The sequence below is a fragment of the Peromyscus eremicus genome, chromosome 14 (genome assembly GCF_949786415.1).
Source record: "Peromyscus eremicus chromosome 14, PerEre_H2_v1, whole genome shotgun sequence".
In the NCBI taxonomy this organism is placed as follows: Eukaryota; Metazoa; Chordata; class Mammalia; order Rodentia; family Cricetidae; genus Peromyscus; species Peromyscus eremicus.
In genome coordinates this window covers 84,129,365-84,201,453 of record NC_081430.1, presented here as the reverse complement: position 1 = coordinate 84,201,453, position 72,089 = coordinate 84,129,365, and the positions used below count along the sequence as shown (strand labels likewise).

Sequence of the window (72,089 nt, the reverse complement as noted above, 5' to 3'; positions counted from 1 at the left end):
CCACCTTGTGTGCATTACCTGATTCATCTGTCCGACTGTCTTGTGGCCATCTGTCCTCACTGGCCCCATGCTATTCAAGGGCTTGGATCGGCCATCATGACCAAAATAAGGACCACATCTGAGGGACCGGTAAGTGGTTATGACCCCAACTTGCAGGCATGGCCAGCAGCTGAGGGTGAGGCTCCCAAAGCCACCTGGGTCCTCTCTGCCACCAGACAAAGTCTCTGACTGCTGCTTCCTTGCGAAGGTGGCCCTGATGCAGACCTCATGGAAACAGCCTCTCATGCCTAATGGAACACTGTGGAGGTCTAAATGGAGATAAAGTACCATGGCTCAGAGGACAGCCGGGATTCTATCTTTATGCAGCATGACAAGGTTCGGTGGTTAATTAGACACCGTTAACCTAGTTTAGCAGGGGACATAACTGGGATAAATGGGGGGAGTGTCCTTGAAGCCTCTTAGTAGCGATGGCACACACTAGACCCCAGACCTGCCTCCCTGCCGAGGCAGAGCCAGTGCCAAATGGACCCGGAGTCAGTGGGCATTCCCACCGACCACTGTCTCTGATCCAGGAAGCAGTGAGGAGTCTGGGCACACAAGGACAACTATAACTCTGGTAGCTGAGAAGACTCTAAAGGCACATGACTCCATTGCAAAAAGATGAAATTCTGCAGCAGGGGCCAAGTTCACAGAAGAGAGTTGGTAGAGACACATCAGGAAACGCATACGGGCCAAAGCCCCTTGCAGTTCACAAACACGTTCTCCTGTGGAAAGAAGCGATCAAGATGTTGTTTTCCCATGACGTGTTCTGGACTCACGGTTAAAAACGCTTGATAGAAACCTCAGAACTGCTGGGCATGGTGGCGCATGCCTTTAATCCCAACATGCAAAAGACAGAGGCAAAGGCAGGTGGATCTCTGTGAGTTTGAGGACCTGGTCTATATAGTGAGTTCTAGGCCAGCCAAGGCTACATTGTGAAACTCCATCTCAAAACAAAACAAAACAAAACAAAACAACAACAACAAAAAAAACCCACTCACCTCACCACCACCTCTGAAAGCTCACTGAGTTAAGTTTCCCCTAGGCCTGAGCGAGAGAGAGAAAGCCATTTCTCCCTGGTCCACTTTATTCCACAGTGGCCCACCAAATGCGGTGGGACTTCACAGTGGACACTGAGAGGAAAGGGAGGTCGGCTGCTGTAAACACGGCCACACTGTCCACTCAGGATCGGGCGATGAACTGAACACTTGGGTCTCTGTTCTCATCTGTCCCCACACATTCTAGAGAGAAGCCAAGAGACTTCTTTTTTTTTTTTTTTTTGGTTTCTCTGTGTAGCTTTGCGCCTGTCCTGGAACTCACTTGGTAGCCCAGGCTGGCCTCGAACTCACAGAGATCCGCCTGGCTCTGCCTCCCGAGTGCTGGGACTAAAGGCGTGCGCCACCACTGCCCGGCGCCAAGAGATTTCTTACTCAAGTTTCTTCTGAACATGGAAGTGCCCACTTTGTCCCTCAGTTCCTGGTTCCTGTTTAGTGTCCAATAAAGATTAAGATTCTCTTTTCTTACTTTCTTTCAAAGACAGGTGAGAACTCACTAGCATTCAATGTTTGCCACTGTGTGGTTCTAGGTCACATGGATCCTATTTAGTTTGTGCAAGAACAGTTCATCATCAAGTATCATGTTGAGAGATGAAAACCACGTCCCCGTCCGTCTGTGCACAAACCCTGTCCTCGAAGGGATAGTGAATTATATGGCCATTCCTGGATGAAGTCTGCCCCCTGCTGGAAAGATTAAGAATAACATCTTTGTTAGGATTCTAACAGGAAGTTTTAGGAGAAGACAGTTGTGGGACCATATAAAACGTGTACATGTATCTGCTACAGAGGAAAGTAGCTGAGAGTTTGGAGTCTGCACCTTAGCCATCTCAAATGAGTATTATGCTATTCAGGAAACCTTTATGGGACTGCAGCTATCTACTAGAACAAGTAGGAGCTGGGAACTGGAGAAGTTCTGTTTGGCATTTTCACATCTGGTGAAGAACATTCTGTCATCCACCCTGAGTTACTGCTAAGTGTGACATGGAGATTACAGGGACCCAAAGAAGGCCCCCCAATGCTTGCTGGCTGCAGACCTAGAACCTCACACACTATCTCCGGGTTTGTGCTGTGTGCTCTACTATGCTCCACACTTCACAGGGTGGGAAGGCAGACAGAAGCAAAACGCCGGGGAGGAACTCAAAAGGGAACCAGCCACCGCAGTCAGGCTGCCGGGAAGACCTGCCCAGTGACAGTCAGGAACTGAAGTCACAGGAAGGCTTTCCAGTTGGAAAAGGCAGCCTAACCAAAGGTCAGAGCCATGCCAGGGGCACGTGAGGCAGACAAGGTGGCAGATGCTGGTGGGTAGGTGGTGACTGAAAATGAGGAGGGTGTCAGAGCCCGCAGGGTCAGCAGGCGGGCTTGCTCAAGAGGGGACCGCTATCCACACCAACTATGCTGAAGTGGCCGTCAATGTTCACTGGATCCTTGGTTCCCCTTCAAGTCATCACGACAACAGAGAAGCTGGATGTAGCTGGCCTTGAACTCTGCAGTACATCAGCAGCAAAGGCATGTGTGGAAGAGGCCGCCTTCGCTCCCGCAGGATGGGAGATAGGGAGAAGCAGTGGCTGAGGACCAAGATGGGGGCAGTTTCCCAAGCATTCCCCATGTCAAATGCCACAGCCGGGATTTCTGCTACCCCAGTGTATTTTCTATACCAACTCCACACTTCTTTTCAAAAGACTCCTTACTTTTCCTTTAATCTATGTATTTGAAAGGAAACTCCATCCTTGATGGAAAGATGGCCTCACCAATCAGTGGGCCCATAAGATGAAAACACAGTTTTAAAGACTACATTTTAGTGTAGCTATTCACTACAGTCTGCCAAAAGTCTCAGCCTCCAACGCATTCTTTGCTGGGAATGGGTATCAGCAGGGCTAGAGAAGTCGTAAAGAAATACTCAGGGCATGGTGAGATTCGTTCTTTGGATGATCAGAGACAGCAGCTAATGGAAAAGAAGAGGACCATTAGGTATGAGTCCAGTCTTGGTGAAACATGGCTGTGTGGAGCATGAAAGCAGCAGGATGTGGAAACAGAAACAAGCAGAGACCAGGGTCCCTAAGTCAGAAGCCAATGTCTCAGTGTTTCCAGAAACCCTGATTTCAATTTTCTTTGGGTTGCTTTTTTGTTTGTTTGTTTGGTTTTGTTCTGTTCTGTTCTGTTCTGAGATGAATCCCCCCCCTACAACTCCGGCTGGGCTTGAACTTGGGTTCCTCCTGACTTCCCCCTGAGTGCTGGAATTTGAGGTCTGCTCCAGCACAGAAGCCTGTAAAGACATCCTTCTGTTGGTTCTTTCTACTCCCCTTTACACTCTGTTCTCACTCACTGAAGCCCTTCATCTGGCCCGAGTCATGAGATGCTCACAGGGAAGGTCTTAAGACCCCTGCAAACCCCTGCAAACCCTTGCGGCTGCCACATTTGAGGCAAAACGGACCAGCAGGGCTGTGTGGTGGCTGCTCTGAGATCTCAGAGCAGCCCCAGGTACATCGAGGGTAAATATAAGCCAAGGACACCGTGGCACTTCAAAAACATGGCTTCTGACATAACCACCACCGGGAACACTGGAAAGCCACCAGTAAGCAGCTCTGGAAGAGGACAGGCCCCAGAGTAAGCCCACCCTGACAAGCTCTTTCCTGTGTACATATGCCCAATCTGCCGCAGCTCATGATAAAACTGCTCTGGGTTATTTCTAATAGAGGACTAAAAAGCCAAGGGAGGGAGAGGTGTGATGTTCACAGACACATTTTATTTCTGAGAGCGCGAACCCATCAAAGGGAGAACAAGGGGACCATTTCTGTCAGGAGAATTTCAACCGACGGCAGACGTCACTCATCTCTCCCTCCTGGCTCCCACCTGCTCAGCCTGCAAGGCAGCTGGTCTCCCTCTAGCTCAGCCTGGCTGGCTCAGGGGACACAACTTTTTTCCTTGAAAGTTTTTTTCTGTTCCTAAGATTGCTTCATATGATCAACATCTCATTTCTGTGAGGGTCCCAGAGGACGGCAGCAAAGACGATTTTATTCCAAGCACCTAGCTCTTGCACAAATAGTACAGTGAGTGGCCTTTGCATGAACTTGAGATGAATGGGAGCGGCTCTCAAGATTTGAGAATGGGCACGGCTGTTGCATTCAAGGCACATTCCATTATACTAATTAGCGGCATGACCTTGGGCGGTAGGGCAAGGTGACATGTAAGGGCCTTTCTAACGGTAAGATCCTGTAATTCCGCGCCACTCCACCTCCCCGGGCCTCATGTTCTCCAACTCCGAAACCGAGGAAGCCAGACTCCAGGGGTGCTCGGGCTCTCCCGAGTCAGAAAAGAGCACCAGCCTTGCCTCCCCGATCCACACCCTACCGTGTATCTGTTTGCTGGGAACAACCTCTATTCTGACAGTCCCCCGGCGCCCCCTTCTCCCTGCCTGAAAATTTCAACCAAGAAAGTGTAATATGCTTGTCTGGAGACCCAAGTCAACACAGTGGGGCAGGAAGTGGGATGAAGGGGAGGGGAGACGATTTTAATGGGGGGAGGGTAGGAAGGAACCCCTCTTTCCTCTTCCAGTCATTTTTAGGGACAACACTGTCCCTGCACGGAGAAGTCTGGCTTTCTCTTGACGCGTCTCTCAACCATCACATTGTTTCTTCCTGCTGAATGCCACTCCGGTGCCCCTTCCTGCCAGGGGGCTGAAGGAAGGGGATCCGCACAGATTTGCTGAAACCCCTAAACCTCCGAGCCCAGGCGGCTCCAACCTGGGTGCAGCCCTGAGCCGTGGGCCTTGATGGAGACGGCCCGCTAGAAACCAGAGGTTCTGAGTAGGCAAGCCCGAGGGTTTGCGTGTGAGTCTTCTCAGGCTGCAACTCAACCCCGGTGCTGCAACTTAACCCCTGCTGCTGCAATTCAACCCCTGCTGCTGCAACTTAACCCTGGTGCTGCAACTCAACCCCTGGTGCTGCAACTTAACCCCTGGTGCAGCTTTCAGGGATGCTCAGGCCACGGGAGCAGAGGATAGCACATCAGGAAAGGTTGGAGGGAACTCACTAGGTCCTTCTGCCCTTCTGTTCGAGGACACAGCCTCGGGCTACCATCCTGGAAGCAGACGGCACGGCTGAGCAGAATTTACCGGTGCCTCTTACTCTCTGGATCTAGTCCGCAGGAGAAACATTCCTTTCACCTGGTCTATTGTGTCTTGTTACAGCGGCTGGACTAGACTAAGACAGAGTTCCAATCAGTGTCCCACTGTTTCTCTAGCTGTGCGCCCTGAGGGGAGTTCCTTGAACAGTGAAAAATACCACCTTCCACTCCACAGGGCTATTTCAGGAATCAAGTACCATAATTCCGGCAAAGTACTGGGCGTAGTACGCTCCCACATCACCTAATGAGGGGGATACATGCTGAGTAGTGCACCATTAGACGGTATCATCATTGCGTGAACATCACAGTGTGTATTTAAACTAAGCCCGCCATGATGCCACTAGACAACATCCTCTTGGGGGCCCACCAAGGTACCTGAGGTCTGCTGTTGACTGATGTATCTTATGCAGTGCATGACTATACTCATGCACAGGAAGTGCTCGGTGAACAGAAGCAGCTGCAGCCGCGGCAGTGATCCTCACTGCACACAGTAATGGGACGGGATGCTTCTCCTTGCAGGGATGGTCTTTCTCCTTGGTCCCAAACCAAACCTGAGTCTGCAGATTGCTAGCAAGCTGTGTCTACCTCGGTTACTCCATCCCTTCTGTCTCTAGGGGCCCAGGATTCCCCCTCTCCTGCTGCCCCTCACAGAACTCCCCTGGGCTCTCACTGAGCATCCAGCGCCCGGCCCTTGCTGCCTACAGTACAGACTCGGGACTCCTCGGGCATCCCCCCCCCCCCAGCTTGCTGGCCTCGCTCAGCCGGCCACTGCCTTTTAAAGAAAATGAACGTGACCCCCCAGGTTTTCTCATGCATACCCCGCTCACTTTCCTACCTCCTGCTTTGTGTTCTCTGACTTTTGCTTCTTCTCCTTCGTTTCAGCCTCTACAGCTTAGTCCTATGCAAAAAGCTACTCTTCCTGGCTTTTACATTTTAAACCCTTTCTCAGGGCTTCTCTACTTCTCCTAGCTTTTAGAATTAGGTGAAATTGTCCTGTGCTATGAAGCACACACCTCCACACCACAGGACACATTTAAAAATATATATATAGTCTCACCATGTAACCCAGACTAGCCTAGCATTCACTAAGTAGTCCAAGGCAGCCTCACACAATCCTCCTGCCTCAGCCTCCTCAGTGCTGAGGTTATAATGAGTGCCACCACACCCCGCTTCACAACAGTCTTTACAACACGAGAGTCTAGTTTCTTCTGGAACAGCTTGCTAGTTTGGGAAGAGAGAAAACAGCCTGGTACTCACCCCAAAGCCATCCTCCCTCCCTCTTGACCCAAACCCCAATTCTGTTAGGGTAACAAAGAACCCAAGTGAAAGTTTCCCCTCTGTAGCCTCCCACTCTGTGGGAAGGGAGTTAACCCATTTCCGAGCAACGGGAACCACAAAACAGACCCGAGGGAAAACCCCTCCTCACACATCATCTCCAGGAAACAGAATCTTGATGGGAAGAGTTCTTCACCTTCCTGCCACTCCTGTTTTCTTGTCTGAGAAGGAAGGGTGAGGTCCGGGGCATCTGTGACTCGGCGCTGGGGTCTGCACAAGACACAACCACACACTACAGGCAGTGTGGCACAGAGCAGGAAGGGCTCTGTCTGTGCCAGCACCATGGGGCTGTAGGCCCTGGTCCTCTTTTTTTGTTTGTTTGTTTCTTTTCGAGACAGGGTTTCTCTGTGTAGCTTTGGAGCCTGTCCTGGAACTCGCTCTGCAGACCAGGCTGGCCTCGAACTCACAGAGATCCACCTGCCTCTGCCTCCCAAGTACTGGGATTAAAGGCGTGAGCTACCACCGCCCAGCGGTCCTCTTATTTTTGAGACAAACATCTTTCTGTGTCTGCCCTGAGGATGGGGTTTTATTGCTTGTAGTGAAAACAACCCCAACTTCACAGCTTGTCCAGTGGCAGATGTCAACCTGTCCTGGTCCAGAAGGCACGTGCAGCCGGCAGGGAAACTAGCCCCGTGTGGCCATGATGAGTTAATCCTGGCACACTATCTCTAACAAGAAATCCATGATTGGAAATGGATGTGAAGGGACTGAAAGTCTCAAGATACAAATGAGAGACGTGACCACAGCTGCTAGAGAAAGTGTCGGACTCGGGAGAAAAAGACGAGGAGACTCCATCCACAACTTCGTTCTCACCTAAGAGAAGACACGCTGTGAGGACGGGCAGGGGCAGCCTCACAGAGTGCAATATATGCACTCCGCGAGAAATGCATACACCAGTTTCCTGGCACACATCTCCTAAATCCCCGGAAGATGTGTGGTTTCGCTGCATACTAATGGGATGGCTGAAGATTAAGGGCACCAAGAGAGCCCCAGGAAGGAGGACTGATGGTGTGACCGAAGAGTTAGACCTTCTGATGCCGGTGCCCCAACCTCCCTATGCCTGACTTCAGACTCTGAGAGCGGAGGGAGGGGTTGGGTTCATCACCAATGGCAGTGACCTGATCGGCCACGCCTATGTAAAGCTTCCATAAACACCCAAAAGACACAGGTCCTGAGACACAGGTTAGTGAATAGGAAGGTGTCCAGGTGACAGGCAGGTAACATACCCCAACTTCACGAAGACAGAAGCCCTGCCGTTTACTCTCTCTAGCCCTTCAGTTAGCTGCTCACTAGGATCCTTTCTAATGTGCTTTGTGGGCCAGTGAGATTGCTCTGTGGGTAAAGGCACCTACCACCAAGTCTGAAAACTGGGGTTCTCCCCGCCCACGGGATGCACACGGTCTTGCAAGTTATCCTTCGATCTCTACAGCTGTGCTATGGCACATGCGCAACCCCCACCACACACACACCCATACAATAAATAAGTAAAAGGTAATAACTTCTTTTTTTTTGAGAGAGGGCTTCATGGTGTAGCTTTAGCTAGCCTGGAACTCACTATGTAGAACAAGATGGGCTTTAACTTCCAGAGGTCTGCCTGCCTCTGTTTCCTGAGTGAGTACTGGGATTGAAGGCGTGTGCCACCACATCTGACTTGCATATATATGTATATATATGCTTTACAAAAAAATTGGCAATAGCAAGTGAAGTGTTTGACGGAGTTCTGTGAGTACTCCGGCACAGTATTTCTGCCCTGAGAGGAGGTAGTAGGAAGCCAGGATTAATAGCTGCTTGCTCAAGAAGCAACCTGAGGCCTTCGGAACAACCCAGGGCCTGCAGCTGGCACAGCCCAGTGGGGGTGGGAGAGTCCTGTGGGGCTGAGCCATCATCTTGTGAAATCTGATGATGACTCCAAGTATACAAAGTCAGAACTGAGCCAAACTGCAGGACACTGGGTTGGTGTCCACTAGAGAATTGGATGGTGTGTTAAAAAATCCCCATATACAATGCATACTCATGCACGCATGCACACTTCTGATGTCAGCAGTGAATGCTGAGTATTTGAGCACACAGTGGGACAACAGGGTTAGCTGGCTTTTCCTTTGAGAAGCACAGGAAGGTTTTCCTTCCTGTCTGTAAACACCTCAGAATTGTGCTGTCTCAAATGTAGCACATGCCTTTAAGCCCAGCATTCAGGAGGCAGAGGCAGTTGGATCTCTGAGTTCAAGGCCAGCCTAGTCTACAGAGTGAGTTCCAGGACAGCCAGGGCTACCAGAGAAACCCTGTCTTGAAAAAACAAACAAACAAAACAAAACAAAAGGAAGAGTTGTGACAGCTTGTCCCTGTACCACTGGTCACACACCAGTCAACACTCCATTTGGTTCCTAGTCTACGAAAGATGAGTTCATGCCTGCAGCTCCAGGTGCTTTTTCTCCCCTGGGATATCCCTGGGTGACAGGCCCCACAGTAGCTCATTCTAAACACACATGGCACATGCAGGCCACACACCTGGCCTGTGCCCAGAAGGCCTGATCCTGCCTCCCTTTCTTCAACTGTTTCACTTCAAAGCAGTAACTGTTGGACCGAAATGACCTGTTCGGAGCAGGCATCTAGAAAATGTGTTAGATGCTCACACAGGCTTTCTGAGGTGCAGAAGATCTTCGGGATTGCATGTGTTGGAGTCAGGGAGAGACTGAACCCCGGATTTCACATTTGCTAAGCAAGTGCTCTACCCCTGAGCTCCAGTGCCAGCCTGAGACTGGATTTTAACTAAGCTGCAAAGGCAGAACCAAGGGTGCAGAGCTGCAAGAGAGCCACACCACATTTCTGCATGACCCACCTAGATCCCTACATCCTACCAACTGTCTTTCCTTAAAATGTCCTCACTGCTGATCAGAAGGCTCGAGGCTCAGTCTCTGTAAACTTCCCACCTCCAAGGTGTGGATACAAGGGATTCACTTCCCAGTTCACACATCCTACCGGCGAGAAGGGAAATGCTGAGGTCATCCAGTTCTTGTGTGTATGTGTCTATGTGCATGTTCCTCTGTGTGTGTGTGTGTGTGTGTGTGTGTGCGTGTGTGTGTGTGTGTGTGTGTGTGTGTGTGCTTCTGTGCAGGTGCATGCTTGTGTTTGGGCACATGTGCATATACATGTGTGCTTAGAGGCCAAAAGTTGGCATTGGTCATCTCCCTCAATTGCTTCTCTGCATTTTTTTTTTTTTTTTTTTTTGAGCTAGGGTCTCTTACTGAACTTGGAATTCACCAATTAGGCTACACTATCTAGCCAGCAAGCCCCTGGGATGGTCCCGTCTCCACCTCCTCAGCACGGAATTAGAGGTATGTGCCGTGATACTCTGCTTTGTACATGGTGTTGGGGATCCAAATTTAAGCCCTTACACCTATATGGCAATCACTTTACCAACTGAGCTGTCTCTCCGGCTCTGGGACCATTGAGTTCCGATCCCAAATGGGTGCACATGATGCGACCAAGATCACATGGTGAGGAGGAGGAGGAGGAAGAGCATAGGTAGATGCCTGGCTCCCATTACAGACACAGATAAAGGAGGTTGTAGTGGGTAGTCATTCCAGCTTTGATCTGGAAGTTCCAACCCCCATTGAGGCTTCGGTAACTGTCACGCCTACAAGACAGGGCCAAGAGAGGACCCTGAAGATCTGAGATCCGGATGGGCCGTCTCTCTTGTTTCCTGGACCCTGGACGCTGGAGGTAGACCGAGCAGAGTTCTTCAGAGAACACCACCGGACTGCGCTGCATCTTTCCCAGACCTGCAACCTACCTATCCCTTCATTTGTAAGTTACGCCACTAAATAAACCTCCCTTTTAACTACGTGGAGTGGCCTTAATAATTTCACCAATAGGAGGTACTAGCCGAGGGGGGCTGCTCAGCCAGCAGGCTCAGGAAACAGATGCCTGGCCATGCTAGCATGCATTCTCAGCACCTTTCTGCATTACTGTACCCTGGGCTTAGCATGGGAGTCACAGCCCCCAGAAGCAGAGGTGGGGACTGCCAGGGCCTCAGGGTCTAACTGCCAACCTCCCAGACTGGCTGCTTGGGAATAGATCCAGCTCTTGGAGGACACTGTAGGGTTGGAAGGGACAGTCGCTTCCAGTGCTTAATTGAACTTAATGACTGGCCTAATTAAGCTTGTTAATGGCAGGTATAGTAGGGCCTTGGCTCATGCCTCACTGCGGCTACATCCTTCGCCCTCACCTTCCTCCACAGGGCCAGGAGCTGGCCTCGGCACAGCTCTTCAAATGGCAGGCCCATGGAGCCTCCCCGGAAGGCTCTGGCTATGCCTGCTGGCCTTACTGTTCAAATCGCACAGAGTGCACATGGGGATGTACAGTGAGTGTGTCAACAGAGTCCCGGGGATGTCTGTGGAGCTCCACCGCAGACAAGGACGCCACACCAGGTGCCACGGGGCAAAAACTAGAAGATGGGGAAGCCTGGAGAATTTGAGTGTGACTCCTACAACCAGCCTTATGTGGGCTCAAGTTCTGGCTGGCTGCTGACCAGCTGTGTGACTCTGAGCAAGCTAGTTAACCTCTCTGATGCTGGCTTCCTCACCTGTCAGCAGAGCTAATGCCTGGGCCACTGGTCCACACACGTGTGTTCTCATTTCATATACTAGAAGGCAAGACATGGAGGATAGTCCCCCCCGAAGAGAATCTATCTCTGGGAAGGAAACTGCAAGTTTCCTAAAGAATGGAGCTAATCTTTAAAAATATACATTAATATTAATGATAATATACTACACCATCACTATCATCATCAGAGGATTGATAACGGGGGAAAAAGGAAAGACAAGAAACATCCCAAATGTCCACTAACAGAGGAACCCAGCCCTCTGGCATGATTACGGAACAGTTAGAGAAACAAAACAAAGCAAGGGAGGTGCTAGGGCTCAGTTGGTGGAATGCTTGCCTAGCATATCATGAAGCCCTGGGTTTCTTCACCAGCACCACATAAACGGTGTGGTGGCACATGTCTGTAACCCCAGAAGTCATTCAAGAGTTAATGACAGAAGGACCAGATGTTCCAGGTCATCCTCTATGGAGGAGTTCAAAGACACACACACACACACACACACACACACACACACACACACACACACACATACACAAAGGGAAGCTAGAAGCCCTAAATGTAAGCACAAAAAAATCTTCAAGATGCAATTATCATTAAAAGAAATATAACAGGGGCTGGAGAGATGACTCAGAGGTTAAGAGTATTGGCTGCTCTTCCAGAGGTCCTGAGTTCAGTTCCCAGCAACTACATATATACAGGTATATATGCAGGTAGAACACTACATATATAATAAATAAACATCTTTTTTAAAGGTTTGTTTATTATGTATACAGTGTTCTGCCTGCACGCCAGAAGAGGGCACCAGATCTCATTACAGATGGTTGTGAGCCACCATGTGGTTGCTGGGAATTGAACTCAGGACCTCTGGTAGAGTAGCCAGTGCCCTTAACCACTGAGCCATCTCTCCAGCCCCTAAATAAACAAATCTTTGAGAGAGAGAGAGAGAGAGAGAGAGAGAGAGAGAGAGAGAGAGAGAGAGATAACAATAAAAAGGCAAGGTGCAGAATATAGTATGCTTAAAAATATTTACATGTGGGCTGGAGAGATGGCTCAGAGATGAAGAGCACTGGCTGTTCTTCCAGAGGTCCTGAGTTCAATTCCCAGCAACCACATGATGGCTCACCGCCATCTATAATGAGATCTGATGCCCTCTCCTGGCCTGCAGGCATACATGCAGGCAGAATGTTGTATACATAATAAATAAATCTTTAAAAAAATTTACATGTGGCGCACGCGCGTGCGTGTGTGTGTGTGTGTGTGTGTGTGTGTGTGTGTGTGTGTGTGTGTATGCATGCAAGCAAGTATACACACATTTGGTAAGACAGTCCTCAGTCTCTCACTGAGTGTGTTAAAATGTGGAGAATGCCCCAACCTGACCGAGGCACACAGCTTAGCAGAGCTCACTGCAGAATCTCAGACACTCCCACTGCAACCTGGTGGCCAGCTCAGAATTCCACTCCCTCCCAGCAGGTGCCCGGCATCTCAAGACAGTACTACACTCTATCATAGCCCAGAAAACGATCCAAACCCAAGATTCAAGGTGAAGTTTCTACTCACACATACTGCTTTCACACCACCAGAAAATCAGAAGTTACCTGCCAAATGGTCACCGGTCAAGAGCTGCCGGTGCATCTCCTGAAGTATGCGAGGACACCGGTCCTGGGAGGTCACGCTAGAGAGATGGGCAGGACTGGAGGAGATGGCAGCTGCGGGCAGATTTAATCTGTTTCTATCTTGTTTGCCTTTTTACATTAGGGAAAGAGTTTTATTTTTAAAACATGGAGCCTGAAGCTGTTATGGTGAGTTCTCCAGCAGTGGAGGGATGCACAGGGACCTTAAACAGCTAGCAAGAGCAGAACTGGACAGATCAAAGGCACAGGTTTGACCTTTCTAAGGGAGATGACCTCTGCACTACGGACAGTCCGGAGGAACAAGGAATGTTCCACAGGAGACTCGGCTTTTCACCTATGATTCTTCAAGGGCTATTAGTAAGGGCTGCTCACTCCACTCCTGGTCCTTGGGGACACGCCTCCAACTCTACAGTCCTAGACCCAGCTCCAAGAACTGACCAGCTGCAGGGGCTAGAGAGCTTCACTTCTGCACACCAGACATTGCAAAGAGCTAAAGGCCCAAGTCTTCAAAGGATGTGTAAGAATTCACTCGAGACGCACAGCTGGACTTCAATTACAAAGAAGTCAAGGCTACCTTGGCTGAGGAAAGCTTATGGTGGGCGAGGAGCTGGTAGCAGGCTGGGGAGGCGAGGGCTGCCACCTATCTCTGGGTCCACCAGGCTAGCACACGGCCACTGGGACAAGGACATTGCGGACTGAGGGCTTTAGGAAGCCGCACCTGTGGCGGGCGGCTCCAGCCTCTTCCTGTGCACATGGGTAGGCAGCAAGTTCAGCTCAGGCAATCAGTTTTCCTCTCCCTGCCACTGGGGCATCAGGTGTCCCTCTGCTCCAGAGAGACATGACCAGGGCTGCTTAGCAGGAAACTCCTCCACTCTGCAGGGCTACATGCTGCCGTGAGCTGGGAAGCACTCGTCAGCGGGGCGAATACTTCACATCCAGGCACTGAATCAGCAAACTGGCCAGGGCCCCGGGTTGCAACTGACTCTGCACCCAACATCCCTGTATCTGTCCCAAGTGGAGGCGTGTGAAAGTGCCCCCAGACCACAAGAAAGACTGTGCAGGCCATACCTCCTCTCTAGCCTACAGGATCCCGGTGTGCATCTTAAAGCCTCTAGGAAACTTTCTGGGAGTCACGACAGCCGCTCTCTTGGCCTGGGAAAATATTGTACCTCCTGCCTTTCTACCTTCCAATGAGATCTGGAAAGATTGGTAAGAAACAACACTTTGAGATCTGAACAGGAAAGCACAGATGAGTACTGCTGCCATTGAGTACAGTAGGAAGGGGAAATATATTAACCAGTGTTTGTTTGTGTGTGAGAGCAGTGTGACGCACGCATGTGCACACACACACACACACACACACGCGCGCGCGCACGCACACACACACACACACACACACACACACACACACACAAAATGACATTAAGCTTGGTGTGCTTAATGTGCATGGTTGTTACCCTACCACATAAGAGGCAGAGGCCAGACTGGTTTATATAGTGAGTTCTTGGGCTACAGAATGAAATCCTGTCTCAAAACAAACAAAAAAAACCATGGCAAGGCATGAAGCTAACTTGCAAAGCCTCTTTCTCTCCTTTTGGAATCCTCAGCCTCCTTCAGCCTGGTTTTATGTCAGTTTTAAGCCCAGGCTTTCCTCCACAAAATCGCAACAGGCCACTCCAGAAAGCTGGGCCTGCTGGGCCGTGCTGGACCAAGGACCCATCTCCAGGGCTTGCCTTCCCCAACACCAGGTAGAGACTTGGGAAGTATCTCTCTGCTGTAAGGCTGCAGGGCTGAGTGGGGAGGGCAGCTCGTGCTCCTCCCTCACCTGCATCCTGTTCTGCTATAACCACCCATCATTTTTCACTATTTCCCCTGCCAGCTCCCAAACAAATGGACTCTATTGACGGGATGGGATGCGGGGGGGGGGGACAGGGCAGAAAAGCCTGATGTATCGGCCCACTTTCCCTACTTCTGTGGCGATCCTTGCTTTCTGCTTATTTCAATGCGTACGGTCTGGGTGCTCTTTATTTTATCTTCGGCTCCTTCTGAATATATCATATACCCAGCAATAAAGGATGTAGGTAGATGAAAATTAATTAGTAATTGTGGAGTAATTGTGGGGCTTGCTTGCTCATGTGCTTGCTTTTGCAGAACCGGGGTCTGGCCCTGGGGTCTCGCTATGCCCCCAGCTTCTTTGGGCTTCTTTTTCAACTTTGAGACAAGGTCTCATTAAGCTGTCCAGGCTGGCCTTGCAATCTTCCTGGCTCAGCTTCCCAAGCAGTTGAAGTTATAGGCCTGAGTCACCAAGCCTGGCTTGACTGTGGTTTTTCTAAATTCATTAAACAAAAACCTGTCTACCTCTTCCTCGACCATCTCTCAGGCTCCGAACATAAATGTAGAGGAAAACAGAACTCACGTTTTGTGGGTGTACTTTCCAGACTGAGGAGATGTTCCTTATGCCCTGTTCTAAGGGAGGCGAAAGAGTCCACCCTTTGGGAAGCTCTTTAAATTCAGGGAGGAAACATCAACACCTCAGGAAGTCCCTGAATCCATCTCCAAGCATTTTTAAGCAGGAAAGATTGCTAGATGACACTCTCGGGCAAGCAGAACTATCTGGACACCTAGAAGAGGCTCGGTCCAGCCAAGCTGTCTGGAAGAAACACTCTCTGCCTGAAGGCTGCGTAGTATGCTCCAGCTTTCTGAGCCATCACCATGCTGGGGTGGGCTTTGGTGATGCAGCTGTCCGTGTTCTGGGAAGTAACCCCCGCCCTGTCGCCTGGAAGAAATCCCAATACAATTCATTGGCTCACCAAGCTGGACTGGGGTGGCATCCTTGCTTTGCTCTGTCCTCGGTTCCCTAGCTTGGGTGATCAGATGCTTGTTCGTGTCTCCCAGGAACAGTGGCACACAACAGAGAGTCTGACACGGAACAAGTAAATGTAAGGTGTGTGCTAAAAGGTGTGAGTGTTTGGTTCTAAAGCAGTCTTTTCTAAGCTTAGAGTATCTCATGAGTTGACTACAGGAAAACCACACACACACACACACACACACACACACACACACACACACACACGACTGTTAAGATAGCTGTCCAAACAGAGAGTTCACATGAGCATCTCCGAAAGTCATACAGATAGGCCTGGAGCCCTGGCGGTGCGTGCATGTGTGCATGTATGATTACTAACTGGGTCTTCCCTTCTCAGTCAGCTGCCCATCTGATCTCACTCTATCTTGGACCCTTGTCATCTTACAGGTGACTAATCTGCTGAGAATCTAGTAACTGCTCCCTCGTGGTGCCCAGGACTCCCCTGTACCATATCAGTTCCAGGTTCTTTTCAGGTAAAGCTAACATGCAGGAAATCAATTCTCAAGGCTTCTAAGCTTATTTTATTTTATTTTTTTTCTTGAAATCCCAATCAAAATTGTGTTCCATTGATGAAAATCTGAAAGTCAAAAGTTAAATCCTTTTCCTTCTCTGGACTCAGGGGCACATGGTCCCTTTTTAATCACTGGAGCTCTGTAAGGAATGGCGCTGTGTGTGTGTGTGTGTGTGTGTGTGTGTGTGTGTGTGTGTAGCATTACAGACCCAGAAGCACAGAAAATGGACACTGATGATCTCTTGTAACTATGTTTGAGTTATTAGCAATGCAGAGGAAAAGACAGTGACCGCACCAAGGAGCTCAGTGGAATAATAAGGACAAGACCAACCTGGAGAACTAGGAAGGAGCCACACATTCACAGGCCCGCACATTCACAGGTCCACACATTCACAGGCCCGCACATTCACAGGTCCACACATTCACAGGTGCACACATTCACAGGTAGGTCCACACACTCACAAGTAGGTCCACACATTCATAGGTAGGTCCACACATTCACAGGTAGGTCCACACATTCACAGGTCCACACATTCACAGGTAAGTCCACACATTCACAGGTAAGTCCACACATTCACAGGTAGGTCCACACACTCACAAGTAGGTCCACACATTCATAGGTAGGTCCACACATTCACAGGTACACACATACACAGGTACACACATTCACAGGTAGGTATACACATTCATAGGTAGGTACACACATTCACAGGTAGGTCCACACATTCACAGGTAGGTCCACATATTCACAGGTCCACATATTCACAAGTACACACATTCACAGGTAGGTCCACACATTCACAAGTAGGTCCACACATTCACAGGTAGGTCCACACATTCACAAGTAGGTCCACACATTCACAGGTAGGTCCACACATTCACAGGTCCACATATTCACAGGTACACACATTCACAGGTAGGTACACACATTCATAGGTAGGTACACACATTCACAGGTAGGTCCACACATTCACAGATAGGTACACACATTCACAGGTCCACATATTCACAGGTCCACACATACACAGGTACACACATTCATAGGTAGGTACACACACTCACAGGTAGGTCCACACATTCACAGGTAGGTCCACACATTCACAGGTAGGTCCACACATTCACAGGTCCACATATTCACAGGTCCACACATACACAGGTCTACACATTCACAGGTAGGTCCACACATTCACAGGTCCACACATTCACAGGTAGGTACACACATTCACAGGTCTACACATTTACAACGGTCCTTCAGGTGAAGAGATGTGAGTGCTTGCTGGAAATTCCTGCAACTTTTCCATAGGTTGAAATTTTTACAAAATAAAGATTAATGGGTCTGAAGAGTTGGCTCAGAGATTAAGAGCACTGGCTGCTCTTCCAGAGGACCCGAGTTCAATTCCCAGCACCCATATGGCAGCTCACAACTCTTTGTAACTCCAGTTCCAGGGGATCTGACACCTTCACACCAATGCACATAAAATAAATTTAAATAAATTATAAAAAAAAGATTAACGACAGGGAGGCAGGATAGTAAGGCAATCAAATCATCAATGAGAAGTTCTTTACAGAAGAATTTTCAGTAAGGAGTGAAAATTTCAAAAAAATCACCATATGATAAACTTTAATGGAATTATTTCCTTTAGCAACTCTAACAAATGGATGCTGTACCCATTAAGAGTCTGATGGGATGGGAGGGTGGAGGGCCACCATGACTAACCCTAATGACCACAGATTGCTTAAAGCAGAGTAAGTGGATACCAGTGCCCTCCTAATGGCTGCACCTTTCTATATCCTAACTGCCCACACCCAGGCCTCCCCACACCCGGGTCCCCCCACACCTCAACACTGGGGCCCCCTCACACCCAGACCTCCGTATACCCAGGCCCCCTCACACCTGGGCCTCCCCGCACCCCGGTCTCTAAATGAACTACTCCAACCACAACAGTGCACATAGCCTGAACCACCAGCTAGGCTTAGCTCTTACTCTCCCTTGGAACAGGACCACGGGGAGATAGAGAAACAATTTAAACATCACAACTCAGAAAGAAATGGTCCAAATCCAGAATACCGGACACTCTACAGGCTGAGTTTCTTACCTTCTGCTCTCCACCCGACAAAGAAAAGCAAAGGGCATGGGAAAGCGGGAGGGGCGGGGGTAGCATAAAGGAGAAGGTACAGCCATAACAACTATAAACAAAGTGTGGACCTTGGTTTGTCCTTCTCCCAGCCCAACTCTACCAAGACATCTTCGCTACAATGAAAATAACTGAATATGATCCGGAGATCAGATAACATTACGGAACTGTTATTAATTTTGATAGGCATAAAAGAGCATGGTGGTTAATAAAGGAAAACAGTCCTTATCAATTAACAAAAATGATCTCCAGCAGGAGGGAGGGAATTCAACAACACTGTCAGGCTGTTCTCCCTGCCACGGGATTTTCATGCTCTCACGTGCATCTTCGTCAGAGGAACTGTTTATCCGCACCTATGTCTAACCCAGCAGTTTCCCCGTCTTCCAAACCACGAAGCATTTAAACAAAGCAGGAGTGGCAAGCTGGGATGGATGGATCAGGCTTCTCACAGGCACGACCAGCCCTGTGGCTTGGCAGCCACTAGGCCTGGCGCAGGCCCAAGGGCAGAAGATCACAGCGGGCTGGCATCCCCTGAGCCACACACACAGCACACAAGCCCCCCCCCCTCCCGTGACACCTCCTAATGAGCGGGCTGCGCTGGGGCCGGGCAGGCTGTAACATGGCGGGGTGAAGAGGCCGGAGCCTGTGTCTGCAGCTGTGCGTGCAGACGACCCAGCCCTCCAGCCTGCGGAGGCTTTTGCCTTTCACACTTCTGTAAGCTAATAAGAATTAACTACTCGCTGCTAACAAGAAGGCAGAGACTCCAATGTGGCAATGACATCCGGGGAGAGGACAGAAGCCCTTTAGTATTCTTGGGACATCTATGCCATTAAAAGAGCGAGAGAGAAAGGAAAGAAGAGGAGGAGGAGGGAAGGGGCGACCTCGGGACCAGCACACGGCAGTTCTCCCGCCATCTTGATGTCCTTGACACGTGCAGATGGTGTGGAGGTGGCCCGCGCCAGAACAGCCCGCGAGGAGGAATGAGCGGCCAATGGAGATTTATGTGAGCAGAGCGAGATGGACAAGGTAAAATTGTCAGGAGGAGTTGTTGGAAAGTAAAATATATTGTGACAATTCCACTCCTGCCGTTCATCAATAAACTGACAGATCATTTAGTGTCAATTAGGAGTGATAGATGGACAAGTCCCCATGATCCTGGGCCAAAATTAATGGCTGGGAGGGAGAGGGCGATTGAAAGTGACGGCTGACATTGAGAGCAAAGTCCTGAAAGTCCCCGAGGGGCCATTACTTGCCTCATTCCCTTGCAGATCAATGCAGGGACAAACCCCCAAACAGACACTTTGAGACAAACTTAGTCAGAAGGCCTTCTCCTTCCCAGGTCTGGGTCCCCTGCGCTCAGCTCTACCCACCATGGCCACGCCAGTGACCCATCAACTCTTCAAGTGTTCCCTTGACAACTCCAGGCAGCTGACTCCAAGATGGTGGCTTTGGTACAGTTACTACTTTCAGGCCAGAAGTGTGTGTGTGCGCGTGCGCGTGCGTGCGTGCGTGCGTGTGTGTGTGTGTGTGTGTGTGTGTGTGTGTGTGTGTGTGTGTAATAATTTCGGGTCCCAAGCCATTCCTCAAGTCAGTCCTGCCCTGTACCTAGGAGTGAGCCTGAGTTCTAGGACATGGTACCTCCCAGGGCCAGGGCCCACAGATGCCCTGCTCTGTACTGGCAGTGTTTCCCACACCGAACAAAGGTATCACGGGATCTCACGTCTTGGCCGCAAGCTCATTAGTGAGAGCCATAAACAGCCCTCTTCTTTCCACAGGAGACATGTAGCTGCCTGAAACTGTCATCTGCCCTACTTCACTGAACGGAACCTACCCGACTGAGTGTGCCACAGCTAGGAGCTGTTTGCACCCCATCCCCAAACTCTTACGTTGAAACCCTATTCCTTAAGGTGATGGTGTTTGCAGGTGGTGATTAGGCTGGGCTGGGGCCCCAAGGATGGAGCTCTCATGATGGGCGAGAGGAAGAGAAACTGACCTACCCAGAAAGAGCCCCTCACCAAGAACTACGACACGCGGCCATCTGACCTTAGACATCTAGTGGAAATGTGCACTGTCTGAGCTCCAGGGATCTGGTAATTCCCTATAGTGGCCAGACCGTGTCAGATATGAGGCGCCATGCAGCTATTATCATCCCGGAAGCATTTAAAGTAAGCATGCTATTTATTTCCCAGTGCAACTCCTCCGATCTAACTAGCCTAAGGAGGAGGTTGTCACCATCCCAACGCCAAATCTTAACCCAAAACATTCTCACGGTCTCTGTCAGACTCCAACTAGCTTGACACCATCTACTCTGTAAGGTGGCCCCTGACCTTAGAGTCACTTTCTGCTGACGTCACAAGGCTAGCTCCGCCCATGCCATCTGCCTCTCTCTTACCTGTGCTCCTGGGCAATTCCTGCCTTTTTGACTAGAGCTGCCTGATGCTCTCACTTCGAATCTAGCTCTCCCAGGACAGGAATCACACCCTGCACTGTGGTGCTCACTAGAGCATCCTGGTTTGTGCAAAAACACTAGTAGACACTAAAGCCGCTAGGAGGAAAAGTTGTGGAGAACAGACTCTGGTACACAGTGTCCTAAGACAATCAAAGGTGATCACTACTCACTCTGTTTTGTTTGTTTTTTTTTTTTCAAGACAGGGTTTCCCTGTGTAGCTTTGCGCCTTTCCTGGAACTCACTCTGTAGACCAGGCTGACCTCGAACTCACAGAGATCCGCCTGCCTCTGCCTCCCAAGTGCTGGGATTAAAGGAGTGCGCTACCACCGTCCGACGATCACTATTCACTCTTAAAGAAAAACAGAGCTTTCCAAGGGGACGCTCTCAAGGTCCCCCCAAAGCCGAGCGGTCACACTCAATACCACTAACCCAAGGCTATGTGTGCTCAGTCCTGTGCCTTCTCATGAGACGCGGGAGGAGGTGCACAGTATCACCTGTCCTTGCCTCAAACGTTCAGCCTGAATCCAATCATGACAAATTGGAGAAATCTAAAGACAGACCTGTGAGACAACCGGCCTGGATGCCTCCGACAGTCCACATACTCCACAGGAGTGGGAGCTGTTATAGGGCAAGAAAGTGAAAGATGCTGGGCTGGGTGGCATATACCTCTAATTGTAGAACTTGAGAAGCTGGGGCAGGAGGATGGATATGAGTTTGAGGCTAGGTTATGAAGACCCTGTCTAGGGGCGGGTGAGGAGGGGAGGGAGAAGGGATAGAACTAGCTAGGATAATGTGTGGATTCTGATTGGATTCCAGAGCTAGAAACCATGGAAGGACAAATAGGAACATTTAAATGCAAACTGTGTATCCGATACTATTAAGTAACTATGCAGTGGCCTGGTGATCAAGATTCTGTGATACGCTAGAAGATGCGGGCTTCAGTATTTATGGATAAATGTCGCCACATCTACAACTTACTTTGGAATGGTTCAAGAAAAATATAGAGGACACGGGAGACGGAGGAGAAAGGTCGTGGGAGGAATGGGGGGCAAAGAACTGGGAAGAAACATGTCTCGCTGCTGGTTTTTGATTCTGTTCTAGTGCTGGGGAGAGCCTAGAGCCCTTTACATGCTAGGCAAACTGTCTTCCACCGAGCTACATCCCCAGGCCAAGAAAATCTCTTTAATAGCGTTATCTGAAGACAGCTGTTCAAAGAGACTCTAATTGCGGGTGATGTCTACTCTTTAAGACTGTACATCTTCAAGACAATGTACATCCTTGTACATGTCTTAAATAACCTTAGCAAGCGGCCATTCCACTGGTGTGGTGAATGTAGTTTTGGTCTACTTTACATTGAAGATTTAACGCAAGGAATTAAAAACAAAACTGATTTGTAATCCCACCTTTAGCAGGGAACTCTGAACAGACAGAGCACTTCCCCTGTCCACTTACAGCCACCACGACTCCACTTACTTCATCTGTAAAATGGGACTGAAGGCAAAGGCTAGAAACATGTCCAGCAGTATCCTCTGTGTCAGACTAGCCTAGGTTAACTGGCTTACACAATGAGCCAAACTTCGAGAATCCACCAAACCCAACTGCAACCAAACCTGTTCAGCCCGGAAGCTGCCCACCCCAGAACTGATGAAAACCAGAGGCCCACAGCAGGAGCTGCAGGGGGCAGCTGGCCCTGCCCAAGGGACACCCTCCTATTTTATAATCCCCTTATTTTATAATCCCGGAACTAAGGAAGACCCACACCATCACCACATTTTTAAGCACTACTGTCGAATTTTTTGTTTGTTTCTTGAGGCACTGGGGATCAGACCGGGGCCTTGGACACGCTAACGTAAGCTGCAGTACCTGGCTGAGCACTCGCTGAGCTGAGTGCTTTTCCTGTGCTGTGTTCCAGCCTCAGCACAGCTCTCTGCCCTGAATGGTGCTGCTATTTTATAAGGCTGGGTGACATCCCTACGTGTACACTGAAGTGCTACAACCAGAATCCACACCCTGAATTAGACACCCACGGCCTTAAGTTGATTCCTGTGAGCAACATCACAGACCAACTGCCACGTGACCATCAGTGTGCAAATCGGGCTCTTTTGAGAGTGGTAGGAAGAAGTAGGGGACTATTCTCCCTGACTCAAGAGAAGTCATTTGAAAACCTTCCCAGAGACATGGACGCCGTCCTGGATGGCCCAAGATGTCCATCTCTGTCTAGACTTCAAAATGCTTGTCACACTGGGGACATAGTTCAGTTGGAGTAATTTTGTCTAGCACTGTACAAAGCCCTGGGTTTGATTCCCACCACTGTGTAAGCCAGGTGTGGTGGTGAACACCTGTAATCCCAGCACTCTGGAAGTGGAGGCAGGAGGTTCAGAAAAGTTCAAGGTCATCCTTAGCTACATATTGAGCTAAAAGCCAGCCTGGGCCATATGGTACTCTGTCTCAAAAGCAGAACAAACGAGCCCAATGTAGTGGTGCACGTCTTTAATACCAGCACGTGGGAGGCAGAGGCAAGTGGAGATCTGTGAGTTCAAGGCCAGCCTAGTCTACATAGCAAGTTCCAGGCCAGCCAGAGTTACATAGTGAGATCCTGCCACAAACAAACAAACAAACAAAAAAAAAAAATCCAAAGAAGCAAATTCCATAAAATCTCCTTGGAGCAAAGCTTTGGAAGCCTGACATGCCTATACTAAGGTGTCCAATGCTAACTCAGATTAAGAACGTTGATATTCAAAACAATCCTTCATTTTCTAGACCTAGAAGTACTCCCTAACTGACACTTCTGGGAGAGGCATAACCATCACTATCTGCCAGATCACCTGTAGGGAAAATATGGTCAAAGCCATCCGTGAAGGAATGAGGACAAGAAACCCAATAATCACCATGGCGGCGGCAGCCAGCATCTACCTAGTGCCTCCTAAATGCTTCTTCCTCTTCTGTGAACCCATCCGATCCTCACATCACTCCACTCAAGTAAGAGCTATTTTACCCCCGCTGCAGGGATGAGAAAACAGAAGCCGGAGAGCTTAATCCCCTGATCAAGGTCTCTGTGGTGTAATGCGTAGCATAGTTAGGATTTGAAATTAGGTATTCTGGTTCCAGAACCTGTGGCTCTCCATCACTGTGCTCTGTCATCTCTCAACATGGAACCACGAGGCCTCTAACCTAAGGCTGGGGTGGGGGTGGGGGACGTGAGTGGGGGGGTGGCTATCAGAACAGGCCTTGTTGCTTCAGCCCCTGCACCACCACCCAGTCAGAAGCACTGATGTGTCCATCCAGAGGCTCAAGGATCCTGAACACCTTGCCCAACCTTATCCAGCTGGGTGAGGTTGGACCCAGCATCCACAGCCCCATACAACTTAAAAGGGACGCCACGGGCCTGTGATCCTGGCTGTCCCTTCTAGGAGCTCCAAAGAGGAGAGGATGATAGGACAATATTGAATTATTATGGACCAAGGTTCCCACCAGCTCCCAGCACCGGCTTACGATAAACATGAGATACCAACTAGGCGGCGATGGGACACCTGTCTTGCTCTTCACGAATGAACGATCTGTGTCCAGTGCAGACATGCTGCAGGGTCATCCACAGCAACTAACAGGCAATTCCAGCACGAAGAGATGAAGCACAGAGCAGGGCTGGACTTTGAAAACGGTAGGCCAAGCAGGAGCAGGGTCATAAAGGATGAACTAAACCAGGGACCCACTGACACAGACCTCAGAAGAACATTCAGAGACAGAAACTGACTGCTGCCCATGGGTGGGAAGTCGGGGTGATGTGGAAAGGGGCAGCTAAGAGGTACAGGACTTGTTTGGTGGGATGGGAGAAAAATGTCCTAAAGTTGACTGGGTGACAGGTGCAAAACTGTGCCTACACTAAGAACAATTACAATGCACACTTAAATGGTGTGTGACTTGCCTCCGTAAGGTTACAAAAATGACGTGATACAGGTATGTGGTCCCATTTCCATACCACCCTACCCATCCCAACTTATCCCAGGGAGTCGTGTACTCACTTTGACACTTTCATGGAGTCGTCTGCCCAGCCTCCCTGCCTTCGAGGTGGTTTCGGTGGGGGAGCCTGTGTGAGGGAAGCCAGAATGACAATCACTCAGCTTGTGCCTCCCAACACCACAGAGCACCAGGTCCAGGTCACCTAAACCAAGTTAGCCCACTGAAGCACTTCCCCAACAAAAATATGAAAGTAAATTCTAATTTACTACGAAAACCATACCATCATCCCTCTTGGTGGGCGTGGAAATCGGCACACTGTTCCTGATGGACAGCTGGCACCAAGACTTTTTTGTTCAGGCCTGGAGAATAAACCCAGGGTGCCAGTGGCCACGTCAGAGGAGCAGCAGGTGGCAACCGAAGTTCAGGGTGTCAGCCCACCAGGAGGCACCTCCCTGATGGGTGAATCTCAGTAGGCAAGGCCCCGAGACCACAGACCCCAGGGTGTCTTTTGCTTCTGCTGTACCTTTGCACACTTTCCACTGCCATCGTTTTCTGGTATCTGGTATGATGTGAATGGGTGTGGGGAGATCCCAACTGCCTGTAATGTAGTGTGTTTATCTCATGGAAACATCCTATCCTACTGGGCATTTTTACCTGTGGATTATTATTAAGATGATTCCTTCCTAAGCTGTACTGTCTAATTGATGATAATAATGTTAGTTTATACAGAGTTTTGATAAATAAAGATAAATACAAGGAAATGTTACACAGCTAGAGCCTATGAGTTTCACCTAAGGAGCTGCATAGATCGAAGTTCAGGTTAATGATTAAGAAAAACAATATAGTCCCAGTAGCCCAGCTAGTTTAAATTCTTCTAATCTTAATGTTGGGAGACGTGTTCATAAGTTTTGGGGTGCAACATAGCTGAAACAAAGCTTTGAAAATAACCTAAAGTTAGACTTGGATGTTTTTGTCAAATACTTTTGAAGTGAAAAACCCAAGAAGATGATCTAAAGTTTTAGAAAGGCACATGGTTGAGTGAGGAACTCTTTAAGGTCAGGGATCATGAACAAAACAGAACAATTATTACTAGCTGATGCACCTTTCCTGCTAAGATTGGTTGATGACCGAAGGTGATGATTATTTCCTTGTACCCATTTTTGTCCTCAGTCTCCTGATATAAGAAACTGTTGGTGAGTGGGTAGGTACCCCAAAGGTTTACAGTAGAGCTGACTGATTCTTTTTCATATATAAAAGTGTAGGTTTGTGATTCCTTTAAGATTCCCTATAAGATTACCTTTCAAGGTAAGTAATAAAGTAAATGGCCCTTTCTTTGTAACTGCAAAACTGTAGTCTGCCAATAAAAGACCCGACTGGGAAGAATATCTTGCTTGCCTACACGGTTAATCTGTAACAAGTTGCTTGGGTATGAATGTACGTGGGTTCTTGGGATAATTTTTTTAACCTGTAATAATCATGCAAGGGATATGGAAACATGCTGTTTTTACTGTTTGTTTCATATTCGTTATAATCATTCACTTGAAAAACAGAATGTAACCACACTGTAATTTTTATATTGCCTGAGAGATTTTGCTGGGACATATAAGCTGTAAGAAAAAAAAATAAAGATAGAGTTTAAATGAGAGTTAGAAGGAAATCAGCAGGAAAATAAAGAATAGAGAATGCAAAAGAAGAATAAAGAAAAGGTCTGAAGGAAACCATCAAGAGAGTGTGAGTGTCTTTCCCCCTAACCCCCTCAGGTAAAAAAGTCTAGTTCCTGCCAACTCCGGATTTCCCTCTGAGCCCTGTGCTGATGGAGGCTGGCCCCTCAGGCAGTAATACCAGGGCCTCATTCATGCCAAGTACAAACTCTACCAATGAGCTGCATTCTCGGCGTGTGTGTGTGGGGGGGGGGGGTGGAGTGTGGTGTGTGCATGTATGTGAGGGGTGGGGGATGTGATCACGTGTATGGAGGCCCAAGATTGGCTCTGTGAGTCATTCCTCAACTGTTCTCCACCTTGCCTTCTTCAGACAGGGTCTCTCACTGAGCCTGGATCTCACTGATCAGGCTAGGCTGGCTGAGCAATGAGCTGCAAGGCTCTAGCTCTCTTTCCCCTGCTGTGGTTACAGGACCATACTACCATTGCCCAGCTTCTTATGTGGGGTCTCAGGATCTGACGCTTTACCAACTGAGCCATCTCTCTAGCCTGCTCATGCCTGTGAAGGCAGTAATTCTTCTTCTTCTTCTTCTTCTTCTTCTTCTTCTTCTTCTTCTTCTTCTTCTTCTTCTTTCTTTAAGGATTTCTTTATGTTTATGTGTGGAGGATGACTGCATGCATGTCTATGCACCACATGTGTGCAATGCCTATCACAACCAGGAGAGGGCATCAGATCCCCTGGAACTGGAGTTAACAGATGATTATGAGCCACCATATGGGTGCTAGGGGGATGGAACCCAGGTCCTCTGGAAGAGAAGCCAGTGAGTGCTCTTAACCGCTGAGCCATCTCTCCAGCCCTAAAATAGCAATTCTAAACCCAGAAACCTATCCCAAGAACATAAACACAAAGAACGCATGTCATTTCTGTGTAATCAACACTTGGCAACAACCAAGATGGACAGCAATAAGGAACTAAATAAAATGAACGAATACATACAAAATAATATGCAAATAATGCAAAACTATGATATAGAAAGAATATCAAAGTTCATATACATTAATTAAATAAAACATAATTCAAAACAGTAGGAATAAGGATTTGATTTTGCAAAAAGACCATGAATACAAACTACTTAGTTCATTAGCTCTATGCACATGCTAGGGACTCCCAATCATTAGCTCTGTGCACATGATAGGGACGCCCAATCATTAGCTCCATGTACATGATAGGGACTCCCAATCATTAGTTCCATGTACATGATAGTGACATCCAATCAAGGGTAACTTAAATTTTCCATCCCTGTGCTGCTATGAATTTTCTGATTTTAATGGCCTATTTATATTACTTTTATCAGAATAAAAGTAATCAAATGAAGATTCAAGAGTAAGGTTTGCTTAGCAGACATAAACGCCATACTGGCGGGTTCTACTTTCCTCAAGCTATTTGGCCAGGAAGAACTCCCCTAGAATGAGCACAGTCAGAAACCCTACTGCACAAATTCTTACCCAGCATGCCCTAACTAAAAACATCACCCAAGAGCAAGCCTCCAAAGCACCTGAGGCGGATGAAACAGCCCGGAGTCGTGTCCTATTTTAACCCAGCCTTCTTCCAGGAATGTTTTTTTGAAATCTCAGTTTTCTTTTTCCAAGAACTTCACAAAATTCTAACTGTGGCTCTCAGTCCGGAAAGGGATTCTGATATATGGCCTACAACAGGGGTCAGCAAGCTTCTGCAGAGGACTAGGAGAGAAGTATTCCTTTTATGAGTCATACAGTCTCTGGTGTGACTACTGAACTCCCATCCTGTGGAGAAATAAACTGTTTGGATACAAAGGCAAACGGGTAAAGCTGACTTTCAAAAACACAACAGAAACTCTAAAACCAGGCAGCGGGCCAAATGTGAGGGGAAGGATGTGGTTTGCTGACCCCTGGACCGAAATGTCGTGTCATTGTGACCTCCTTTCTGAAGCCTGATAGGACCATTGGAAGAAAACACCCTGTCCAGATGCCTGCAAGCCTTTATGCTTTTGATGTTTTGTTGTTACCGTTTTGTTTTGGATTTGCTTTTCTTTTTCAAGACAAGGTTTCTCTGTGTAGCCCTGGCTGTCCTGGATCTCCCTCTGTAGACTAGACCAGTCTGGCCTCGAACTCACAGAGATTCACAGGAGTGCTGGGATTAAAGGCGTGCATCACCACGCCCAGCCTGTAGTTAATATTTGTTTTTTTAACATGGTGATGGGTTTTCTTTCCTACATGCGTAGCAGTACCCCAGGCTGGCAAAGAAGTGTTCCATTTACATACAGGGCCTTTCTGTGGTATGAGCCAGGGCCTGCTGGAAATTACTGAGAAGGATCCAAGCCCTGGAATAAAATATCTATACCCACTGAGCACTTGGAAAATGTAGGGGACACTTTAGAAAGAAAAAACTAACTCGGTTTTCTACATTAGAGGCCAGCAACAGAGCCAGAAGGCCCTGCATGTCAATCCTACTTAAAGGCATCTTAAATACAGAAGTGGAATGGAAAACATCTACAGTCTGTCCCTGGAAGGGGAGGGAGAGACTCAACCATGTACTAAGGGACTAGTACACCCTTGCCTCTCAGTCCACCCACCGAGCCCTTCTGGGAAGAAGCAGCCATGCATTCCATGCCCCATTTTCCCTTAGACACTGCTGGTGAATCCCAGTGTCCTGGACCCAGGCAGAACTAATTAGAGCCAGGGACAATGGCGATGCATGCCCCTAATCCTAGCACTCAAGAGGCAGAAGCAGGAGGATCCCAAGTTTGAGGCTAGCTTGAATTACACAGTGAGACAAACCACCGCCAGGACCCAGCTGGATTTCCTGTCCTGGGGACCCAGGATTGAGCTGCAGAGGCGGGTGGGCTCCTTCAGACAGCACTGAGCAGGGTATTTCCAAAGACCAATTAGAGGCAGGGTGACCCAAGACTATGAAACACCAAAGTGACGTGCAGAACCAAAGGACCTTGTCTTGTCCCTCGCCATGCGTAAGGCAGTATGCTGAGGGACAACATTTTGAACTGAACTGACCCACACTGAGGCCCCTTGAGATGTTTTGAACTGATTTATGGCCAGGCAAGGTGGTGCATGTTTATGTCGGCATTTGGAAGGCTGAGTCATGAATTCAAGGCTAGCCTGGGCTACATAGAGAGACACTGTCTCAAAAAAAAAAAGGGAAGGAGGGGACTAGAAAAATGGCCCAGTGCCTAAGAGTGCTTGCTGTTCTAATCATAGGGACCGAGTTCAAATCCCAGCACCCACGTAACAATCAGGGCATCTTGTGCACACTTCTAACCCCATCTCTGCAGACAGTGGAGATGCAAGGATCACTGAGGTTGGCTGGCTTCCAGCCCAGCCAAGAAAACTCAAGCTTCAGACTCAGGGAGAGACCCTGCTTCAAAAGAAACAGGTGGAGAGTGATGGAGGAGGACACCTGGCGCCCTCTTCTGGCCTTCATGCATGTGCACAGGTTCACATCCACACAGGCTCACACACACACACACACACACACACACACACACACACACACACACAAATCTCTTCAAAATTAAAATATAAACTAAACCAATTTGCCTACACCCCTCTCCCTGTTCCCTAGGGAAAACACTCTACATCTCTCTACCTGAGGATGGGCCTAGCTATCCTGTGATAATGCAGTACCGTCATTAATTGGTTGTTATGTTTTGTTTGGCCACACAATTTCTTTTGTTTGTTTTCAATTTATGATACCATCTAAGAATTGGAAGATTTCCCCATTAAAAGTCAGTTTCCAGCTGTCTTGACAAACTGGAATATCCAGTCATGCTGGGGCTGAGCAGGAGCCATCCCCTGGGGCAGGGACACGCATGGCAGTTAGCTGCAGTCCTCAGCCCTGACTCCTTCCTGCTAATGTTCCTTCTGTTACTGCTGTACTGTGTGGCTGTTTTTAAGCCCTGGTACAGAATCCTCTCTCTGTTCCTCTGCTTACCAGAAATGGGTAGAGGGAGGCTATGCAGTGTTCTGAGAAAGACAGGCAGTGTGATCTTTTCTTGCACACCCAACGGGCAGAACAAACACACTTTGACTTAGCCATTAGTTCAGTGGTTCTCAACCTGTGGGTCGCAACCCCTTTGGGGGCTGAACAACCCTTTTCCCAGGGGTCACACATCAGGTACCCCACATATTAGATATTTACATTAGGATTCCTAACAGTAGCAAAATGACAGTTATTTCATGGTCGGGGGTCACCACCACATGAGGAACACACTGTTTTAAAGGGTGCAGCATCGGGACAGTTGAGAAGCATTGCTGTAGTTGACCCTAGTCTAACGCACTCCCTGAGGCTGGAGCAGCTGACACCTGGGTGTGTGGTCTCCAACCATTTCTCTGCTTCAGGTATCCGGAAAGACAGAATGAACTCAGTAAAACCTATGACGTTGCCAAGCAGTGTGGCACACGCCTTTAATCCCAGCACTCAGGAGACAGAGGCAAGTGGAGCTCTGTGAGTTCGAGGCCAGCCTGGTCTACAAAGCAAGTTCCAGGACAGCCAGGGCTATTACACAGAGAAACCCTGTCTCAAAAAACAAAAAACCTATGATGTTAAGTATGGGAAGCATCCGGTCTGTTTGGGAGATTTTTCTAGTGCTATAAGAAGCCAGGAGTCCAGAACTAGAGAGGGAGGAACCGGACTCTCCTGTACCATCTCTTCCCTACTCTGTGGGTTACAGTGACAGCAGGGACAGAGACTGGCCTGGGAGAGGATAGTGGAATATTAGGCAGCGTGGAAGAGGAGCGGAAGTGATACAAACTTCTTCTGAAATGTAGCCTTTGAGTCATCCCTAAAGATGGAGAGGGACTGAACTGCTGACGGGCTGGTTAGTGTGTGGAACAGTGTCAGGCACGTCAAGACTCTCCAACAACCACAGCCACCGCCATTACTAATGTCAGCACAGGGAGAGCAGACAGTAACCAAATCCACAAACATCTGAGGAAAAATTAAACCAGACTCCTTTCAGGCAGGCTGGATCTCCTCGGTCACCGCAGCTAAGGCGGCATGCTTCACCTCTAACCCATCCCCAGGAAGCCATGGCTGCTGGGGGTGAGCGAAGAGCCTCCCCTCCTATGGGGGACAGCCACTCTTCTCTCTTCCCCAGTCACAATGAATGAGAAAGAAAAGGCCTCCATATAGCAGTCGTTCCTCCGTGCCCAGCTGCTTGACATCTAGCACCAAAATCAAAGGCTCTCTTCACAAACGGCAGAAGCCTCCCAGAGCTGACGTGATACACCACGGTGGAGGCTGCTCCTCATCTTCCTCAAGCACTGGAGCAGCTGGGAGAGGAGGCATGCAGAGGAATCCTCTGGGCAGACGGGTAGGCAACAGGAGTCCTGCCCGCTAGGGTCTTGGCAGAGCTCAGGAGGCGCTGAGGCGGACAGGAGGCACATTCGTGCCTTCTCACTGCTCTGAAGAATCTGCCAGCCAGAGACGTGATGGGTGTTTCTCTTCAACAGGTCAGCTGGCAGCATGGAGGATGGTAGGAACTTAAAGGGAAGAGGGTATTTTGAGTTCGCAGTTTGAGGGTGTGGGCCATGGTGTCAGGGCAGATGCAGTGGGCGCAGGGGAGTGAGGCAGCTGCCCCGTGGCATCCAGTTGTCATGCAGAGAGAGATGAGTGAAGCTTGCTTCTGCCTTGGCAACCCGTGACCGGTGCTAGCCATAGTCAGAGTGTGTCTTCTCTATTCAGGTAACCCTTCGTGAAATGCTCTCAAAGGCACACCCGGAGCTAGATTCCTGTGGCTGCTCTAAACCCAGTCGAGGTGACAAACTGGTACCAAAGGAGGCAAGGAGGGACAGGTGGGAATCTGCACAATCAGAGGGAGAGGCCCGTCTCCTGGTGGGGAATGTGTACACTCTGGTGTTTATTACTGAGACCAAGAACTGGAAATGGTCTCCAGGCCTGGGAGTCCTGTCAAGGTCTCATAAACATCCTGACTGGATTCAAGAGATTTCATTACCCACTATTCCAAATGACAAGGACTTTTCTACAGAGTTCACCCTCACTCCCTGGACACTATCCTGGTGTAGAGACAGAAAACTATGCCATCCTTGTCTTTGGATGCTCCTGGTTCACTGAGGCCAGCGGGAGGTAAACTTCAGGTCTGTGTGAAATCCATGTGAGCAGACATCAGGTTGAAGCTAAACCCAGGAGGCCACAATGGTGACAGAGGCAGACATGAGTGCAGGGAGGCTGAGGCTAAGGTGAGACCCCCTCAGGCACAGGGGAGCACCTGCCAGTTCTGCACTTTCTTGTCACCCTGGTGCTCAAAGTCCTCAGCACACAGCTGAAGGCCAAAGGAAATGGTGCCAACCCAGGGCAGCCAGAGGAAGAGGAGGCATTCCAGAGAAAGTGAGCCTTGCCCTGGATTTGAACCACGTGGGAAGGGCTTCAGCTGCGGCTCGCTGGAACTGGGAATGGTCTCACAAGAAGAGCACTTGCCTAACTGAATTTGATTCCCTGCTGAAAAAAGCAGACGGTCAGGCAGGCAAGGGTGTGTGTATGTGAGAAGGCGGCTAGTGACAGTGACGCGGGATTGGTACCAGGGACGGCACACACTCCATCACTGTCATGGTGAGGGATCCTGGGAAGATCCTGGGGCCGCACCCCGGGCATCGACAACGCAAGCCCAGTGGCGTCAGGTGTGTCTGCTTGCACCACCACGTCTAAAATGAAGTGCAGACGATCTACTTGGCATGGAAGTAGATGCCTGGCTTTGGATAATGCAGTGTCAGAAAGCCAACCGGCTCCTTCTGCATGGACTGTCCACCCCCTGAATGCCTTGTTACCCTTCCCAGAAACTCTGGTGACATCTAGGGACCCAAGAAACTCCCTCTCTAAGAGTCCCAAGACCCTCTTCCCGGGACAAGCTAAAACACAGAACACCCTGAGGCTAAGGCACTGGTGCTGCTCCTTCTGGGACCCGTGTGCCTTTCTTTCCCAGAGGTCACAGCTCAGAGGCAGGGGTCCTGCAGTCCTGAAGACCCCAACCAGCTCAATCCTCTGAGCTCCAGCTTCAGTCACGCCTCTCTCACGGGGTCCACAGATCCCTCTCCATCCCACCTATCAGGTCTGGGTAGGACCAGAAGAAACATGAACGTATGATTCATTTTTTTCTTAGCTCTCACATGCCTGAGTTCTCTCCATAATGACCCACTCATTTCAAGGGAAAAGTGTTTGCTGTGGTCCCTCCTAGGAAAAGAGACACTCAGTCTTCAGGTAGGCTAAGACGGTCGTCACCACACTGTTTCCCTGGAGCCCATCAACTGCAGAACTTGCCTGGGAGCACCTGGGAGGCTAGTGGTCTCTGTTCCTGCAGGCACTCTGGGGGAGACAGTGACGTTATTCCCGTGTTGGAGAGTCAAGAACGTACAGCCCCAATGACCTTCAGCGCCAGAAGAAAAGCCTGGCCCTCAAATTCAAAACTCCTGGCTTATTCTTTAAATGACCCTGCTTCTGAGATCCAGAGGCAAGACCCCAAGACATCAGTCAGAAAAGCCATTTCCAACTTTGGCTGACTTACTGCCAGATGACATCACACACACACACACACACACACACACACACACACACACACACTCTTTGTAAAGAGAAGTCTTGAATTATGTAACACCACGAAGGACACAAACAAGGCCTGGTGACAGCAGCCCTCTGTGCTCTCTGGAAAACCAAGTCCATCTCGAGTGTGGGAAATAAGCTGGCCTGCCGGGGCTGCCGCTGATGGGCGGAGGGGGCAGGACCCTGCATAGCTCCTGAAGAGAAGCAGAAATGTGCTGTCTCCAAAAATAAACCCAGGGCAGGAATGACTGTGAGTAAAGGGCTGAGAGCACGTGACCACGGCTGCAGTCCTGAAATACCAGCACGCTACAAAAAGGAGCCCGTGAGAGGCAGAGCGCGGGAAATTCAGGAAACAGCCTCTTTATATGGTCTCATCCGAGTGGGCCAGGATTCAACGAACTGGAATTACCATGTCAGAGGGAGCCTCTCGGGCCAGAGTCATTTCTGATCTTTATATGGTTCCCCCAGATTCCTAAGATGCCGACACACAAAGATGCCACAGTGCCAAAAAAGGAGCCTTTCGAGTTGGGAGCCTTCACACAGACTCTCGGGAGCTCTGGAGAAACCCCACTCCCACCTACCCCCCAAATGAGTTGGGACCATCAGAGTTCTCAATCCAGGGGGCAATCTGTTTCAGAAGGCCAGGGCAAGCACACATAACTGCCCAGTGCAAAGACACACAGTTGAGTGAGAATCTGGTGCAGTTCACACCGGCCATCTTCAGCTGGAACTCTGGTCACTGACTGAAAACAAACTTCCTTCCTTGCTCTAGCAATACAGGCGCTAACCCTCTTCAGGGGCCGGTGCCCATCCTGCCACTCAGCACTCCTATGCCAGCACATCGCCAGCGCTTTCTGTCTCCTGCCTCCACCCTGGGTCTCACGCTAAGACATCATAGAGCTGAGTTTTCCCTCAGTGGATTTCAGGTCAAGGAGGGTCATGGATCATCTGAGCTTTCCACTGAACCCTTGTGAGAGCAAACACAACTCTCTCTGTGAAGAACAAACAGAAACGGACCTAGAATACATTCCATTTTATGAACAAGAAAGAAAGACGTGTGGGCACCACAAAGCCACGGGTGGAAGACTAACTGGGAAGAAGGGGTGTTTCCATGGTTCCCCAAAGAAAAACTGCCCTCTGTATCAAGTGTTAGTTGCAAGGAAGCAAAAGCTTAAGGAAGGCCGCGTCTGTCGCCACCCCAGCTCAGCCAGCGCACTTCACAGCGCTAACAATGGGACGTGGTGTGCCATCTCCTGAAGTGCATGCACCACCCCGGAAGGATTCCTGCCAAGAATGTTCCTCTGGAATCTAATCAAGCCTTCCGATCTCGTTTCCAGTAAGCTGGAAATCAGGTAAGAGAGGAGTAAGCTAAATGACACCAGGAAGAAAGAATCTGATGAATCCACCATGAGGAGACCTCAGAGTCACCTGCCAGACCTCTTCCAAAGGCCAACACCATTAAAAGGGGGGGGGCAGGGGGAAATGGCCTCAGAGAAGTCATCAGAATGTGCAGTTCTTTAATGGATCCTGGATTTTTTTTTTTTTTTTTTTTTTTTTTTTTTTTTTTTTTTGGTTTTTCAAGACAGGGTTTCTCTGTGTAACAGCTCTGACTATCCTGGAACTCACTCTGTAGACCAGACTGGCCTCGATCTCACAGAGATCTGCCTGCCTCTGCCTCCTGAGTGCTGGGATTAAAGGCGTGCGCCACCACCGTGTGGCTGAATTGTTTTCTTTTAAACACCTCATTATAAAAATAATTTGAGTGGGGGGGTGGTGGCGACACCTTTGATCCCAGCACTCAGGAGGCAGAAGCAGGCAGATCTTGGTCTGATCTACAAAAAAGCCAGCCTGGTCTACAAAGCAAGTTCCAGGACAGCCAAGGATCTGTTACACAAAACAAACAAAAAGCTCTGTCTCAAAAAACAAACAAAAAAACGAACAATAACTTTGGAGATAAAAAATGAGGATATGCTGGGTAATAGACGATGCTGGGCGAGGCTACACTGCCAATGTGACACTAATTTTCTAGGAAAATGTCACTTTCGCTAAATGGTGAAATGCCGTAACTCAACAAAGACTATACACAAAGCGTAATTTTTATATTTTAAAGTGTTTTCCAAGTTATAATCTAAGCAAACAGGGTAAATGTTAGTTACAGTCGGGTCTAGTGAGAAGTGCGGGCTGCACCTTACGCCATTTCCACCCCCGACGTTTCCAGATGTTTCTATTCGTAATGATGACCCAGTCAGGGAGGAAGCCACAGGATAAAGTTCAGGTTAACAAAGAACAGAAGAGTGGGGTTGGTGTGGAGGCGGGTGCATTGTGCAAGCTGTCCACGGACGTGCCGGCTCAATTAAAAAAAAAAAAAAAAAAAGAGTGTAACAGCAACACAGACGTTCTCCACTTAACGGCCAGGAATTCCTAATGCCACAGCCAGAAAATAACTTTCCACCACACACATCAGTCTTGTGATCCCTGACATGAGCGGAAACCATGGGGAAAGGTGCTTTTATTGCTTATTTGGTCTTGTTTGCTGGAGATGACCCCAGAGCTTCAAGCGCACTAGACAGAAGTTCTACAACTGACCGACGACACCCCCGCCCCCACTGTGCTTTCAGATGAAAGTACCTCTCTATCCCTAGAGAGATCCACCATAATTTATGGTGAATGCTACCTTGTGAACATATGCATTATGAAATTAGGGTAAAAAACATATGGTAAAAGAAGAGCAGGTAACACAGCCACTAACCAGCCCCGTGAGCCTGGCTGTTTCCCCTGGTTAGAGGAATCCCTTGTACTGTACAATCCTGTGATTCTGTGCGGCTGTGAACTATAGTATTTTGAATTCTTGGAGCAGGTACCTAGGCCAAACAGATAAATGAGATGGGACATTTACCATCACACCAGATGGATGTGAAGGAGATGCGGCAGGAGCAGAGAAGACCAGGATGTGGGAAGAAATAAGACATAAACATCAAGACTAGATCGAAAGTGCCAATCTGGGCACAGCGAAAGAATACAGTGATTAAGGGTCAGTAAGAATGGCGGCCAGTATGTGAGGGGTGCTTGTTTTGCTGCATTCAACTGAAGTAAAGCCCTCCTACAATATCAAGTTCACAGATGAGGAAGAAAGGCCGAGGTTAACTCACCTAAAACCATGTCATTTGTAAACCGGAACAAGGATCGAAAGCCAGGTCAGGGGGCAGCAGAACTTGCGCTGAGCCAGCTGAGACTCCTTGACAGCTCTGTGCATGCCCGCTAGGACATGGTGTTGAACGTAACGGTCACAGTCAAGGTCACTGGAGGCTGGACCTAAGCAGCCTCCAAACAACTTCATCAATGCATCTATCCTGACTTTAAAGAGAAGACCTGAGAAGCCAAAATGAAGCTTCATTTTTCTATACCAAAAGTAAGAGGTACCCAATAATGATGTAAACATCCTCTAACACAGGAGGACCAGGGAGCAGTCTGGGCTAACCTCTACTCTGCTTACACTGAGGGAAGGATTAAGGGCAGAGGCAGGATTAGAAAGTGAGGCCCAAAGTAAACCATGACAGCTTTAACACTGTGCCCAACAGTGTCAAGTTCATCAACGTAAAGCTGTGGGCTTCAAAAGCAGCTGTCTTTACCGGGAGCCCCAGGACAGCCTCCTTATCCCGAGTGGACTGGCTTTGAAGACTGAGGGGGTAAAAAGAAGGGGAGAGAAGTGAGCGCACCGGAAAGAAGGAAGAGGAAAGCTGTAGTTCGAAAAGATGCAGACAGGAGGAAGCCAAAGGTCTGGGTTCAAATTTTAGAACTGCCCCTTCATGGCTCTGCAACCTCGGGCTGGTCACATCTTCACTAAGCCTGCCTTCTTATGTAGGGTGAGAATGGTCCCAAGTCCCTGCGGGTCTACTGTAAAAACCCTGGCAGATCACCGCCACTTCATGCCGTGCGTGCGTGCGTGCGTGCGTGCGTGCGTGCATACCATCAAGAGTGGCAACAGTGATCCAACGCAGGCTTTGGAGGAGACGTTCTCCATGGCCAGAGAAAGGCAGTGGAAAGGTCTGGGTAGCATCCTCGGGGCTATCATTGCAGGGCCTGCCCTGCACATGGTCTGTTCCAGAATCTCGTAATTATCTACCTCACTTCTCACAAAGAGAAACCAAGGGGAGAGAGCTAAGCTCTTCTCTCCCAGGACTGTCACTGTAACGCTCAGGAAGCCATGCTGTCTGACAAGTGGTCTGGTGGCGTGACACCCGAAAGCCATCCAACTCTCCATTCCTGGGAAACGGCTGCCGGTAGCTTCTGAAGACACTAAGGGAACATATTTCTGCCCCGAAAATCATACTGAAAATTCACCCTGGATTCGCCCATCTTGGACAGCATCCCTGAATTAGATCCCTTGGGTCACACCAAAACCAGCCCTCCCCCATCCCCTTCTTGGGTCCACATACCTTCCAGGCACTAACGAAGACGTGCCCGGTTCCCCCGTACATTTTGCCACTTGGCCAACATAAACAGTCTTTGCAGCTTTCATCGTGAATCAAAACCTATACATTTTTGTCATTCTCTTTACCCTTTTCCATTTGTTCAAATTAATCCAGCGTGTGTGCAGCGAGACATGTGCACGGCGTGGAAGGGTGTGAATTCCTGGCCCTCTAAAAAGCTACCGCTCCTGGCACCTGTGACTCTGGGCTCTGTATAATCAGTCTAGACTTGCCACCTCAACCAAATCCACACGAGAGTCACTTGGAGCAAGCTGAGAGCAGAAGGTCTGCTGGAAGAAACCCGAGCTCTTGTGTGGTTCCTCAGGGGTGACCGTGGAAAAAGAGTGGGGGTGGCAGAAAGGAGCCGGTGATCCCTGGGCTGCCTGCCCCACTGTGTGACCACTGCCAAGCCCCGCCCCTCACGCCGTGTCCCAGTGGCGACTCGGAGACGTCAGGTTGTACACTACAGGCCTTCACCTTGTTCAGCCCTAAGAATTCAGCAGGAAACTGTCAGCACACAGCAAGGACATGGCTAACGTTTCAGTCTGGCCGCTCCCCCATCATTTCAAAGGTGTCCCCTGTGATCCTCCCAAGAGTTTAGATTCCTTCAGAATTGCTCCCCAACACCTGGATTCCCAAATTTCATGGTCCCTCAATATTTCAAACAGCAAAATTTTGTTTGGGGTTTTGGGGTGTGGTTAGAAGTACTAGATTGTTTTTGTTGTTGTTGTTTATTTTGTTTTTTGAGACAAGGTTTCTCTGTGTAACAGCCCTGGATGTCCTGGAACTCGCTTTGTAGACCAGGCTGGCCTCTAACTCACAGAGATCCGCCGGGCTCTGCCTCCCGAGTTCTGGGATTAAAGGCATGTGCCGCCACCACCTAGCCCAGCCAGGATTTTTACTCTTGCTAAAAATTGTCCTTAAAAAACCCACCATTTTCTCTGGCCTTCATTTCATTAAAGAATGGAACTGTATAATCTACCCAAATTATAAAGGCACAAACCAAGAAGATAAACTGTCCTTTACACTGAATAAATTTACTTATGAAAACTTATAACTTTGGTTCTTGGCTTTATCAATTGCTAAAAATGTCCTCATATTCTAGTGTTAGAAAGTGCTACCTGTCTCTAATGCCTCAGACAAACTCTCTCCTCTCTGATTTACTTTTATTTATGTGATGCCGTGTGTGTGTGTGTGTGTGTGTGTGTGTGTGTGTGTGTGTGTACACATGCACGTGCACTCACAGAGGCCAGAGCCCCGGAGCTGAAGTGGCAGGTGGCTTTGAACTGCCTCATGTGGTGCCTGGGAACCAAACTCCAGTCCTAGAAGAGCTACAATCACTCTAAACCACTGAGCCGTCTCTCCAGCCCCTCCCCACTCTCTCCAACCACACGGGCTGAAGGCACTGCTCCCGGGTGACAGTGGACCGTCACAAAGGCACGGCCAAGTGCGTCCCTCAGTTAGTTCATCAACTTTGCCACTTGGCACAAGGCTCTGCAGGAGGTCTCCTGCAGTCTGAACAGCACACCCCCGAGCTCTCCAACCTGGGATTTTTTCAGAGTGCTACACAAGTTCAGTGACCTCTGGACACCTGTGTGCTAAAACAAAATCCAGACAGAGATGAATATAATCCAAGTTTCTATAATGGAGCAGCACAAGGTCTCACTCCGAAACCCAAACTACTGGATGTGTGAAGTGAAGTTAAAAAGCCTAGGAAAAACACTGACCTCACATGACCCGGATGTTGGAATCGTCAAAGGTTGTAAAGAAACAATGATAAATACATTCAAGGGGCTGGAAAAATGGCTCAGTAGTTAAGAGCATATACTGTTCTTGGAAAGGACCCAGGTTCAGTGCCCAGCACCCACATGGTAGCTCACAACCATATATAAACTCCAGGTCCAGGGGACACACCTCACTCTTTTGACCTCTGAGGTCACTAGGCATACCTATGCTGCTCATACATACATGGGGGTGGGGGGGACTCAGACACATTAAAAATAAGTATGTTCAAGGCTGTAAAGGAAAAGATGGTCATAATGGATGAGTAGATAGGAAATCTAGGTGCAAAACAGAAATTATGTGTTTAAAAAATAAGGGGGGGACCAAATGGCAATTTAGAACTTACATGTAAACTAACTGAACGAAAATTTCAGTGAATGGGTTTAACAGCAGCTTGAAAACAGTAGCAGAAAAAAAACTGAAAGGCAGATGATCTTAAAAGACTAGCAGAGGGCTGGAGAGATGGCTTAGTGGTTAAGAGCACTGACTGTTCTTCCTGAGGACCCGGGTTCAATCCCCAGCAACCACGTAGCAGCTCACAGCTGTCTGTAACTCCAGTTCCAGGAAACCGACACCATCATACCAATGTTCATTGAATAAACTAAATTTAAAAAAAAAGAAAAGACTCAATGTGAAGGAACAAAAAAGGATAAAAGGGGAGACAAGACTAACAAGGCTTCTCAGGGAAGAGCTGCACAGATCATCTGACAGAATGTGAACCATCCAACACAGTTTCCAGGAACAGGGAGAAAGACATGGGCATGAAACGTCTTAGGTCTACTGCCACACCACCCAGAATGCACCTGATCTCAGAAGCTAAGCAGGGTCGGCCTGGTTAGTACTCGGATAAAAACAGCTACCTGAGAAAAACCTGGTCTAAATATTTCCAAATCTGGTAAAAAACAGAAACATCAACCTACAGGTGTGAAAAATTCAGCAAATCCCAACAAAATAGATAAACAGAAAATCATACCTAGGAGCATGACAGGTAAAGTACTAAAAACCAAATATCAGCACAGGCTGAACAAGCTCACACATGACCCAGGCTAGCCCTGAAATACTGATCCCCTTGCCTCTGTGCCTGCTGGGAACAAAATTTACATATAAACCCACAGTCACCGGCTACAATGAAGGCCAGTGGTCAAAGGAATAGCAATCCTGTTTTGTTCTGAGTCAGACTCCCTACATAGCCCTGGTACCCTGGAACTCACTGCATAGATCAGGCTAGCCTCACATTTGCATTGATCTTCCTGTCTTTACCTCCCAAGTTGCTGAGATTAGGAGAATTGTGCCCCTAAACCTGGCTGATCTTTGCAATTCTGAGGAAAAAGGAAAAAAAAAAAAAAAAAAACAACAAACTTAGTCTAGAATTCTACATCCAAAGAGAATACCCTTAAAAAGTAAAGATGAAATAAAAACATTTTCAGACAAACCAAACAGAACAGTCCTTGGCAGACAGGAAATGCCACGTGAGGACTGGAGAGATGGCTCAGCAGTTAAGAGCACGGGCTGCTCTTCCAGAGGTGCTGAGTTCAATTCCCAGCAACCACACGGTGGCTCACAACCATCTATAATGGCATCTGATGCCTCTTTTGGTGTGCGGGTGTACATGCAGATAGAGTACTCATATACATAAAATACAAAAATAAATCAATCTTTAGAAAAAAACTGAAGAAAAGAAAGAAAAGAAATGCCAGGTGAGGGGGGTTGTTTAAGCTACAGAGAAAAGATACCTGATGGGGACCCGATCATCAATGGAAACCCTAACAACTCTATCTAAGCCGAGGCTACAAAGTGTTCCGCAGAAGTTATAACGCACGTGCTTTTAAAATATGTGCTGTCCATAGCACAGAAGACCAAGGGGGACAAGGGGACTCACAAGGTCCCCACATTGTCGCATGTAGTTTAGGGACTCATGTTGCAGCTCCCAGAGTAACCACTGTGAGAATTACATAAAAAGCCAATGTCAGAATGAAGACAAGACATAGCTATTACCCTGGGCAAAAGTATGTGGCCAGAAATGTTTCCGTCTGGCACTGATTACATTCGGTCTTGGGAGCCTTCTCATGTGAAGCATCATTACCAAGTGAGTATTTTACTATCAGCCTGCTCCGCAGGAATTACTGGCATGCACACAGTGAGAAGAGGTCCAGCCTCGCTAGCGGTCTCACTGAGGCTTACCAGCCAGCGTCTCCTGGTTCCTAAGCAGACTTAATACCCTGGATTCACTACACATTCTCTTCACCTCTTGACGCTCCCAAGCCTGGCTTTCCCCCACAGACTTTGTTGATTCTCTCGCAGGTCTTTCAAGTAGAGCCTACTCCATCCAATCCCCCCCCCCCACACACACACACAAATGCCTCTACCTCACTCTCCCACAAGCTCCTCTAGACCTTGACTCTTCTAAAAAAAAAAAAAGTAAGTACAAAACAAGTTTTCTGAGCTCATGCTATTCAGTTAATAAGCCTCTTTAATTCTCCATCTTGGTCACTAAAAATGGCCTAGGTAAACTATGATGGTGCTGGTTAGTTTTACTGTGATATGACACAACCTGGGGTCACGTGGGAAGAGGGCACCTCAGCGGAGGAACTGTTTAAGATCAGACTGGCCTGCGGCCATGTCTGTGAGTATCTTGATGGATGACTAATCCGGGAGGGCCTAGTCCATGGCGGGCCTGGGTAATGTAAGAAAGTTGGCTGAGCATGGCCTGAGTGAGTGAGTATCAGCAGTGTTCCTCCAAGGTTGCTGCCCTGACTTCCCCCAGTGATGGACTATGACCCGGAAGTAGAAAGCTGAAATAGACCTTTTCCTCCCCAATGTTCTTTTAGTCAGTGTTTAATCATAGCAACAAAAAGTAACTGATACACGGACCACCACTCAGGGCATTTGGCTAACTCTGCACCAGTGGGTCCACTTTCAGACAACTCACAGTTGAGCTCACCCATAACCACACCGCTGCCCGAGCTTCAAGCGACAATGACCTTGCTGTGTTTGAAACCCCAGTTAGAACCGGAAACTGTTTCATAGCCATTCTGAAATATCTAACGACCACAAACTGTAGTGTCACTGATAAATTTTCTTTTCAAAAACTTAAGTACAAAAGGGGAGTTGTTGTTTTTGGTGGAGGTTCAACGTTTGTTTAACGTTAATAATGGGAGTGGCACGTGGGCCCCAGAAATTGTAAGAGCATCGTGGTACGGCCTGAAGCTTGGGAACACTGCCTTGGCTCTGCTACATCATCTCCTGTGACGACTCCAACTGCCTCCATGCATCTCCCTGCCAACACTCTTTCCATGCTAGACTATTCTCCCAGAGAGCTGCAGATTCCTCTCCCTAGAAAACAAAGTCAAGAATGTGTTTCTCTGCTCAACATCTTTGTGGGCATCCCACAGCATAGAAAATAGGCCCCACTGTTATAACACAAGGCCTATTGCTGGCTGGTCTTACGTCAACTTGACACACACACAAGAGTCATCTGAAAGGAGAGAAACTTAATTGAGAAAATGCCGCCATAAGATCCAGCTGCAGGGCATTTTCTTCATTAATTATCGATGGAGACGGGCCCAGCCCATTGTGGGTGGTTCCATTCTGGGGCTGGTGGTCCCAGAGTTTATAAGAAAGCAGGCTGAGCAAGCCATGAGGAGCAAGCCAGTAAGCAGCACCCCTCCACGGCCTCTGCATCAGCTCCTGCCTCCAGGTCCCTGCCCTGTTTGAGTTCCTGGCTTCCTTCAGTGATGAACAACGATGCTGAAGTGTAAGCCAAACAGACCTTTTCCTCCCCAACTTGCTTTCTGACCACGGTGTTTCAACACAGTAATAGGAACCCTAACTAAGACAGCCTATGTCCGAACATAGCTCAGTGCTCTCGATACGCCCTTCTGCTCTCCCCACATCTGCAGACTCCCATTCATTCACTTCCATGCAGACCAGAGCTGCCCCCTCCTGAGGCCTTCATTGGCTCTCAGGAGGCTGTGTTGCCTGTGATCCAGGCTCTGCTATAACTTCCATATTCTCACCACCTGTCTGTGTGGCTCTCAACTAGAATACGGTCTCTTGATCATTTTTGTACTGGAAAGTACATAGTAAATGTAAGACAAATAAAATTCTACTTAGGAATATATTTCTATATTTCATATGTATTTTTATATATTATATATATTATATTTCATATACATATATATATGTATATGCCCAGCAAAATGGCTCAGTGAGTAAAGGCACTTACTGCAGAGCCTGAAGACTTGACTGAGGACCCACACGGTAGGAGACAATTGCCTCCCACAAGCAGTCCTGTGATCTCTATATGCATGTTATGGTACACAGGCACCCACGCCACCATCCCCACCACAAACAAGACAGATAAATTTAAAAGCATTGTGGTGATTTGGCCCCCAAAGGCTCACATATTTCAATGTTTGGTTCCCAGCTGGTGGAACTGTTTTGGACATGGTTAGAAGGTGTGGCCTTCTTGGGGGAGGTGTCACTGGGATAAGACTTGAAGTATCAAAAGCCCATGCCAGGTCCAGTCACGCTCTCTGCCTCCAACTTATGGATCAGATGTAAGTTCTCAGCTACTGCTTCAGCACTATGCCTGCCCGCCTGCCTGCCTACCTACTGCCATGCTCCCAGCCATGATGGTTAGGGACTCACTCTCTGAAACGGTAAGCAAGCCCCTAATTAAATGCTTTCTTTAAAAAAATTGCCTTGTTTGAGGTGTCTGTTCACAGAAATAGAAAAGTAACTAAGACACACACACACACACACACACACACACACACACACACACACACACACGGGGGGGGGGGGGTGAGTATGGGAGATTGAATTCTCCATAACCACTGGTTAAGAGGAAAACCAGAATGGGGTATGAGAAAGAGAGAAACTGGGCAAATGGAAGAAAAACAAGGGGAGGCCAGTAAGGGAAGAAAAAGGACTGATAAACGCCAAGGGGGACAGACAAGGAGCCCTGCTCATTTGGTGGAGAACACAGACATGTCAGAATCCACTTGCTGGATTCTTCCGGCAAGTTCTTTCGGAAGCCAGTCAGTGTGTGGTTCTGCGCAGGCGCACACGGCCTGACAGCCTGCCCCATTAACTAGGTCCAGTAAACGGCCTTCCTGGACCCTCTCCGGGGTGTCAATCACCGGTGATCCCTCCTCCTCCGTGACATCTCACTTACCTTGGCTTGGGCACACTCCAGATGTCTGCTCTTCTCCTCTCCTCTCTGCTCACTCGACAACTTCGGACAGACTGGGTTACCTCTGTGTTTTTAAACTGTGGGTATGCCCCAGCCTCTGCCTGTCCTCAGCTTGTCAGGGGGGCTTCGCCTCTTCTGACCCTACAAACTCCTTGAGAACACGGCTTTTGCTCACCACCTGAATGTTAGCGATGTCAGCCCTGAACTTGGCATATTCAAGCACCATGCAGAAAAGCCTCCTGGGCAGCACCCACCAGCAGTCCCGCAGGTACCTCAAACTGGCATACCGCTATCGAACACAAAGCCCTCCTAGGCTTTTTCTCTATTCCTTTAACCAGAACTGAGGACCTACCAGGTGCCAGGACCAGGGCTAGAGGAAGCACAGGAGGAATACCTGGAGTTTATAACTGATGGTCTAAATAATTACACAAATTACAGATATACACTGGCAGAGGGAAAAATCAAAGAACACTATGAAAGTGCAATAAGGAGCCAGCTGAAACGGGGGAATATTTTTTAAAAGAGCAACATGCAACTTGAACCTGAGAATAACTAAGTCAGCCCAGCAAAGAGTAGGAGTATAGGGCTGTGGAGATGGCTCAGGGCCTAAGAATGCCTGCTGTGCAAGCAGGAGGGCCTGAGTTCGAATCCCCAGCACCCATGTATTAATAAAAGCCAGGCATGGCTGTGTATGACTGTAACCTGTGTTGGGGTTGGAGACAGGCAGATCCTGGGAGCTCGCTGGCAAGCCAGGCTAATCAAGATGTTAAGAGACCTTATCTCAAGGGAACAAGGCGGAAGGAGATAAGGGAGACACCTGACACCCTCCCCAGGCCTCTGCATGGGTACATGCGCCTGTGCGTGTGAGCACACATGCACGCACAAGAGAAGCGGTAACTACACTGTCCTATGGAACGACAGAATTTGGGGGGTGGGTAGAGAACCACAGAGGCGGCAGAGTGCAGCTCCACTGTAACAGGAGATAGCTCTGACGCGAGGCTGGAGATGTGTAAAAACCGAATCTTGCAGGGTCAAGTGGGGGCACCATGCATTTACACATACACGCAGGGGTTTGTTGTGACTAACCTGGAACTCACTAGGTAGATCAGGCTGACTTCAAACTTACGGCATTTCTCCTGCCTCAGCCTCCTGAGTACCGGGATTTCAGGCATGGGCTACAGCACTCAGAATTTGTTTTTTTATTAACTTCTGAAAACAATGGGTATTAATTGGGGGAAATTTTTTTTTTTTTTTTTTTTTTTTGTAGCTCTCGGACGGACCCCGGGGTGACACACATTTAGAACTGCTTCTGAATGTGAACCACTGTGGGTCTGTACAGGACGACTCTAGCTGAACCTCAGGAGGGTGTGCATGCAGGAGAAGACCCGAGAACAGGGCCACTCCCTCGGGACCGAGGTGACATTGTAATGGCTCGAACCACTTCTCGAGGTCCACTTTGTTTTCCGTCACAGAACGCTACTTGGAGCCAGGGCTTCTGAGGAGTCTGACCCGGAAGCCTTGCCTGAACAGGAGTCAGTTCTCACCACAAACCCAACCTGCCACACTCTCTCCTTGCCTCCAGAATGCCCCTCCCTTTCCAGGAGAAACCTCCCTGCTCTTCTGGTGTGAACTGAGTCTCGGCTCAGACATGGCTTCTTCCTAGAAAGTCTAGCTGGGTGCCCTGAGCTTAAGAATCTCCCGGCTGGTGACTTCTCTCTCTGATTTGCTTCGCAACTCCTTTGCAGGCTCCCAGACCAAGGTTCTAGGAGACCTTGGGACCGTGACTATCCAGGACCTGGCACACAGAAGGCATTCAGTCAAGCTTTAATAAGTGAATGAATGAATGTTACCTTTTACTCGAGGCCACTGAAGTCACAAAGGTCTCGCGTGTCCTCATTTCCTTCCACGCCCTCAGAACCACCGAAGTACGTGTCAACAACTAAGGATTAGTCTTTGGGAAGTGGACAGGCACGGGAAAGTAACTGGCCAAGAGTATAGAAAGGCATGCTCACAGAGGAGACAAAACGGGTCGCCACAGATTCTGAGTCCCATCCAAATGCCATTGTTTTGCTTTGTTTGTTCTGGGGGGTTGCCCTATGGACCAGTTAGTTCTGTGAAATATGAACACTTCTGACTCTTGACCAGAACTGAAATTCAGGAAAACCCGGTAACAGGTTCTAACTCTCATGACTTAGATAAATGTCAAAAGTAGCTGCATGTGTTAGACACTGTTCCAGAGCTTTCTACATTCTCTCAGGTAACCCCCAGCCCTGTAAGGACCACCACTGTGTCCATTGAGCAGATGAGGAAACAGGCTTAGTATGGTAAGTTACTTGTGAAGAGGTACACCTAGCTAATGGCAGAGCTGGGGTCAAAGGTGAAACGGCAATCCTCACCTTTTCGGACAGAGGACAACAGACAACTAACTGACATCCTGGGCTAAGCCTCTGGTATTTATGTCAGATGAGGAAGAGCGTCTTCAGGTGCTTGGTGAGCACCAACCTTCATCATGGGACATGGGACAGTGCACTGTCCTGGGGCCGCCAGAAAGCTCTGAACGCTGGAGCAGAGCTGAACAAGACTCGGAGATGCTGGTTTTGCATGGCGAGCTCTCCCCTGACATGACATTCCCGCCCACACAGCAGCCAGGCCCGGGGATGGGTCGGTGATGCACATCTGCCCACCCAGAGGGAGAGCCCAAACTGAGGCATTCGAAGCATGACATAAATATGAAGTGTGGAAAACGCATTCCTTGTGAACAGCTCCACATCAAATTCCCTACATCCCTCTTTGGCAACGTTATCAGAGACATCATTCAACCCAGCCGATTGGAGAAGAGGCTACGAAAAAGGCTGAAAAATGTGACCAATCATGAGAGTTATTTTTGTGAGAAAGGAGAAAAAAATGTCACCAAAAAGGGTCAGGAGATAACCCTATTGGGCTGAAAATAACCACCCTGCTGGCAGACCAGTCAGGGAACAGGCAGAGGGCGAGGGACGTAATGCAAAGTGCCACGGGAGTGCTGGCCGAGTGAGGCGGCTGGGGGATGAGGAAATTGGCCTAATTTGGGAACATGAGTCCAGCAGCATTTCTCGGATTCCTGGGCAAGATTCTGGCTAACTTTGAGCTCTGTGTCCTCAGGAGGAACACTAAGGGTATGGGGGGAGAGAAGACACAGCTGTGATTCAAACGCCTCTCTCCACAACTAATAAGGGTGACCAAAGCGAGGACTCGCTCCCTCTGCAGAAGACTCCAGGATCCCGTGGTCTCTCTGCTCTCTCCCAAAGCCCCTTCCTTCTTCATGGGGGGGCAGGGGAGGGTCTGTACATCACCTGTAGGGCGGGTAGGAGAGGGCACAGAGTGGCTGCCTACAGGCAGAGACGAGCTAAGGGCTCTGGACAAGTTACCCAGCCTCTCCTGAGTGAGGTAATGGTATCTACTTCAAGAGGCACCTGAGGCTTTCCCGGGTCGCTGCATGGGCTTAGCACACAGGTAGCAAACTTTTTGATGGATGCTCTGATTTGTATCTGCAAGAAAAAAGCTCAGGCCAGAAGCCACCTTATATAAGCAAGGGAGAAATGCATCCATAGCTAAACCAGCATTGGAGCGTTTTGCCAAAGCCTACTTTTGCCCAAACTCAGCGTAACATAACTGGATGGCCCAGGGCTTTTCTCAAAGGAGTTATGTAAGAATCATTTGAGTCAGCAGAATGGCTTGTCGGGCAGAGACACCCGCTTTCAACTCGTACAGCTGCTTTTCCTCAGACACACTGTAGAACTATCTTCCAGCAAAGCCCTCTCCTAATTTAAATTACTGCCAACTTGATTTGTTAACTGAACCACACACCTGATCCGAGTCTGATCTGTGACCAGGGAGACACACAGACACACAGACACAGAAACACACACACACACACACACACACACACGATGGTTGTGAGCCTTCTCAGTGCTCCACATTTCCTGGGGGCTCCATAGCTAGATACTGTATTACCTACTACGCTTCCATTGCCCACAGTGATCTCCATGGCAACCCTAAAGAATCAGGCACTGGTCCAGGGGGCTGGGGCAATGACTAGGTTGGTAAAGTGGCTGCCACACAAGCATGAGGACCTGTGTTCAGTCCCCAGCACAGCACCCATGTAAAAAGTCAGGTGCAGTGGCTCACATCTGTAAACCTCGGGAGAGCAGGGAAGTCAGGGGAGACAGGTAGATCCCTGGAGCTCAGTGGCCGGTCAGCCAATCTGACTTGATGAATTCCAGGTTTAGTGAGAGACCACGTCCCCAAAAATGAGATGGAGAGTAATCAAGGAAGACACCCAACATCAACCTCTGACATACATATGCTCACATGAACAAGTCCATACATCACACACACACACACACACACACACACACACACACACACACGCACACGCACACACACAGAATATGGCACAACTCCAATGGACTCCAAGCCAGTAAAATGACAAAGGAGCTCATCTCCCTGTTAATTCAGGAAAAACAGGCAGTTATATCCTTTGACATCTAAAGAATGACCAGGCAAACCACAAACCCTTTCCTCCTCTCTCAGTGTGGGCCAGGGTCCCACTCCTTGGGCCGAGCCACGTGTGCTCCACGGCACAAAGCCCCTAAACGGTGACCAAACTGGCTGGGAGAATCCAACCCAGGGGAGCGTTTACTGGGCAATCCGCTTAGGCACACTGGGACACAGGACAGTGTTCTCATGGAGCCCCACACGACTGTAAGGAATTGGAGAGGAATGTAGGGAAGGGAGTTGGCCCAAAATAGAATTCTTTCCTTTCTTATCCAAGTCTATTTAAAAAGTTTGTATAAGTTCTAATTTTTAATGTCAAGTTAGTTTGTATCAACCTCTCTTTCTCTCTGTGTGTGCATATGTGTGTCTGTCTGTCTGTCGTGTATCTATGTCGACGTCTCTATATGTTCATGGAGACCAAGTGTTGAGGTCGGTGTAGTTCTTGCACTGCTCTCCACCTCAGTTTCCGAGGCGGGGTCTCTCACCGAACCTGGAGCTCACGGATTGCCAGCAAGCCCCAGGGGTCCTCTTGGCTCCACTTTCCAGTGCTGGGGTTACAGGTGAGCACCGCTGAGCCTGGTTTTTATGTGGGGGCACGGGACCTCCCACAGGTGATGATGGTGTGAATGAGAATGGCTGCCACAGATTCACCTCTCATGTCTGAATACCTGGGACTGTTTGGGAAGGATCAGGAGGTGTGCCGCTGTGGGTGGGCTTTGAGGCTTCAAAAGGCTCAAGTCATTCCCATTGGGGTAGTATTTGCTTCCCCAAGACGGGAGCTCTTGGTGGGGAGGGTGCAGGGCAGACATGGGAGAGTTTGGAGGGAAGAAAGGAAGGGGGAAATGACGTCATTATAATCTCAAGAAATTTTAATGTGAGCTCTCAGCTGCTGCTCCAGCCCCATGCCTGTCTGCATGGTGACTGCCAGGCTCTCCGCCATGATGGTGATAAATTTCATATCCCTCAGGAACGATAAACACCAAAGAAAACCTTCCTCCCTAAGTTGCCTTGGTCGTGGAGTTTTATCACCGCAACAGTAAAGTAACTAATACACACGGCAAGCACTTTCCTGGCCGAGTCAGCTCCCAATCCTGTCAGGATAACTCAAAAAAGCCTACTCCACAGCCATTCCTCCTCACTCCCCAAGTGACAGGACACCAATGTCCCCGGTAAAAACTCCTTGAAACCTAGAGTGGCAGTTTTTGTTTTTTTTTTTTTTGGGGGGGGGTTTCGAGACAGGGTTTCTCTGTGTAGCTTTGCGCCTTTCCTGGAACTCGCTTTGGAGACCAGGCTGGCCTCGAACTCACAGAGATCCGCCTGCCTCTGCCTCCCGAGTGCTGGGATTAAAGGCGTGCGCCACCACTGCCCGGCTAGAGTGGCAGTTTTAAGACCCAATTCTGACTGGATTAAAAGCTCTCTTGAAAGCTAGAGCAGCTGTAAAACTGTGTACTGACCAATTAAATGCAGCTAGCCATACACCCGCTGAGGTCTCCGGCTACTGTTTCCTGATCAAAGGGGAGCATTTAACCAGATGCGCCCTGAACTCTTTTCCTGCCTAGAATGCAGTTCCAAGCCCTGGACAATCATCAGTCATCTTGTAACCGTGAGAACTGAGGCCACGAGGTTCCAACAGCACGGCAGGAAACTGGATGGGTTAGGATGACACAGGACATCCAGTGACCCAGTGACCACATCCCCTCTGTCCTCCACTGAACTCCTCGAAAGCCCTACTTCAGTCAGGCTAGGGGAAGGTGCCTGCTGGATGTTAATGTTAATCTGTCAGTGCTAACAGATGCAGAAGAACGCCTGGAAACCATCCCCAAACAGCACAGGTTTGAAACTCAGGGGGAAATGGGCACCACGCAGACCAAGTGAACAAGTCTGACGGGGTGTTAAAATGAGAAGTGGCCAAGCACAGAGGCACGCGCTTGCGATCGCAGCACTCAAGAGGCTGAAGCAGAAGCCCCTGAAGGTTGAGGCCAGCCTGGGCTACGATGCAAATCTGTGTCAGAAACGAACAAGGCAGCAAACAAAAAGTAAGAAGTGGTTGGGGGGGCGGGGGCGGACAGGGGTGGCACACCTCTGATCCCAGCACTTGGGAGGCAGAGGCAGGCCTGGTCCACAAAGCCAGTTCCAGGACAGCTACAGAGAAAACCAGTCTTAAAAAAAAGAAGGAAAGAAGGAAGGAAAGAAGGAAGGAAGAAGAGGAGGAGGAAGAGGGGAAGAGAAAGGAAGCAGCAGCAGTAGTAGTGACGCAAGCTGGAAATGGTAGCACATGTCTGTAACTCCAGCTATTTAGAGGCTAAAGCAAGTTCAAGGCTGTCTTTGGCAACTTAGTGAGATCATTTTATTAAAAAAAAAAATAGAAAAGGAGGGAGGGAGGGAGGGAGGGAGGGAGGGAGGGAGGGAGGGAGGGAGGCAGGCAGAGCCAGGGTATGGCTCAACGGTAAGGCACGTGCCTAACATGTGCAAGGCCTTGGGTTCCATGCCCAGCACTACACATAAAGACAGGCAGGTGAAAAGCAGTGACTGGGGAGGCCTAGTCAGCCACAAGGATGTGGCACCAGTGACCCAGCCTTGCTGCCATACGGCAATGCCAGCCCACGGGTCTCACTGGGAAGAGCTTCTGATTTCCAAGGGAAACCCCAAATCTGGGTTTTTCACATCAGATTTCTCAATTTTGTAACTACTGACCATTTTTTAAAAGTCTAACTGTAGAAGCTGAACACAGCGTGACTGTCTGTAGTGCTGGAGAAGCCTCCTCGGTGGATAAAGGGCTTGCTGTGCAGGCCTGGTGACCTGAGTTCAATCCCCGAACCTCCGGTGGAAGGAGAGAACCAACTCAACATGCCCAGGGCCTGGATTACAGTGTGTGCCACCACACCGGGCCCTAACCGCCCCCCTTCAGGCAGCCCTTCCCCGGGAACAGCGGAGTGCAGAGACTCATTCACTCACTAATGTGCTGGATGAATGGGGGCTTATACAGGGCTTTTTAGTTTACCAAAGTGCTTAAATGCAGAGCTCACTTGATCCGCACATTCATCTAATGGTGCTGTGATCACCATTTGACAAATGACGAGATGGAGGATTCCAGAGATTAGTGGATTTAAGAGCCAAGCAATTAGAAGAGGCAGTGGCAAGCTCCGAGTCTCTCTGATTCCTTCTTCCACGTCCCAATTCCACCACCTCACTTTAAAATAACTATTTATTCAAAACTAATTCCTACTTGACTCTAAAGTAACACCAGTCTGCCTGACAGTTCCCAGGTACCATGCTTACATTTTTTTTTTTTTTAGGGATATCGCCACTAAATAAAGTCAGCGAGGGGATAAAAATAAACATATCAAGTCGTATGCTCAGAACTGGGTGTAAATGGGCACAAATCCTGGATCTAATTTTAGAAAGAAACAGCCAAAGAGTCTCACACAGCCCAGTGAGTATACAGTCCTGTGGGAGGCTGCCCACGCGCTGCTTCACACCCCACTACCTCAGGAAGGGGAGGGAGGCATTCTGGAATCCTGCTGGGCACCAGAGAGATAAGGAACAGAATGACTTTTCATAACGACCTCCAAGGAGATGCTGAGGACCAGTCAGCAACAGGTGTGCATTACACACACACACACACACACACACACACACACACACACACACACACACTAGACCACCAGCATTTCTTAGATGATCAGAAGATCAGGCAGTGCTGATCTATATATATCCTGACAGCCTCAACCAGCTTTGAAGAGGTACCAGTTATCCCTTTAGGGTGGTCATATGACCTGCAGGCCCCTATACCCTCCCTAGGGTCTTCTGCTGGTGAGGGAAGAGTCAGCTGTCAGATTTTACATGCTGGCATCACGGCTACAATAATAATTCCTCATACATTTTTACAGTAAGTGGGAAAATGAAAGATACGCAGCCAGGCCCACATAAAGAGCGTTAAGACACTGGTGACGTCATTTCAGATGCAGGGAAAAACATCTCTACTTATGAGATCTGCAAGGACAGTGTGTCTGGATTATGCACACCTATGTGGTCTGCCAGGCGTCTCAGCTCAGGACCCCTCAGCCACCGTGAACTGTTGAGTTGAACAGCCGCCAAGAAGCCAGGCTTCCTACCGTCTGGTGACTCACTTTCTGGTGGAGCAGAGAGACGAGGAAAACTCCAATCAGCAAACAACCCGGCCTGCCCCGAGGTGGGCATGGCAAAAGCAGGCGAAGGCGGTCCTGAGAAGACAGTCTACAGAGGTCAGGGAGGCTTGGAAAGGCGAAGACTGTCCAAAGGAAGGGGGCTGAGTGAACCCTGGTATTCAAGAGTACTGCTCGTGGATTTCCCACCCTTCACAAAGAAGCTGGATCATTCCTTAAAGGTCAAGGCCGATTGGAAGTTTCCAGAAGGCAGAGGCGGCCCAGTCCCCTTCCTGCCTGAGACTCCAGGAGACAGAGGTTGCTACTGGCAGCAAACCCCCAGTTGTTGTGATTCAACTTCACAGCACCAAAGCACCTTCCTGGTGTTCATTCGGTGGAAATAAAAACCTGGACAGGGTCTGCCTTGGGAAACTTCCCAGTCCCTGACTTCAGACGGATGCCTACAGGGCCGGGGATGTGCTCAGTCTGTGGAGCGCTTGCCTAGCACACATGAAGTCCTGGACCTAGTACCTGTAACAACAGGGCGGGGCAGGCAGTTCATGCCTGGAATCCCAACTTTCAGGAGGCGGAGGCAGGAGAATCAGTAGTTCAGGGTCAACCTCAGCTACACAGTGAGTTCCATACCAGCCTGGCCTACTTGAGACCCTGTCTTTAAAAAATAAGCCAGGCAGTGGTAGCGCAAACCTTTAATCCTAGTACTTGGGTGTCAGAGACAGGCCGAATCTCAGTGAGTTCGAGGCCAGCCTGGTCTACAAAGTGAGTTCCAGGACAGCCAGGACTGTTACACAGAGAAACAATCAATCAATCAATCAATCAATCAATCAATCAATCAATCAATCAAAGCAAGCTGGGTATGGTAGCACATACCTTTAAAGCCAGCACTCAGGAGACAAAGGCAGGTGGATCTCTGTGAGCTTGAGGCCAGCCTGGTCTACAGAGCGAGTTCCCGAACAGCCAATGCTACACAGAGAAACCTTGTCTTGAAAAACAAAAACAAACAAACAAAATAAATTTGGGGCGGGGGGTGGGGGGTGGGGGGGGGAACAGTCCAGAATCCAAAGGTCTCAAAGAAAAGATGTCCCCAGTAGGACAAACGTCCTAGAAAGGAACTTCCAAATCAAGACATGATCAAGACATTCCAGAGCCCTGCTCATTACAGGTTCCGTCACTCTCCCAGAGCATTGTTCCACATCTTCCTGTTGACTTCTGTCTTTGTGACACTCACCTCTTCAGTCTGCGTCAATGAAGAATTCTTGCTACTGAAGTAACTCTCAGCCTGAGGTGACTCCTGTTGGGCTCGGCGGCCCATCTTGGCCCCCTACAAGGAGAGACGAGAGGACAGCACAGGTGATGGGATGTCATCTGAGGCCCTGTGGGTATGACCTCATGGTAAGCCAGGACTGGAGTTTTATGGCACGACAGAGAACAGGATTTGAGTAACTTGTACATATTCATAGAGAATTCTCTACATCCTTAAGAGAAAGTACCCAAGTCCATTCTGTTCGGCAGAACAGGAAACATACAGGGTCTTGATGATGAGATTTTTCAAAAGCCACAGTTAGAGCAAAAAAAGCCAAGTCACTTTTCTACCCACCACACACAGTTAGAATCGCAGCTAGCCTGGGCAGAAGCCTCAAGCCACAGCTCAGATGAGGCAGTAAAGGCTCCCACCTTCCTAGGTAGGACTTGAGTGACAGCTACCGGACAGGCTTTCGGAGAGAATTCCTCAATGTCATGGCAACTGACACCAGAGGAATCCAGAGAGACCTCTGGCTCTGCTGGCTGGCTCTGCATCTACAAGTACAAGGTGGGAGGGGGGCAGACGGGGACAGGGGACAGGAATGCTGAGACATCCCTTTTGGAAACCAGAGCACTTCAAGATTCTGAGTCACCAGATGAAACATTTGCAGGTGTTCCCCAAGCCCTCCCAGTGGGCAGGGGCTCTGTCTCCAACGTTCCCCGGGACACACACAAAACTCTGAGGCACTCTAATGGTTGTTGAAGAGTGTCGGTGTGCGATCATTTACTTAAAAAAAAAAAAAAAAAAAAAAAAAAAAAAAAAAAAAAAAAAAAAACCCAGCACAGCATCCCAAGAGCACGGACAAAGCCTGAGACTGATGCCATTTTATAAAAGGGGAAACCGAGGCCCAAGAAAGTGATTAAGTAGCAATGTCTTCTTGTGACTTTGAATCCTGGGTTCATCCCATGGCACCCTACTGTAAACTCGGTGCTAAGTGTTGGAAGAAGGACAAAAAGGGTTTTATGAGCGCCGCACAAGAACCTGCTAACGTAGGATCTGGGCGCCAGACTGCTTTCAAGGATGGTGGGGACGATCTTTCTGATATTACAGCTCATTTCCTTCCCGAGGAAGGTGCCCTCCTCTGTTGAAGGGACCCTCTTCTGCGCATCCAAGTATTAGGTATCTGATCCTACAGCGGCGGCGGCGGCTACCTTAGAACACAAAGGAACGATCGCGCCTGCAAACGCCGTTGACAAGTGGTGTCTCTAACAACTGTTAAAGCTGGAGACTATCTGGAGCACAGGAAACCACTTTACAACCTGAGATCCTGTATTTTAAGGGTAGCCTGTTTACTTTCCTTCTCCCCGACCCCCCAGAGCAAAGGTCAGTGACATTCTGTTCTCTGCCTAGAACAAAGTCTGATACACAGTAGGGCTCAATACGTATTTGTGGAAGGAATGAATAAATCACTACATTCACATCCCAGGTACTAAAAAGTTTCATGTATCAGAAAGACCTGGTGGCCCATTGTCCTTAGCTTTTTTAAAAACAAAAAATAAAACAACAGCAAAAAAAAAAAAAAAACAAACCAAAAACCAAAAACAAACAAACAAAAAAACCCTGCTCCATTCTCAACCAATTTTACAGCAGAAACAGAGGACTTGCCAAATGACCCATCTTTTAGTGATCTCAACTCACTCTAGAGGCTATCGGAGACCTTGCCGGGGGAGGGGGGGTGGGGGTAACGACTTTGACAGAAACACTGAATGTAGGTCTTTAACTAAGTTCTGTTGTCTACTGGCTATAACGATGGTCATGGCCTGGGAGAGAAGAGCCGTGAAGGTCAGGCGTTGTGGTAAATGCTTTCCAGAAATACCCCATTTCACCTGCACAGCAACGCCTCCTCCATTCTACCAGCAAGGAAGCCGGGGCTAGGTGTATTCGGGCCCATCAACAATTTTGTTGTTGTTGTTTTTTAACCCAGTTGTTACCCCCCCCCCCGCCCCCACGTAATAAACTGGAGTACTGATTTCCAATCCTGGGGAGGGGGGTTACAGGAAGGAAAGAGCATCCCCGGCCACCTCTCTTCCCAGCAGCTTTCTGGAGAACTTCCGGGGACTAGACTCCAGGGCGAGGGCGGGAGTGGCTCTGGGCGCAGACCCTCGGGATTAGCACTCGGGCGGCTGGGCCGGAGTCTGTCCCGACTCCGGGCTTCTTGGTGAGTCAGGGCACTTGTCCCACCCGTTTAACCAGCCCCCAGCCCCCAGCATCGCTCCTCACAGAGGTAGCCGAGCTGCGACGTCTCTCCTCGCCCAGGTCCAGTAAATCGTCCATCTCCGCGGCCGCTGATGTCACTTCCTGGAAACAGACGTCTCCGCCGCGTCCCTAACAACGACCCCGCCCTTCCACCCCAGTATTTAAAGAGTCAGCCTCACAGTTCCCGGGTGCTGAGTGTCACCTTCTAGTTTACATTAGATCTTTCCTAAGCCAACTTTGCTTGACTTCGGGAAAAAAAAACAAATCTCCAGATAGCAAAATCCTCTCCGGCTGCTCCGGCGAGGTTAGCCTTTGGGGACTGCCTACATGTGTAGATCTGATGAAATAACGTTTTTGAGTGAGTGCAAGCGCCGCTGTTGGTGATTATTCGCAATGTACAAAGGCCTCCAAATTACTGCTCAAGCGAAGGGCATATCAACCACCGTGGAGCGCAGGAAGCGTGGTATTATTTCCATTTGACAGGTGAACACTAATGTAATAAATAGTTTACAAAGTTGACAATGACTTGCAAAAATGCATAGTATGTGAGTTCTGAAGTTCAAGAAGTTTATTGAAAGCAGTCACACGTTTATGCATGCCTGTAATTCCAGCACTTGGGAGTTAGAGGCAGGAAAATCGGGAGTTCGGTGTCATCCTCAGCTACATAGTAAGTTTGGGAGGTGGGACTGGGTTACACGAAACTCCGTGTTTGAAAACAAAGTTTATTTAGAGGCCAGATTAAAATATCCAATACTCAAGTACTAATCACTTTCAAAAGTATAAATATAGCCAAGCACGGTGACAGGGGCCGTGTCACTGCTACTCAGGTGGATCATGTATGCCTAGAAGTTTGAGTCCAGCCTTGGCAACATAGTGAGACCCTTTTTCAAAAGAAGTAGAAAAGAAGATATAACATTAGGGGTCTTATGTAATCTGAACAATCCCACAAAGTGAGCGACAACAGCGATGCTCTACTCAGCAAGACAGATAGCTTGGAGAAAATAACTCGGGTACTAAGTGTTGGCCCAGCCCTTGTAATACCACATGTTACTGAAGTATTTTTTCCAGCACACAATGGCTGCCAGCCACCCTCCTAGGCCTGCAGAAGGAGATATCCCATGGATTCCCAGTCTAGGGGTTAGTCAGGTTGAGTCTTCATTGACTCATATTCCACATACGATCCTTAAGTCAACATTTCTGCCCAATACTCGTCATTGGTCACCGGGATCCACAGAAAAACGTGGATGGCTCTAGGTTCGAAAGGAGGAAAAGGGGAGGTCTGTCCGTAAAGCTGTATGACAAACATTACTGAAGCACCCAGCAAGTGACACCCAGCACAAAGACTCACTTCCCACGTTCACTGAAGAAGACCAAACATTTTCATGCTCGATGACGCAATGGCCTGGGAATCAGAGGAGTTCATTTCTCACCCTGGTTTTGCTTGACCTCAGGTTCCTCCCTTGGAACGACCTTTAGAGATTTCTTCTGAGATCCTCACTTGCTTCTCAGTGAGAATATTTTGTTAGATTTTAATCTGGTGCAACAACCATTGCCAAAAACCTCAGACAGCTTCGATACAGGCATCAGCTCTTCCCTTGTTCCTTCTTCCTTGGTACCAGTTATGCAAGAAGGGATTAATGCTGGGATTTTTCTATTTCTTGTAAGCTCCCGCCCACTTCTTCCCCAACTTTGAGAAAACAAAGGGTGAATGGTACTTACCCTGGGCAAAGAGAATCCCTAGCAAGCAGGGGCCGGCAAATCTTACCCAGCACTTGAATCATTTGAGCAGTGAGGGTAAAAATATAGCTGCTGTCGAGACACTGGTGTGAGCGAGGCGGAGAGTGCACAGCCCAGAAGAGAATTCCCTCAATAACTTTGCCTCCTACGTGGTAAAGAGTTAGCCCAAGACGGTGGTGGCACAGGCCTTTAAGCCCAACACTCGGGAGACAGAGGCAGGCGGATCTCTGTGAGTTCAAGGCCAGCCTGGGCTATAGGGTGAGTTCCAGGAAGGCTCCAAAGCTACACAGAGAAACCTTGTCCCAAAAAAACAAAACAAAAACAAAAACAAAACAAGAGTTAGCCCAAGAACCTCAGCCTCTGAGGTCACCCCATTTTAAAAGCCAACATCTCCTAATTGGGGCTCTCTGCTCCCCCTTCCCTGTTCTATCCCCCACATAATCTTATTTATTTAATGTTTACTACCCTCCCCCATTGGGAAATGCAAATTTCATAAAAGCAAGTTCTGCTTTGTTCATGGACTTATCCTCAGCGCCTAGAATGGTGCAGGGCATGTAGTAAACACCAAGGCTATCTTTCAGGGCTAGAGAGGTGGGTCATCAATTAATTGCACACACTGCTCTTGCAGAAAGCCTGGGCTGGATTCCCAGCATCTATGCTGGGCAGCTCACAGCCTCCTGTAACTTCAGCTCCAGAGGAATGGTTACCTTTATCTGGCTTCCAAGGGTATCTGCACACAAGTTCACGTGGATACACACACAATTAAAAAAAAAACTCTTAAAAAATCTATTTCTCAGCCTGGCGGTGGTCACGCACACCTTTAGTCCCAGCAGTCAGGAGGCAGAAGTAGGTGGATGATCTCTGTGAGTTCAAAGTCAGCCTGGTCTACAGAGCGAGGCTCAGGACAGCCAGGGCTACACAGAGAAACCCTGCCTCGAAAACAAAACAAAACAAATCTATTTCTCAAATTGCAGAAGCAAACATCGCCAAGTGCAGACTGGCAATGGACAGGCAGGGTTCAAACGGCGGTATTGACACCTAAGAGCTGTGTGACCTTAATGAAGTCATTTTTAAGGTCTTGGGATCTCCTCCTAGATAGTCATACAAGTTACAAGTCAAAATAATGCCTTTTCAGATTAGATAGCCTGTGATAGACATCTTCATTACATTGAAAAAAAAGTGAATTGTGCCTCAGTTTCCCCAGTTGTAAGATACTACTTTAACACCCCTTCACTTGGGACTTCGGAGCCGGGCCTATAGAAAGAAAGGGTCCAGAAGGCTATAATCAGACACGGGAAGAAAGTGGACAGCTCGGCCTGGGTCAGCCTGGGGGGAAAAAGACCTAGAAACCCGACCGGGAAATGGGCTGGGGCCAGGTGCTGAGTCGTCCGACCGGCCGGGAAGGGAGCGGCGCTCACTTGCATGTGGGGCCCGGGACTTGACGGCGGCGGGGTCTAGTGGTGCTCAGCGGACCCGCGGGGTCGAGCCACCGAGCCTCCGTCACTGGCGGCCCGGCCTCGCCAGAGGGCACCCTCGGCCTTCCAGAAAGCGCCATCATTTTACTCAAGCTGCAGCCGCCCGGCTCCCGGATGGTCAATGAAGAACCGCAGCCAGGATCGCGGCCGAGCCGGGTTCCACCCTCGGGCCTGGAGAGAGTGGCCCTCCCGCCCGGTCCCGCTCCCCTTAGCAGACTTTGCGTGCGTCCCCGGCCCGGCCCGGGGGCGATCGGGGACGCGGGGGAGGCGAGAGAGCGGGGCGGGGAGCGTGGACTGACAGCTGGCCCCGGCGCAGAGGGGCCGGGGTAGCAGGAGGGAGGGGGCTCGGGAGTAACTTTCCAGAAAAACAGCCAACGTGTAGCAGGAATGACTCCAAGAGGAGGGGAAAAAGAAGAAAAAAAAAAAAAAAAGTTCAGTTACCACGTCGAACCAGAGGACTCGCAAAGTATTTTTCAAATGGGCTCGGCTTTTCCTGTGCCTGTTTAAAACATTAAAACCGTGTAGCAAGAGAGGCTGCGTGCGCTGGTCCCTCCCTCCCTCCCTCCCCCACCCCAGGCCGAGACGTCATGGGAGGGAGGTATAAAATTTCAGCAGAGAGAAATAGAGAAAGCAGTGTGTGTGCATGTGTGTGTGTGTGAGAGAGAGAGAGAGAAGGAGGAGAGGGAGAGAGAGAAGAGGAGAGAGAAAGAGAGGCAAGGAGAGGGCCGAGTGTAGGGGACTGAACCGCAGAGAGGCAAGACGCGAAGAGGCTTGCGGAGGAAGGAATACCGCTGTCCGGAGTCAGCTGTGCGGTGAATCGGCTTCGATTTTTCTTTTCCTTTTGATTTTTTTTTTTTCCTCCCTAACGAGACGCAAGGGACAGGAGCCATGGCCGAGGGAGAAGACAAGCTGAGATGCTGGTGACCGTGGGTCCAAGTGGATTATCCGAGCTGTCTCCAAGAGGCCTGTCCTCCCTGCTGGCCAGTTGTACATAACCCCTCATCCCAGCCAATGAAGAGGAGAGGCAGCGTGAACAGAGTCATTTAGAAAGCCCCCCAGGAAGTGTAAACAAAAGAGAAAGCATGAATGGAGTGCTCGGGAGACAAGTGTGTCCTACACTGCCCCCACCTTTAGTGGGGCCCACGGCTGCCCAGCCCTGCCTCTCCCCACATACCCACTGGTGATTTTTTTTAAAAAAAAAAAAAAAACATTTTTGTCTTTTCTTTTCCATTCTCTTTTCTTCTTCTTCAGGGCAAGGCAAAGACTCTGATTTTTGGGACCCAGCCATGGCCCTTCTGCACTTTCTTTAAAATACCCACTTTCTCCTCATCGCCAGGCAGCATTTGGCAATATCAGATATCCGCTCTATTTATTTTTACCTAAGGAAAAACTCCAGCTCTCTTCCCACTCCCAGCTGCCTTACCACCCCTCCCAACCCTCGGCTTGCCCTCCACCTGGCCTGCTGGAGTCAGAGCCCAGCAGAACCTGTTTAGACATATGGACAAGAATCCCAGCGCTCCATCGCACACAGTCCGCTACTTCTTCGTCCCCCCGGGGTTGCCAGCGCTTCCTGGGAGTCCCGGAGCCCTCACAGTGCAGTGAGTTCATGCACCCTCTTGCCAAACCTCAGTCTTTGGGATCTGGGGAGGACGCCTGGTTTTCCTCCCTCTTTCTACTGGGGTCTCCTCCTTGCCAGGCCTCCCCCGCCCCCTGGCCTCGCTTCTGGGCTCACAGAGGAAGATGCACTTACAAAGGACTCTGGTGGTCCTGGCCCTACTGAACTTGGCCACGGTGAGCTTCTCTCTGTCCACTTGCACCACCCTGGACTTCGGCCACATCAAGAAGAAGAGGGTGGAAGCCATTCGGGGACAGATCTTGAGCAAGCTCAGACTCACCAGTCCCCCCGAGCCATCTGTGATGACCCACGTCCCCTACCAGGTCCTGGCACTTTACAACAGCACTCGGGAGCTGCTGGAAGAGATGCATGGGGAGAGGGAGGAAGGCTGTACCCAGGGGAACACCGAGTCGGAGTACTATGCCAAAGAGATCCATAAATTCGACATGATCCAGGGGCTGGCGGAGCACAGTAAGTCCAAATGCTTGCTCGGTGTCTATTCTGGAGGGGATGAACTGGAAAAGGGAGTTCCACGGGGTGGTGTGTGTGTGTGGGGGTGCCTGGTGGTGGTAACCCAGCAGAGTGCCCCAGGGTTCACCACAGAGGTCAGGCCTTGCAGCTGCAGCTGGGGAGGTGGGTGGGAAAGGAGACAGACATTCCGGTAAGAGCCAAGCGCTTCCAGAGGCCAGGAGTCCCGGAGCCAAGTGGCATTCTGAACTCCCATCACATGCTTGATGGATGTTAACTTGGGACTGTATTGTGCCACCTAAGGAAACATGTTCCCACACATGTGCCCGTACAGGTTAACTGTGAGCACATGGGTTCCATCAAGGGGTAGGCTGGCTGGCCCCCAAATCATCATGGTCTTCCGAGTCTAGACAGCTCCACATTCTCCCAGCTTCTCTCTGCTTCTGGTGCCACATCTCCGGGTCAGCTTTCCAGCTCTCAGGAAGCACCGTACCTGCCCCAAATTCATTTGTCAAGTTTTTTGGAAGCCCAGGCAAGATATTAACTTCTTGCAGCCTGGGCCCTTCAGTCTAACGCGCGCGCGTGCGCGCGCACACACACACACACACACACACACACACACATACACACATACACACACGTGATCCATGTGAGCTGGGCGGGGGAGGGTAGTGCATGTATATCCCCACATACGTGGACTCTTACATTACTCAGTAGACAGACTCATATGTGTAAAGTGGGGCCTCCGGGGTTAATGGATGTAGGAGTGCAGGATGGAGGCCCTGGCTAACCCAAAGCATCTGCCTGCCATGGGGGTGTGGGTGGGAGGGGACGGTTGTGGGGGCGACGGAGATGTGTGTCTGGGAGCGTTCCTTCCCAGGAGGCTGCTGTCTGCGGAGGAGCTGTGAAGCTTCTGGGCGAAATGTCTGTGTGTGTTTGTACACGTGTGGAAGTCATGTGTGTTTACTGAATGGGGATTTAAAAACTCTCAATACAAGAGAGAGAAACTGGCAGATGTTGAGACACTGACAGGCCAGGAAAAGAGGAATGTGAGCTGCTCTGGGCCTGAATCCGGGAGCAGCTCCGTTTGCTTTTCCTGCCAGCAGGTGTCCTCCGCGCCCTGGTGACTTCAGCCCAGGCCCACCTGGGAGGTGGGCAGTGCCCAAGTGGGGGTGGGACGATGGGAGGGAGCCAGGAGGGTGGCACAGTCAGAGTGGCCACGGGGCAAACAGCAGGAGGCTAAAGAAACCTGGCTGCAGAGAAGGGACAGGAATGAGCGCCAATGGGTGGGGTGGCTCTCAAGGAAGATGCAGAGGCCAGTAGGGAGCTGGCCTACACCAGGCAGAAACCTGTGGTTTCTGGAGCTGGGGTGAGGGTGTTCTCTGTGCCATTTCCTGTGACTACCTGGGGTGTCCTTTCTTAGGATCTGGCTATTTGTGGGGAGCCAAGGATGGAAGCAAGGCAGACCTAAAATTCCCTGCTGAGGGTCCCCCTCACTGGCGTAGGGTCAGGGACTTCCAGGTGACCACAGTTTCCAGTCTTCCCAGCCTAGATGAGCTGAACCCTCGACTCCTTGCTCACCTACCAAAGCAAGTTGTAGTAGCCACAAACACCAGAGAAGGTCACAAGCCTGAGGAGAGTGGAGGACAAGAGAGAAGGCTTGGAACCTTCGTAGTCTGGGTCAGGAGGAGAGTTTGAGGAAAGAGGGATTCTGAGTTATGAGGGCCCACCCCATCTGGAGCCCTGCACAGAAAACAAGCAATTCACAAGGAAACAAGGCCACACAGGTGTGTGTGTGTGTGTGTGTGTGTGTGTGTGTGTGTGTGTGTGTGTGTGTATTTTGCACAGAGGCCACACAGGTGTGTGTGTGTGTGTGTGTGTGTGTGTGTGTGTGTGTGTGGATTTTGCACAGAAACCCGGGGCGCAAAGGGGGCAGCCTCAGACAAAGCCAAGACAGACCCCTACAGATGCTCAGTTCCCAGTCTGTAGCATCGAGGGAAGTTCAAGACAGGGGGTGAGACATGGCGGCTATGGAGTCATGGTCTAGCCTGTGCCAAGTTAGCACAGTGGACAAGATTGTCTTCTAGATGTTGAGGAGGATGCAGTGTTCAGTGGGACACAGGCCATGCCACGGAGGCTCACGGTACCATCAGGAAGCAGGTCCAGGCTCTCTGCAGTTGGTACAGGTGACACGGTGAACAGCCACCAGCCTGGGCCTGTCCTGCAGCTGGTCAGGTGTGGCTCACCCTGGCTGAACCGGGCACACTCAGCACAAAGAAGGCCAGGCAGCTTCAGAACAGAGGAGAACTTCTTTTGCTGTTGTTGTTCTTTTTTTTTTTTCCCCTCCAAGACAGAGTTTCTCTGTGTAAACCTGGCAGTCCTGGAACTCACTCGGTAGACCAACCAGGCTGGCCTCGAACTCACAGAGACCTTCCTGCCTCTGCCTCCCGAGTGCTGGGATTAAAGGCATGCGCCACTGCTGCCAGGCTGAACTGAGAGTGTCTGGGGCAGGCTCTGGGTCTATGCTGTTGCCTCGTCAGTAGCTCTGTGCTGGCTCATGAGATGATGCTCACTTCCACATTTTGTCACTAGCAGAAGATGGGCATTTGGAGGGAAGTGACAACAGGACCTGGAACAAGGTGACAGGGACCCATAGAGAGAAAAATGGAAAGAAGGAATCATTTCCAGCAGGAGGCGGGGCACCAAAGTGAGAGTGGAGAGAACGGTCCGTCTTATGGCTCTGCCCCATCATGGCGAATCTGTCAAGGGATCTAACCTAGAAAGGATGTGTGCAAAACGCATGCTTAGCGGCAGTGTACGTGTGAAATGCACAATTTAAGGCCACCTTTAATCTTGAGGCTCTAGAAGAACCTTGGCCTGTGACACAGATGACTCCTGGGTTAACCTCACCAGGAGGGGACAGCAGCTGCAGCCTTGTCACCCAGGTACCTGGTTGCTTGGGAATAACTGGATTTGTTTTCAGCTCTAACTGTTGGAGACGGGACTGGAGATTCGTATGCCACACATACTCCCCCAGCTTCAATGAATGGATTTCCGTCCTCTTGGAGACAGTCTCAAGCAGGTTAAGCAAGCTCAGCCATGTGATGTTTCTTCCTAGAGCCTCAGTTTCTCCATGTGAGGTCATCTCAAGGTTCCCTTTCACTTTGAATGAATTTTTGTCACATCTGGGGATGATTTGCCTGGGTACCTGCTGGGAGATAGTGGCAAGACTCTGTAACCTTACCATTTTCTAAGATGTTGCCGTGGGAGACGAGTGAGTGCTTTCTCTGGCACAGGTAGTGGGGGGAAGGACACCATCTTCTTAATTCTGTGTCATCCATGCAACCATCAGCCTAAGCATCATTCTGGCTCAGATGAGTTTATGTCTTGTGTGAGACTCATTTTTATCAGCCTAGGGAAGGGCTAAGACAAACGCAGAACTCCCCGGCGAGAAGAATACCCGGTGTTTTGAGCTTTCTCTTGTGGTTGCCATCTGTAGATTTTGTCCATTTATGAAATTTCAAAGATAGTCCACGTTGAAAGGACTCATATGCCACAGATATCAGTGTTAGACACACAGTAGGGCTCTGGCTATGGGGGCGGGGTAGAGAGAACACCCGGGGCCCATCTCTCCTTTATAGAATAGGGGTAAGTAGTATGGAGACATCCTGGGGAACTTGTGCTTTCAACAAGCTTAAAGATGGGGTGACCCACGGGGCAAAGAGTTCCCTTAGAGGGGTTGTAAGCATAAACGCCTTCAGAGACTAGGTTGGGGATGCAGATGGTTCTAGAGGAGCAGCTATGGCCCAGGCACCATGGCAAAGTACTTCAGGTCATGCAGAAAGTAGGTGTATGTGGTGGGGTTGGGGTGGGAGGTTCTGGAACCTCATTGACCTGCTAAAAGAGGAAGCCACTGTGTGGCTCTTACTGGTTTTTGCATTCAGGAATGTAGGTCCAGCTTGACTATCTCTTATCATTTCCCAGGATAGCAGGGAATCTGGAAATTTGGGTGAAATCTCCCAACTTATAATACAGACTGAAAATGTTTATGGGCTTCTACCACAAAACTTTTAAACATTGGCTAAACAACACATCTAATTCGTTTCGAGGTTAACCCATGTAAAGTTTGAGACATCCAGGCTGTACTTTCTCAAGCTCCCAGCACAGTGGAAGCCACGGTCCCTTTCTCAGAAAAAAATGATAAACTTTGCTTTTCCATCCCGGCTGCACACTGGAAACATCTAGCAAACTTGGGAAAACTGCTGTGAACCCACTCAGTGCAGTCAGTTGCTGGGTAGTGGGGTCATAGTTCACTGCTTTAAAGACTCCCCACGTATCCCTGCTGGTCATATCATTCCTCCATTGACTCCCACAGAAATGAGGTGTTCAAGCCCATCCACACCTGTCTGGAAGCACTTCAAGAGGTAGTTAACTACACAGACAATTTCCTGGGTTCTCCGTAGATACTATGCATGCATCTTGTGGGTTGTGTGCTATTGTTACTTCCTAAAGCAAAACAGATGAAAGACTGTCTGTCCCTACGCAGTGTTCCAGGAAATGGAAACATTTGGCAATAATGTACTTTACAGAGGTGACTCCTGCATCTACCCCTTGACTGTCAAGAGCAGAGCTTGGGCACAAAGGGTCCTGGTCATTGAATCTAAGGCAATGTTGGGATGCCCGGGCCATTTTGAGGAATCCCCTCATATTTGTTGCTGAAACTACTATTATCTTCCCATTGGATAATCCCCCAGGCCCGCTCTTTCAGGGTCTCAGATTCAATAAATGGGGTGTGGTCAAATCCCACCTGGGTTCAAATCCCACCTCTGCCATCTACTACTTGAGGGACCATGGAAAACCACTTAGCTCTTCTGATGTCCCATTTTCCCATGGGTAGAATTTTATATATTCTCTTTATTTTCAAGTATTGTTAGAGGAGCTACATAAAATGTAAAGTGGTATATTATATGTTTTGCTTATTTATTTACATGATTCATTCCACTAGTTATTTTAAGCTATTTTTGTGGGAGCCCACAAAAGCTTCCTAGTGAGATCTGAGCTTGCTTTACACAGCAGGGCTGCATTAGGGGATCGCTGGACCATGTGCATGGTCACCAGGTGTTTGGGATGCTCTGCACTTGGCTGTGCTGGGGGGAGGTCTTTTGCTCCACTCCTTAGCATTCCTTTAAAAGCCCTTTAGTAGAGACAAAAAGGGCTGGTGGGTTTTGACCCAGGCTCTCCCGAGGCTATCCTGTGTTTTCTATCTCTCTCCTCTCTATTTCTATCTACATAGTCCTCATTTCTCCCTGCTCAAGAGTACCCTGGGGGAAAAAGTGGGGGCAGGCCCCCACATATTTTTTTGTTTGTTTTGAAATCGGGTCTTACTATGTATTGGTCCTGAACTCTTAAAACTTTCTTATTAGATTTATTTATGTGTGTATCAGGGTACCCATGTATGCTTGCACGTGAGTTGAGGCCACACAAAAACTTTCAGAAGTCTGTTATCCTCCAGTGTGGGTTTGATCCTGGGATCAAACTCAGGCCATCAGACTTGGCAGCAAGCACCTTTACTCACAAAGCCATCTTGCCAGCCCATGGTCTCAGGCATTTTTTAAAAATCTTATGGACATAGGTGTTTTTCCTGCGTGTGTATCTATAGTATATGTGTACCTGGTGCCTGCAGAGGCCAGAAGGGGGTGTCAGATCTTCTAGAACTGGAGTTACAGATGGTTGTGAGTGCTAGGAATTGAACCCAGGTCATCTGGATGAGCAGCCGGTGCTCTTACCACTGAGCCATCTCTCCAGTTCTGACTCAGGATCTTGATTCCCCAGCCTCAAGCCCCCCAATTGCTTCCCATTCCTTCTTGATTCACCTTAAAATTTTCACTAAGAGGGGTCTGTCACGGGGTACAGGCACATGAGTGATGGAGTGGAAGTTAGCAAGGAGAACATCATTGGGGCATCCTGAGGGCTCTGTTAGGGCATCGCCTTCCCTGTTTCCTGGCTGCCCACTGCTTCCCCCTCCACTCTGGCCCCATCCTCCTTAGGTACCATTTCCTATTTTCTTTTCCCCTTTTATACCTGGGTGTACATTGCTATGACTCATGCTCTTCTAACAGACAGTTACTGCGGAGACCAGATTGATGACATCTTCTCCCAGACCAACTCTCAGTCATTGGAGGGTCACTGGTCCAAGTGTTTGTCCACATCCACAATTACAAACCTGTCAACTTACATATTAAATTGCTGGGGATGTAGCTCTGCTATAAAATGAGTGCTTTGTGGAGAGATGTTTTAGTAGTTAAGAATGTGTGCTACTCTGGCAGAGGACCTTAGTTCAGATCTCAGCGCCCACATCAGGTGGCGCACGACCACCTCTAACTCTAGTTCTAGGGGATCCAATGCCCTCTACTGGCCTCCCTAGACACTGCACTCAAGTGTACAAACTCACACATAGATACACATAAGTACACAGAATGAAAAAAAAATGAAATATTTTTAAACATGTGCTTTGCATGTGAGTGGTTCGGGATTCCACCTCCAGCGGCCCTCCATACAGACCCATATGAGAACTTCCATCACTGACTCCTCTCTCTGGTCCTATTTGGACTGACTTAGAGAATAATTGGCAGTCTTTGTTCCTTCAAGGCTAATTATCAATCAAAGCTTCATTAGCTGGTATTCACACACTTGTTTCCTACATCTGTTCCATCAATTTTCCTCTAGCCAGGAATGTCAGGCCCACCAGATGGCAATTTCCAGAAACACCCACTCATCTCTCCCTAAAGCCCAGGAGCATGCTTGCTGGTTTTAGGCCTCAGATCTGCCCCGCCTAGTCCATGACTCCTAACCCACCCCTTGGGGTGCGTACCCGCTCATCCCAGCCATGTCCATTATGTGTGGAATCTGGGTCTAGGAGCTTGAATTTCAAGTCCTGGCTGTTGTCACTCTTTGTGTAGAAAGGATTTCTCTGGTGTTAATGCTCTCAGACCTTGATGTTGTAAAGGACACCGGGGCGGAGAGGAGACAAAGGCTTCTGCTCTCCTTTGCCCGGCTCAGAACCGCGGAGAGCATCTGCTGCCCTCTGGCTGATGGGTGGGGGTGAAGAGAACGGCGTGATGACACAGGCTGGCATAGCACAGGCCACCAAGTACAGAGACCCTCTGTGCTGGCTAGTGTGATGTCAACTCGACACCAACTAGAGTCATCAGAGAGGACAGACTCAACTGAGAACAGGCCCCCATGAGATCCAGCTGTAGGCAAGCCTGTAGGGCTTTTTCTTAATTAGTGACCAACGGCGGAGGGCCCAGTCCACTGTGGGCGGTGTCATCTCCTGGGCTGGTGGTCCTGGGTTCTATAAGAAAGCAGGCTGAGCAAGACATGGGAAGTAAGTCAGCGAGCATCACTCCTCCATGGCCTCTGTATTAGTGTTCCTGCCCTGTTTGAGTGCCTGTCCTGACTTCCTTCAGTGATGGACTATGGATGAGCAAGTGTAAGCCGAACAAAATCTTTTCTCCCCAGATTGCTTTTGGTCATGGTGTTTCATGACAGAAATATTAACCCATAAAGAGAAAGTAGCTGAGACAGCTAGCTCTTTTGATTTGAAATATATTTACATATATGTGTGTGTGTGTGTGTGTGTGTGTGTGTGTGTGTGTGTGTGTGTGTATGTATGTATATATCCACCCCAGACTCGAGATCTGGCCTCTTTACCATGGAAACTGCCCTTTGTTTCGGTCTAAGCCACAGCGTTGACTCGAACACTTGCTGTAGCTCCCCATTGTCAGTGGGATGAAGTCCAGGCTCTCCGTTTGACACTTGAGAATCCCATCCTTCCTTCTCTTCGCTCCAGCTTGCAGCTGTGGCTCTGCCATCCACTCTGGCCGGTCTCTGCCTCCCGGAGTCCCTCTGTGTCAAACCCTTTGTCCTCCTCTACCGTCCTCCTGCAGGGTGCAGATTGCTGCCACCCACCCACCCACCCCTTCCATCGATTACGTGTCCCTGTTTGAGCCTTCCTCACGTCTTCCTGCCATTCCTCTGCATCACCAAAGGTCCTGGGATTTGAGTCTGTGTCACCTGAAGGCAGGGACTGTGGCTTCCCATCATCAGCATCACACCTGGCTCATAGTACTTATTTCACTTATGTTTACATTTTAAAAGATTTATTACGTGTGTGTGTGTGTGTGTGTGTGTGTGTGTGTGTGTGTGTGTGTGTGTTTTGGTCTGGGTCTGGCTGTCTGTATGCCTCAGGGGGCCAGAAGAGGGCGTCAGATCCCTTGTAGCCAGAGTTACGACCAACTGGTTACAAGCTGTCCACCATGGGTGCTGGGAACCGAACTTGGGCCCTGTGGAAGAGCAGCAGGTGCTCTTAACCACTGAACCTTCTCTCCAGCCCCTATCCATGTTTAAGAAATGAATGAATGGCCAGCAAACAAGAACATGAATGAATCAGCTAGCTCTAAGGCAACTAAGCAACTAACTAGTATTTTCTCAGAATCTGTTTTGGTGTGATTTATTGATTGTTTTGTTTTTGAAACTTAGCCGGGGCTGGGAACTTGCTACATAGCCCAGTCTGGCCTTAAACTCAAGCTCCTCCTGCCTCAGACTCCCAAGTGATCATATCACGGGGCTGTGCTGCCAGGCCTGGCTGAGAATCTGTATTTTTGAAAGATTAAGAGAAGTAGTCTGGAGAGCTTAGCAGTTTGCCGATAGCAAGACAGTGAGAGCGGAGCTGGAGAGATGGCTCAGCAGTTAAGATCACTGATGCTCTTCCAGAAGACCCGGCTTCACTTCCTATCATCTGTGTCAGGGAGCTCATAATGGCCTGTAGCTCCAATTCCAGAGGATCCGACGCCCTCTTTTGGCCTTTGTGGGCACTGCACATATGTGTGCACATACATACACTTAGGTTCACACTCATACACATAAAATATATAATTTTTTTTTTAAAAAAAGGCAGTGGGCAAAGGGGACAATTACACTTGACTGTCCAGTCTCAATCCCATGTCCTTTAGCTCCAAGGTCTCCTTGCTCCTTGCTTAGGACTCTGTATGACTCCGGGATTACCAAGAATTTTCCTTGCGTCTCCACCTTCAGGTCTGAGGTTTCAAGCCTCTAGGAAGGTCATTAGACAGGACTGTGGCCACTTGGCGTGTGTCTGCTGGCTGGTAGCACACTGGGCCCTCACTCACTCCGCCTCTTC

At 49.2% G+C, this 72,089-nt stretch overlaps 1 protein-coding gene and 1 long non-coding RNA gene across 2 annotated transcripts in view; one reads left to right on the top strand and one right to left on the bottom strand.

Moving 5' to 3' along the window:
- Nucleotides 1–24,762: 24,762 nt before the first annotated feature.
- Nucleotides 24,763–57,730, bottom strand: LOC131923860 (uncharacterized). Its single transcript, XR_009382740.1, has 3 exons — nucleotides 57,617–57,730; nucleotides 55,322–55,414; nucleotides 24,763–24,830 (listed from the first exon to the last, which is right to left on the bottom strand). It is a non-coding gene; the product is annotated as an uncharacterized LOC131923860 (long non-coding RNA).
- A 3,676-nt stretch (nucleotides 57,731–61,406) lies between these two features.
- Nucleotides 61,407–72,089, top strand: part of Tgfb3 (transforming growth factor beta 3) — a 23,902-nt gene continuing 13,219 nt past the window's right edge. Inside the window, exon 1 of the mRNA XM_059279682.1 lies at nucleotides 61,407–62,890. Within this exon, the coding sequence (XP_059135665.1) occupies nucleotides 62,545–62,890 (346 nt within the window). The 5' untranslated portion in view covers nucleotides 61,407–62,544. The remainder of the gene's footprint in view (nucleotides 62,891–72,089) is intronic.